Raw genomic sequence first — 60,948 nt, forward strand, 5'->3', positions numbered from 1 at the left:
TCGCATTCGTTCACTCCGTCTGAAAGTTTAAACCGTTTACAGCACATGAGAAAAATAATGAAGCAAGCATGATCAAATTCTGAGAGATGATTTAGATGTTTTTATATAGACGACTTCGCCTTAACAAAACTGGTTTTGAATAAAAACTTCAACCAATCAGGGTAAAGGTAAATACAGCAAAAACTGAGTATAGTGTATTAATAACCTGCTAGACAAGTTATACATTTCTGCATGTGATTAAAAACCGATAATTAACTTACCTTCATGGAAAATATCGGTTCATTCGTTGGATCTCTTGCTCTGCATCTTCTCTCATAATTTTTGCCCAAATTTCTTTGACTTCATAATGCGTAAAATGAAATATTTTGTCTTCTGCGGTTACTCTTATTCTTAATATACCCTGTTTGACGTCTCTCTCAAACAGAGCTGGACACTCGTCGTCAGAGCAAAGAGTAAATTGGAGAGATGATTCACTTATTCTGTTTGAAATTGGTTTCAATGATAAATGAAAATATTTGTGGACTTCCAAAAAGTAAATTAGTTGCTCCTTTAAACCGTTTTTCGCAAAATCACACAGTTTAAATTCTTCTGAAGACTTATCCAAAAACATATAGTCAAATTTGTCTCCGTCTGACTTGACCTGAAAACATTCAGCCATGGAAAATGGGTGGTAGGAGATGCAGAATGACGTTTACATCTAAACTTCGATTATTTATCATGGAACAAATTTGTAAAACGCAGTTTTGAAGCAAACCATATATGGATAATTTCAGTGTTAGTCTTTCCAGTTTCACTGAACATTCGGTATTTATTGCAATTTCAAAACATTGTGATCAGTCACTGTTTACCCTCATAGTACACACCCTATCGTATGATTTTTTTTTTAAAAACATCACTAGTCGGGGATGACGCACATTTTAAATAAATGTAAACATGCTTTGAAAAAGTTTTAAAAAGTCTTGTTTTATAGACTTATTTCAAAATCGTGATATTGTTATCTGCTTTAAACGTCTCTATTTACACGCTAACAAGCAGACATTTGCGCAAGGCCTGTTTGTCAAGTATATACATATATATGGCTCAAGGTGAGGTCAGGTGAGCTGACTCACATTATGTGATAACGCTTCGCGGGAGCGCGCTCAGGAGAGACTGTGTAATAAATAGGCCCGATTTTCCCTTTCAGCTATGCAGTTTCCGTGGGTGTCGTGTATATCTTTTAACTGTGAAGTGAACATGATAAAAAAATGTTGCAGAATTAAGTCATGTGAAGTGTAAAACAAATTAATTGCTAAATTTAAAGTTGTATTCCACTGATTGTTGTGTTGATGAATGTAAACAATTCTCTGAAAATATTTCAAATATTTTAAGACTGGTAACCTGTGAAACTGATAGAGGGTGAAATATTTTTCATGGTAAACCTGTAGGAATTTATATCGTATAAGTGTTAAACCTACAGAATGTCTTTGTGTGAATAGTAAACCTGAAGGAATGTGTATTGTATACGTTAGCGAACCTGCGAGTCTAGGAATGTGTATTGTATGAGTTACCGAGCCTGTGAGCCTGAAATATTCTGTTGAGGAATGTCTTTGTTCTGATAAAGAATGTCTTTGTTTTGACAAGGAATGTCATTGTTTGGTTTATGAATGCTTATGTTTGTCTGTGAAAACTGTTAAAGAACCACTAAACTCAATTGTTTGTTACTCTGTTTATCACTGCATATGAAAAACGTTTGGTTAGTCATAAACGAAACACCATTTTTTAAAAAAAAAACTTGTGGTTAATTAATACCAAGTATCAAAAGTTGCTAAAAAGCCGTCTGCTTCTCCCTCGCCCGCAAACGAAACCGCAGACAGGTTACGTAACTCTGTCGCCAGAGCCCTACAGTGACGTCATAGAAGGAACGATTTCCAATTAAATGTATAGAAAATGTGTAGGAAGCTCGTCATTTTGCTGATTTCTCGACGTCACCAAAGACATGCCGAATTGTTGTGTTGCCGTCAATTGTTCCTTGGGGTCGGGTGATGGTGTCACTATGCAGAGATTTCCACCAGACCCCGTAGTTTGTGCTTAAATTGGTTGTTGGTGTGTGTGCGGAGTAAGCTTTGTGGAAGCCTATGGTATATACTAAATCGGATGGTTCGCCCCTCGCTTCCAGGATAGAAAATAGATTACCGAGTCTGCGTGCACCTGAGAGCACCTGTAGGAATTTGGAATGTCTTTGTCTGTGTGAAAAAGAATGTCTTTGTCTAATAAAATATACTATTGTCTGTGTATAAGAGTGTAATTTCCACCTACTATTGTACGCTTATAATTTTGTTTATTTCTTTTTTACAAACAGCAATTTATATTATATGTCACGAATAAGTGATAATTGTGTTTTAATTATGTTTGATTTTTTGGTTGCATGTGACGTTCAATAATGTGGTTCTGTGACTGTAGGACAGACGAAGTGTTAGTAATATGTCGAGGACGTTACTATGAGCTGCAAGGTTTTGTGAAGAAAAAGAGGAGAAAAATTAAACCTTTAGTGTTCCCTCAGGATTTACCATCAACGTGAGAAAGACAATCACCAATATTTGTGAAAACATACTGAGCAGCAAAAGAAATGTTTTTTTTTTCATTTTATTTTAAATAGAAGACATAAACACAAACGATTTGATTTATATTTTTTGAGATTTCATTTTTTTCGAAATTTGCGTGTCTTTTGCTCTTCAGTATAAAAAAATAACGAACTCACCGTTAAAGAAACACGCATATGTAAATGTGTTCTTTTAATGAGATATTTACAATCAAACATTATTTGTGTCAACTAACACTTGAAAAAGGCACGTATGGAACTGAATTCGGTGGAATATGCAAACAGTTTGCATTAAGTGCCAAATAATACTTAATGGTTGATACAACAGCATATTTTTTGTTCACTTACGCAAAACTGATTGGACTAAGACGACAGTGTATACACAAAATAACCTTTCTTGAGAAAAAGCAGCATAATTCCCACTGTTAAAGCTGTCTGTGTGTGAATCATAATCATAATAGTGACAAATTATCTCAACAAGATAAGCGGATCACATGACAAATGTGAAATTAAGAACTTGCATTCTCCACAGTTGGCCAGAATGTTGGAAAGAGGTGGTTTAAGTGAGTGAGTTTAGTTTTGCCTCGCTATAACAATATGACGGCGGGGGACACCGGGGATGGTCTTCACACATTGTACCCACGTGGGGAATCGAACCTGGGTCGTCAGAGTGATTGGTGGGCGGAAGCTGTAACCAGAAAGCTATCCCACAGCCGCAGGCGTTTTGATGATGGGGCAGCATATATGTGCGTGCGTGCGTGCGTGCGTGCGTGCATCAAGGGGCACAGACCCAAGTGTATCGTAAACATGGACAATTATGAAAGGTCTTTTTGTAAATGTCATTATTTATTTACTTCCAGAGTGTGAAAAACGAGGAAAGGACATTTATATAATTACATCTCTTTGTGCAGAGAAAAGCTAGAATTGGACATACTGAGAAGCAGCCATTTGAAGTTGTTATTTCAGTCTATTGGCTTTGTTGTATAGATGTCCATCAAGTAAAAACAAAGTAGATTTAAAATTCGGAATGTCTCTATCGCCGACATTCCATGCTGTTTTGCTGATATTGATGACTTGCAATTAAATACATTTTAAATGATTACAAATCTGTAATTCAAGGGGCTTGGCTGCATAGAATGAGAGACGCTGAGCCACGTCGGGATGGGAGACACTGGTGACGTGCATACAATCAGTGTATGTAGGCTTTACTTGGCATATTCTGCATCTGCACTCCCTGGATATTCTGAAATCAGACAGTTCCGAGAGACATGTTAGTGCAAGTTTGGTTTGGTATGTTTGTCAAATAATGCCGCTCTCAGCAATATCCCAGCTATATGGCGGCGATCTGTACATAATCAAATATTGAATGCAAAGGTACATGTCATGTCATCAAATTGGTGGTTAAGGCGTCACACCCGAAGATACGGGTTCGATTCAGCACATGTGTGCAATTCATGAAGCCAATTTCTGGTATCCCCGCCGCAATATTGCTTGAATATTGCTAAAACAGCGTAAAACTAAACTCATTTATTCACGTATAAAAGGTAAGATCATCTGAGGTTCTTTACCTCTCTTCGACAGGCCAGGATGCCTGAGAGAATGGTGCTGGTGAGGGTGAAGATCCAGCCGAAGACCATCATCACTGACACGCCGACCCCTAGGCCCCGTATGTTTGACATCAAATCACAGTCATACTTGATGTCATCTGTGTACGAACTGGAGGAAGCAAAAGAAAGCAGTTTTGTGAAAACCCAAGCACAAATATTGACCAGAACAGAGAACACTCATAAACTTGGACGTTCGTATGTCGCGAATGACGATACTTTTGTCATATTTCATCTCTACACCAACGTAGGTATGTATGCAGTATATTAGTGCTGTAACAATGCATCGAAGTATCGATGGATTGCAACTGTTCATTCTCGAACGTAAAGTAACTGATCGAAGAAACGAAACACTATCGACGGGTGGACAGACAGACAAGAACACGCTCACAGAGAGAAAGCGACGCAAACACACACTGACAGACATAAACATATCATGAAAGACGCACATAAAAGCACAGATACAGGGACACATACTCAAGGAGAACGTCAGAAGTAACACGTACACACAGGAAGTGACACACCACAAACTAACACACAAACAGAAAGACACACACCACAAAATAACACACATATAGGAAGAAACACATACACATCACAAACTAATACACACATGTAAAGACACACACTACAAACTAACACACACATATAAAGACACACACCACAAAGTAGCACACACATGGAGTCCCACACAACAAACTAACACACACACACAAAACCCAACACACACCACAAGGTAACACACTCATAGAAACCAACACACGCACCACAAACTAACCCACACATAGAAAGACACACGCACCACAAACTAACACACTCACAGAAAGAGACACACATCACAAACTTACACACAGATAGAAGGAAACACACATAAACTAAGATCAAGGCACACACAGACAGCAAAAAAACGATAGAAACACACACACACACACACACACACACCACAAAAATCACACACGAAGAAAAACACACACCACAAACTAACAAACACATAGTTAGGAAAACATACACAACACAAACTAGCATACACACATATAAAGATAAACACACACTTAAAACAAACAAACACATACACATCAAAAGACATACACACAACACAAACTTACACACACACAAAAAGCAGAGCTCCAGACATGGCGAGTATTTGCGTATTTTATGCAATACAAATCACATTTACTCAATTAATTACAGATCTGGCAGTACAAAAATGTGCATGAGAATCACTTAAACCCCCATAGGTATATAATACCTTGCATGTATAATACCTTAAAGTGACTTGCGTATGATATTTTGTCGAGGCGCCCGAACTCTATAACAGCGTTAGTGGATGACTACCACTGTAGTAGTCTTGTCACATCCATGTTGATCGATTGTTAAAAAATGGCTGCCAACTATTTGGCAATAATCAATTTATTATAAACTATGTCTATTGAGCAGGTTTATTTTTATAAACTTAAACGTGCTAATTACCCAATAAGCATAAGAAACCCCGTGTAAAAGTACTCAGATATTTAAACTAGTGGAAGTATGCACAATGCTAGTTTCGCCTCAAAAGGTGCCATTACTCATACATAAATAGACATGTAAGTGAATACCCAACTGCTTGAAAACTTATCTGGAGCTCTGAAAAGACAAATACACCAAAAACAAACGCACACATAGAAATACACACACCACAAACTAGCATACACATAGAAAGACGCACATTCTACAAACCAACACACACATAGGAAGACACCACAAACTGAGACGCACATACAAAGACACATACCTCAAACTAACACACACAGAACAAGACACACAAAATATCAAACACTTAGACAGACACACACACCGCAAAAAGCACACAGATTTATAGACAGGCACTCTGCCAACTAACATACAGATAGAACGGCACACACTCCGCAAGCTAACAAACACATAGAAAGACACAAACACATCACAAAGTATCACACACACAGAAACACACACATTCACACCACAAACAAACACACATACACTACATACTAACGCAAAGCACACATAAGAATATATACACACCGCAAAATACAACTTAAAAACAGACTACAAATTAACATACACCTAGAAAGACACATGCACAAACTACAAACTAAAACACACACATAAAGGCACACACCACAAACTAACACACAGATAGAAAGACATATACATCACAAAATGACACACACCACAAACCAACACACAGATAGAACGATACACACATCGCAAACGAAAACAACCATAGAAAGACACATACACATCGCAAACTGACGCACACATACACAGACACACATACAAACCATAAACTAGCACACAGTAAGGGAGACACACACGCCACAATCTAACACACACACATAAAAAGACATACACAAACTGACACACACATAGAAAGACACCCACTTCAAACTAGCATACACACAGTGAAAGACAGACACACATCGCAAACTAACACACAGATAGAAAGACACACACCACAATGTTACACACAGATAGAAAGACACACACACCACAGACTAACATACACACGCGCAGAAGGCACACAGACTAACAGACACAGACAGGCAAACATACACATTGTAGCACACTCACACACATACGCACATGGACGCGCACTCAGACTCTCCATGGCGACACTTACTTGTGACAAGTGCACACGTTTCCTGTTTGAACACAGGAAGTAGGAGGTGCAGAAGCCAGAGCCCCGACAGCGATGATGGCGATGATGAGGAAGATGCCCATGACGAGAAGAGTGAGGATTGAAAACACCATGTGTACGATGTACTGAGGAGAAGAATAGTGTCCTTTGTATTATGGTCTGAGTGAATGAAGGTCCTCTGTAGTAGAGGCACAGGACCGATTCTTTCTCATCATTTACCCTTCGCCCATTCTTCGTATATATTTCCGAAGTATAGATCTTCAGTAACCCTTGCTTGCCACTAAAAGCGACTCTGCTTGTCTTGAGAAGCGACTAAAGCGATCTATATATAATTAAGACCTGCACCTTTGAGCAACATGTTGATTTTATCCGACGTCATACTAGCTTTATTATTTAACTATTCAACGCAGTAAACAAACTGATGCTAAAGGTATACACCCTGGAAATAAACTCTATGATGAATAGGGTTATCAGTGACATTTTCCTATCTATTCCACTAATAAGTTTGCCAAAACTATTCGTAAGTATTCAATTACAGTCGGCTTCGCTCTAAATTGGACCGATGAATAGCAATCAAACTTGAAACCTAATAAACATAAAATTCTCAATAAAATGCTGATTATAATCAAAACACCGTAGCAACTCAGGTCTTCTTTTCATAATTTATGTCCTAAACGTAAAAAAGTCGTTTAAGTAACTGTCATTAAAATATAGACACAGTTCAGTATTTGTTACGAGCAAGCTGTGCAAAGAAAGGGACAGAGAGGTCATCGAGAAAGGATTGACACGGCACACCACAGGTTTATGAATCAAGACCTTTGTCGGCGCTTATGCACGTGCTTCTCGAGCACCGGGCTGTCCATTTCTGTACACTCCTCCCTCGTAACAAATAGTCAACTGTCAATATTTTAATGATAGTTTGTTACACAACTTTTTGTATTTTCAGTGCATAAATCCTGCTACAATTACCCCACAGAGTTGGTCTGATGCTCTGATTAACATCAGCGTTTCACCGAGTGTTACGTCGGAGTTACGTTGGAGTTCAACGGTCCACTTTGAGCCAAACGCACTGTAGTTGTGATTGTGGAAGCAGTGCATGGAAGAAACTTGATGACCTTTCCACATAACACTAAAGAAACACAAAACGTCAGTTTAAAGTCAGATCCCAAATCTGCCCTCTCAGAAGACATGGTTGAAAATCCAAATTATTCTGTCAATTGGCAACACGTTGAAATGCTGACTTCACAGACGAAAACTCTTTGTGTTAATGAACATAAGGAGATAAGGGCCAGAGATCAACAGAAATCAAGTGGTTTACCTCCCTAACACCCGATGCTGTCCAGAACATTTGTCTTGTATTACTACAACTTCTAAATGTATTTGAAGAATGCAGTGTTCAAATATTTGAGGCATTGAATAAAACTTTTCATAGCGACTTACCAAACATTTGTATCGGGCGAATGCTGAAATCGTTCCCATCACACCAGGGACAATATACTGTAAAAGAGCAGCCATAACTGAGTTATGTTTCTTTGATACCGTCATACGTGGATGGGTGAATGTATGAAAGCTCAATAGCACTACTTTCTTTTAACTTAAATTCTTATTTCAATTGTTTGAGTATTTATCGTTACCTCAATATATTGTCGTAATTGCGTTTGAGCGTATTCATTCCAAAACTTCGAAATGTCAGTTTTTTTACTTGTTATCTCAATGATTTTCACACAATTCAGAGATTTTGCTCGTTAGTCTGATCAATGGTTTCTTAACTTCTATCGTTTTCTCGATTTTTCAAGAATTTCATTAATGAGTAAACATTTTCTATACAGTTGGGATACAATAGTATTCATCAACCATGATACTATAGTTGCGTCTCATTGTTGCTGAAGACTCACTGGTCAGTCACTTGTGAACTTGTGAGGCAACTGAAAGGGTTCTTGTCTTTTTAAAGGATACATGGGAGTTTAAACTTACTGCCAAGCCGAAAATCCAAACTGGTAGACTGACGAAAGAAGGCGTGATGTAGCCTCCATCGATCTGACTTAGTACGTCGTCAATGAATTTAATCTCTTTCTTCACCAACACGGAAATCATAACACTCATAGCTATGCCTGTAAAGAATTAAAAAAACAAAAACAATGTGGTTTGCATTTCAAAGTGATCTGGTTCATGGGTACCCGGTAGGATGTGCACATCGTGCATGGATATCCACAAGGAATTTAAGAATGCATCTTTGATACGTTCTTTTAAGCTGACCTTTTGCCGCTCTTGGAAACGCTTTTTTAGCATTAACTGTAGTGTATTCTATACATTTATCAGTTGTAGTGAGCGGGCAGACTTCAGTGTGACGTGCGATTTCTTTAACCGTTAGTCTGTCCCATCGCACTTCGTAGTATTAGTACTTTTGTTCCCTTTGTTATTTTTAGTGTAGTAGTAGTAGTAGTAGTAGTAGTAGTAGTAGTAGTAGTAGTAGTAGTAGTAGTAGTAGTAGTCAGTCAGTCAGTCAGTCAGTCAGTCAGTCAGTCAGTCAGTCAGTTTAGTTTTGGGCCGCACACAGCAATATTCCAGCTACATATTGGCGGTGGTCTATAAGCAATCGAACCTGGAACAGACAACCCAGTGATCAACAACATGAGCATCGATCTACGAAATTGGGATACGATGACATGTATCAACCGAGACAGCGAGTCTGACCACCCGACCCCTTTCGTCTCTTTTTACGACAAGCTTACTGAAATACAATTTTAACTCACTATTAATGAACCAATAACGAACTAACAGACACTACGAACTGTTATCTTAATAGAATGACTTCAGCAAACTATGGATAAGACGAAGTAAACCAAGCAGTCCCATGTAACCGCAGATTACAGATTCTGTAGAAAACAAGTGGTGGGGTGGCCTACTGGTTAAAGCGATCTCTCGCCGTTCGATTCCCCACTTGGGAACGATGTGCGAAACTGTGTCTGGTGTCGTGATATTGCTGGAGTATTGCTGTATGAGACGTAAAACTAAACCCACTACACAATGAACAAAAACGTATGAAACACCAGGAGCAGGGCATGCTTACCATTTCCAAGAACAACTGGTGTCATTGCTTTTCAATGGTTGAACCATATGATTTTCACAGATATTTTGTCCTATTTCTGAGGATTTCTCCAAGCTGGCTAAATGTATTGTTTTAAACAAACGTTTTATATATTACAATAATTGTACTGACACCGGGTATCAATAAAGGGGTGGCCTATAATGAAAAAGAGCAATAATATCTTATTTGCTAAGGAACTATGTAGAAGGGACCGATTCAGTATGAAGATATTGTCTTTTAGGGGTTGTGTATAGATATTGGGTATTGGGTAAGATTTTGTATTTTTACCCTAAAATGAGTCGGGATATTTCTGTTTGGTTACCAGATATTACACAGCCAGGTTTGACCGTGGCAAAAAATGAAACGCTTATAACATTTGCAATTTTTATTGCTAAATTAAATTATCATTCCTTTGCCTGGTACGTGTGTAAATAACGCCATGTTTAATGTGCTTAACTTCATTATTTTAGACTTGGGTATAAGAGTCTGTGATCACCGTGGCCTGTGTTAACACTAACACTTGCACTGTTTTACTAACTCACTGACAAGCCAGTTGCAGCAGCTAGCTCGGGGTCTGTTGTTCAGGATACGTGATCTGTGTCAGGTTCAGTTTTCTATATTGGTCCGTTGTCAAGGTTCCTATCGTGGCATAGAAGTCAGCTATCACCGACCTTCTGGTACTATTTACAGCTTTCTAATGCTTTCCACGCGTGGCAGTCAACGTCCTTCTTGAAAATTACAGCATAACACTTTCACATTATGTTGTTAGCTGAGGTAATATGATCAAATTAGTTGTTTGCTTATTTTGTCTGGTTCTTTGATACGAGGGCGTTTTGTTGTTGTTCATGGATACCTCCTTTAGGTATGCATTTAGCGAACTCTCATTGCTCGGTACTTTAGTTTAACAGTCTATGTACTTACAGACCCAAGTGTGTAACACAGTTAACACCTGCATGATCTGGTATGTTATCGATTAAAATCGATTTTCGATGTTCCGCATTGTTTACAAGTGTTGTACCACACCGCTCTCGCTTCGTGGCAAAGGAAAATATTCCAGATAACGTTTCTGGTCAACACTAATATATCTTACTAACACAGAGGGGAATCGACCTCGGGTCTCTGGCGTTGAAAACGAACACCTTAACTACTAGGTTACCAAGCCGCTCTCTCAGATCAGAAAAAATTACCCTAGATGAAGCATTTCAGTGAACCTGATACATGTTTTGTATGCGTTTTCGTTTACACTGAATCCCTTAAAACTGAATCCCTTAAAATGGAAGCTACCAATACGGTCATGTGTTTAAATACAACGCGTAGAGGACTTTTCGTTACTTTACTTTACTTTACTGTACTTTATCAACTTTACTTTATCAACTTTACTTTTTCAAGATACCTATATTCAAGAATGGAATTATTCTTTCGTGAATGCTCGGTTCTCTTTGTGTAAATTTGTCTCTTTTAAAAGTCATTGAAAGAACAACAGTATATGATATTAATGATACAGAAACGCACGAGGTAATAATCTCTTCTATTTACTGATTCGTTTTGAACTTCAACGGTTTTACAATAGGGAAGGGTAGATAGGCGTGACCTTGATCAAATTTTGTGAAAACAGGCTTTACCTTATATGGTGGTCGGGTAGAGAGGATGAATTTCCCGTATTGTTTGTCTATTCATCAATATTGATCTATACGGATCATAAACTCACATATTACTATAGAACAATTCCCAAATGAAATATCACAAAATATCAATCAAGTGATTATCTCAAATATGCCTAAATATGGTCATTACAGAATAAACAAATGAAAATAAAGTTATTGTTGTTACTATTCTGTTATAAGTGTGTGTCCCTGGAACGGAGTAGGGGGAGGGTCGGGTGTGAGGGTTGGGTTAGGGGGTTCTAAACATATTGTACCCTTGAAGTAAAAATAGACATGAATATGGACTGGACTGACACATTGACAAGACAACGGCTTATTAAAATGCCGTCAACAGTCTAGAATCAATAATCAAGTTCAAACAAAGTGGTGGACGTAGCGCTATTCCAGTTCTGTCGCCGATCTGAGCTAGCTTTTATCAGCCAGGCCCATGGCTCTGAGGTCAAGATTAAGGTCACTATCACGTGTCAAAGATCATAATTTATAAAGTTCAATTCCTAAACAGCTGTTATGAAATTTGATCATAAGGATCCATGTAAAAATAGAACATACAGCTTTAAGGATTACAACTTCGTGCTAATTACGTTGAGCGACGTTTCGATGTAGATTCTTACATCGACATCAAGCATAGTTATCAAGCCACATTTAGTTTCATGTACGAATCTACATCGAAACGTCGCTGAACGTAATAAACAAGAAATTGTAATCCGTAAAGCTGTATGTTTCATTTTTGACTCACCAACTTCTAAAATCCCCATTAAACATGGAGACATTTAATCAGTGTGACTTCATACGTCATATTCCATTAGAATGGATTTATAGTGTGATCTAGTCTATGAAATAGCATAATAAATTATAAATGTATGATATCTATATTTCACTACAAGTTTTAGAGCTGTCAGAATTTTCATAATATTTATTGAAAAGTACTTCTTTAAGGTTTCCACATTGTACTCACCGCATCCAAGAACGAGTGCCGAGATTATTCCATTGGCAATGCTGTGTCTACTTTTCTCAAACATTATGGAATTATGGTTCCTTCGTTCCGTTTCTCGTCAGATCCTTTCACCGTAAAGTTAGTGTTAATAATGACGAAAAGCGCTCACGTATATAAATATATCTGCTTCGAAATATTGCACAATATCCACAAGCGCCAGGTACACAGTTCGCGAGTTAGCGTTGCTACCTTTTAGTTATCGTGTTTCGGAGTATAGGCAGGTCTGGTCTCCTACAAAGGGCTTATCTGGTGGGAATGTTGAAATATCAGAAACTGGGGCAACTAGAAATCTTGACAGTTGAGCTTTTGGGAAATAGAGATTACTTGAAAAGTGCCCGCTATACACTGAAAATGTTATATTTACAATCTTGTAAATGTCTTGTGAAGATGACATTTAAAAGACATTTACAATTTATATACATTATATACAGTTTATATATTTATATACATTTACGATATGGTAAATATGTGATTTACGAAGATTTACAATTTTGTTAATATGGCAAGGGAGATCAGTGGTATGTACTTTGATATGTTTCTTTTCTGTATGGGCTGAATTTAGTAACATAACTGAAAGCAACAAGAGTGTCCATTAAGATGTCTAACCAGCGAAGGTGAGTTAGGTACATTTCGACACAACGGTTGAATGATAAATGGCATAGTGGCGCATTAACACATGACACAAAGATCACTTGTAGGGCCGACTATATTACTCGATAATCAGAAGTATCGTCGATGGGAAAAAAGTATGGTTGATTATCGATATCAAATGTGTGGAAATTAGATGCATATAACGGAATCATAAATCGATTTTTGTTAAACAGAAGGCGTAGCACAGTATATTTCCAGTGAAAACTGTCAAAAAAGAAAAACGGCATCTGTCCATTCGGCAAGTTCTCAGTTTCATTGGTGGCTTGTACATTTATCACAAACTCTACATTCTAGCGCATTGTCCTAACCGGATCATTTCTTCAGTCCCAGTGAGTGCCGGTTTAGACAACTTCTACTGTATCTCCCAATTAACACTTGTTACGAGAGTGTATTTTCTGTATATTTTGTTATTAATTAGGTTATAGTTATTATTGGGTCACAACGTTTAGTGTTTTGAATAATAACCATGATGGGTCACATTCCGTATAATAGATGGTCAGCATTTTTAAGATTTTGGTAGCAGGCTGTCCGGAAATTATCTGCCCTTGACTTTCTATATGTGTACTGCCGGGAGATATTATTCTAGATCTCTCCGCGCTGTTGGCGATGGTCGTATGTGCCCGAACTTTCGGGAAATGACTGAAAATATATATAAAGGCTGGTTGCCGTGTTGAGACTGGGACATACATTCACATTCACTGGAGTATCATCATAAATCGCTGCCAACGTTTGATCTACATTAACCGTTGTCAGACCGATCGCTGTGTTACATTCTGCATGGCGGTTTATCTCTCGCACTAAGACTTTGGTGAGTTTGCTATATTATATTTTGTGACCCATTGCCTTGCATTTTGTCTCACTTGTATTGTGTTTGAAATCGGCATTGTGAAATTGACGTGTGACTTTATATACCTTGCTCTCGTTGCATAATAATACAGAATTTGAATGTTTTAGACTTGTCTTTGTTCTGTTTTGCTGGTTCACAGGGATTTCTTAAATCATTTGTCACGGCAGGTTCTTAACCTTAACAAATTCTCCAGTATTTACTGAAGTCATGGTAGAATATGGTAGTTTGAAAAAGGGAAACCGGAAAAGTGTTAATTTTCTTACACAATGTACAAATTTAGGACTTTATTCACGATCTGCTTCTAACTTATCTTCAGGACTGTTTACAAAATCATGTCACCACTAGCGATGTGAAATATTCATTTGTTACAGACATTTTTGCTCAAAGTTTTTTTTACCTATTATATCGATAAACGATTATCGATATATGTGATCTGTGTTGATAGCTAGCCATTGCCATTTGTGACGTTATCCGTGACTCCTAATATCTAGAGTTGGAACAGTGGGGTAGCCTAGTGGTTAAAGCATTCGCTCATCACGGAGAAGACGCATGTTCTATTCTCCACACGGGTACAATGTGTGAAACACATATTGCTGGAACATTGCTAAAAGCGGAGTCAAACCAAAGTTCACTCACTCCCCACACAAATGTCCCTGTCATACCTTTGGATAACCAAGTCGCATATGATTATGGAAACTAAATCGAGGGACATTTAAAAAGACGATGAAATAGAAAGTAGAAAGTAGTTCGCAAAGACTACAGAGTGATCTGATCTATATTACGATATTACAATCAAAGAGGTTGAGAGCGAGAGAGCGAGAGAGATAGATAGAGCACAACTAGCACAAAATACACCCGTGCGAGGAATCGAACCCGGGTGTTCGACTTAACGAGCGAACGCTTTAACCACTAGGCTACCCTACTGCCGGCAAAGATGTAATAACAACGTCCGATAGGTGAGGTACCTCAGTGGGCGGAAAGTAGGTCGTTGTAGTGATGACTGCGTCATGTAGTTAGGATTTTCCTTTTCGCAAGACGTGAATGCCTACCGCATGCCCTAGTTCTGTTATCAGTCATTACTCACGATGACGTATACTCTACAATGACGGATATTCAACAAACCCGTGACCACTTTCAACCGGCGTAGGTGTGTGCGCTAACTTTATTCTCCAAACAGAAAAAAAAGAAACAAAAAACCAAAACAAAACAATTAGGATGGGCCTAACATGGCTGCCTTCTGAAACCGCGCCAAACTACAGTGACGGACTACTTTATAAGTGACGGGGAAGGCAGGGAGTGGCACCTGTAATTTTCTATGGAGTCTAGCTACACAGTCTTTCATATACACCACTAAAATCAAAATCAAAACTGAACCTCAATATTAGTACCCAGTTTGCAACAGCGTAGTTTTTGCGTTAGAAATGCCTATAATTTTGAAACGTCTGGGCACAATTATTCTTGTCAAGAAATCACTAGGTCAATGCATTTCTTTCGACATCTCTTTACCGCACCTACTCACTTGTAATACAAAGTTTGTTAAACAACTCACATCCTAAGAAGAATAAAATTCTAAAGTTTGAATGTTCAGCTGGCAAGGTAAAATTATGAAGACAATCTTAATTGGATTTACTTTCGTGTTTAAAGTGAAATTTATCTGTCCGTTGCCACAGGAAAGAGTCTAAAGCGAGCCTGACCACCCGGCCCCATTAGTCACTCACTCACCCACTCTTACGACAAGCATGGGGTAGGGTAGGGGATAGTAGATTAGGGTAGGTTAAGGTGGGGTGGGGTGGGGTGGGGTAGGGTAGGGTAGGGTAAAGTAGTTTGGTTTACTTGGTAGGTTCTTGTACATGACTCTGTGATGTTGAACCGATTAACAAATATTCTCTTACATCATTGTTTGTTCAATTAAAAGTTTGGTATTTTTTAAACACTTTGTACAATCTGTGGGATAAGTTGTTGACTATATAACGTTTATTTCACAACAGTGTCACAAGATGTACAGATTTCTTCACAACAGGGCTGAAACCAGTAAAACCACTTCAAGGTATAGACACGTGTCATTCAGGAAGGATTACACATCGGTTGTGTGAAAACATAGCGTGCACTACCCCGTCTCGGTAGCAAGGCGTGTCCCTGACACGATCTGGGTTCACTAGCAATCTGAACTATTTTGCAAATAATTCTAATTCAATTTACACATATCATAACCTCACCATAGGAGCAAGAACGATGTATGAAGGCAGCCTTTGTTGACAGATGACGTGCAAACAGCAATATCATGACAGTAACAAGCAGGAAGTCAAAAGAACGTCATGATGTTTTGTGGATGACAGTCTCTTTATTGTACAATGATGCGACGTTTCGAGTAGGTTCTTTATAGTTGCTGTGGAAATGAAATGAATGGATACCTGAAAATCGTACGTACTTGTAACTGAAGAATATAAGGTAAGAATGAGCAAAGACTTTACTATTGATAACCATCATTCGTTCCGGTAACAGCTTGTAAGAAGTTATTTGTGATCTGTGTGGCATGTGAAACCACAATTGGTCAGTGAGTGGGTGAGAGGGTGAGTGAGTGAGTATTGATTCACGTCACTCTTAGCCATTAAAATATTCCATCAATATCACGGAGGGGGAACAACAGAAAACGTTTCATCTGAGGAATCCATCAGGCCAATGCATTTCTTTCGAAAGCACCCAGGTCCCCACTTCAGGAACTTTAAAAAGACGTTTAAAAATTAAATCTGAGAGTGAGACCTCATTCAAATCATCAAATCATGCCTTTGGAATTTGTCTTATTGGAAGAACGAACTGAAATAAAATTTATCAAGCTTATGGTTACAATTAGAAAATTACTAATGTCTAGCAAGCAACGTTTTTGACGAGCTCCGCGCTGTCGTGATATTGGGGCGGAAGTCCGTCACGGTCTTGGACGGTAGGCGTAGTACGTCTTTATCTCGAAAAAACATTGAGTCACGCATGATGCACGGGAGTTACCCATGTTTTGCGATGTAAGTCGATGGAAAGGAGACACCTCTGAATTTGTTTTTCTTGTGTCGTCTGCACAATCTAGCGATGCTATGAAAACATTTTTTCTCGTATTGTAACACACACATTTTGACAAAACGTTCAAATGTAGCCCCTGTGAATATTACGAAAGGGGAAGAAGTCACTACCTACGGGACAAAACAGCAAGATGCAAGATTCGAATCGTTTGATTCACACAGGTTGGCTGAAGTGTACGATCCGACACCCATGCTCCAAAAAGTGCAAAAGTAACATTGAGGTGTTCGGAAAGATAAATGTGGTTGGTGGTCCCTCGGTACCCATGGGTTGATGTAGCCTCGATGTTTGTTTATCGAGGGTAGATCAAACCATGCCTCTCTCGTGACCAGTGAACATCTTATAATGTTACTGATAGCGTAAAATCTGTAATGTTCCTGAAAAATCTGCATCTTACAGATCACACAAATACGAAAACGTGTCTGGTGTTCCATGCCATGATATTTCTGAAACTATTGGTAAAAGCAGCGTGAGAGCATACGCTTTAACTCAAATCCGAAAACCCTGAAGTTTCTGACAACTGCTGTTTGGAAACTCTTAGAGAGGGGCAATAAAGGAGTATGATTTGAGACCTTTTTCTCCAATGCCCATTTTCGCTGTCTCCTTCCGTGATGTTGCTGAAACATTGCTTAAAGGCGCCGACAACTACACTCACTCACTCATGAAAAAGCCAGCCCTACTGATAGAAATGCATTATGATGCAGAGCTTCAGATAAGGTAAGTGTTTGCGTATTTACGCAATAAAAATCACATTTACTCAATTATTTACAAACCCGGGAGTACAAATAACGCATGAGAATCACTTAAAATCACATAGGTGTATGATACCTTCCACACTTTACTAAATAAAAGTATGAGAATTCGTCGAGGCGAGCTCTACAACAGCGTTAGTGAATGTTAAGCAATGTCTAGATATACATATGCTATCACAGCCATTGCCACTGTCCGGAGTTTACTGTAGTAGTTATGTCACTTCCATGCTGACTGTTTAAAAATGGCTGCCAACTATTTGGCAATATTAGAATTATTATAAACTAGGCCTATTGAGAAACACTTATTTTTATATACTTAAAAGTGCTGATTACCCAATAATGATAAGAAACCCTGTGTAAAAGTACTCAATTCTTTAAACTAGTGGGAGTATACGAAAAGCGCATTTACTCATACATAAACAGACATGGGAGTAAACACCCAATTTCTTGAAAAATTATCTGGAGCTTGCACGTGTCAACCAAGTCAGTGAGCCTGACCACCCGATCCCGTTAGTCACCTCTTACAACAAGCATAGTCGCATTTTATGGCAAGTATGATAAAAAATAACACCTTACGCTTAGGGTGTAGTCCAACACATAGCACGTGTCATAGCTGTATACTATACACATTACAATGGTAATTCTGCATTAATATAAACCATTTTTTACTTCATGCACACATTCTTGTACACGTTATACATTTTTCACGATTGGGTTTTTCTTTTTTTTTGGTTTGTTTTGTGTCTCTGTTTTGATTTGGGTTTTTTCTGTAGGGAAAGAGGGTGTGGGGTGTTTGGAGGTGTTGGTCATATGCTCCTAATGCGGAGAGATTAATGTTTCTCTCCAAAGGTCTCATTTCGAAACCAAGCTACAAGTTGGTCAACACCTGCTCCCTCGACCGTGACGGACACGGGGACTGGGCCAGGTTCGCTCCCTGACCCAAGTGTGAACCAGTTTGCTGACTATGGGACACTGCAGTGGATTGAGGGTCCTGGTAGACAGGTGTGGAATCACTTCCATACTGCAAGATTTAGCAAACTTGGCCACAAACATCCCAACATCTATCGGTTTATTGACATCATCCGAAAAGAGCAGAGCTACACCTAGACGACAATACTTCAGATGGTGCATGGTGGTAAGCAGGCCCCCAAGAAGAAGAAATACCGACGCATCGACGATGACATCCAACGTCAGAAGGCTCCACTTGAAAATGGTACAAAACTCCAATGGAGTTTGCTGACTGCATGTCACATTTAACTTTAACTATACTGACATTTAACTTTAACTATACTGACATTAAATGTAAAAGTTCATACCATGCTATGTAAAGTTATATTAATATTATATTAATTATCTTGTAAGTCTGTAATACTTGCTATGTAAAGTTATATTAATATTACATGTATATTAATATCTTGTAAGTCTGTAATACTTTAATTTTGTATTGCTGGTTATGTACACGACACCAACTATTATATCGGACTTTATATCTGTTGTCTGTATCGTTTCTGCCACAGAGATATACTTATACGACCCCCTACTAATTCCATTGTTTACTTGTTTAACATGCCTGACTGCTTCAGTAATTACAAACAAAAGGTGCCTGCACAGTGGGAAGACCCCCCCTGGCCTTACCTACTAATTAATGAACTGCTCCAAACTCTGGGCAGGGTGAGTAGGCTGATCCCAGCTTTTCAAGTTTGTTAACTGAAACAGATTAAACTCTTTTGTTTTTGTTGTTGTTGCCGCTGCTTTGATTAGTATGTGGAGAGGCGTGTGATTTTGTTGTAGTTTGTTCAACTATATGGAATACAGGTATGAATGGAATATAGAATGCAGTAAACATTATTAAATAAGCGGTTTAAAGTTCTCCGCAACCCAAGCTGCATCTCACATGTGATATATAACATGAACTCTAAAGTCAGTACGATGTCGCTGCTATGGCTGGCATGTGCAGAATGGAATTTATTCAGTCTCAGAGAGGAACCCAGCAAGTATTTCTGGATGGGTTCACATACACCAAGAATAAGACCAGAGGCCAGACCACACACTGGTGATGTATCGTCTGAAGGAAAAGCTGACAAGTGGCCAGAGGACATCCATTGAATTCCTGGATGCTGTAGGACATCCACTGTCCACGCTGGCAGAATTTCTGCACCTGAAACAGGCCGCCTCGACGAATTCTTATACGTTTATTTGGTAAAGTGTGCAAGGTATCATACACCTATGTGATTTTAAGTGATTCTCATGCGTTATTTGTACTCCCGGTTTTGTAAATAATTGAGTAAATGTGATTTTTATTGCGTAAATACGCAAGTACATACCTTATCTGAAGCTCTGTTTCATAATGCCTTTCTATCAGTAGGGCTGGCTTGTTTATGGGTGAGTGAGTGAGTGTAGTTGTCGGCGCCTTTGACAGTGAGACGGGTGGATGCCCATAACATGCCGTTATTTGAAAGTATCCACGGCATTCCTTGTTGGGTTGTAATAAGTATCCCAGCATTGCAGGTTTTTCCCTAATAACTGGAAAACTATACTACATTACCATACACATTGGGGCAGTTTCTCTTCAAACGTGATAAATGTCATTTACAGGTAACATCCTGAATTTAACTGTCTTGAAACGTAATAATCATTTTTCGGATCGTATACTGTTAACCCATGAACAGGGATAACTGACAGCTAATCCATTCACAGAACCCACCCCTACGGTAAAAACATCTTTTATTGGTCAATAAAATTAGCTTTCTTTTTGCGACTGAATTTGGTTATTGATTTAATATGGGATTTTATTTCCTTGTCATTTTTTTCCTTTTGACTAATAAAATATTAAAAAGAAACCCCTCTGCTTTTTGTTTCAAACAAACATTTTACTTTCAAACACTCATGTCGTGCGATCATGCAGTATATTCTACACTATCCATGTATGGATAATCACGTGACGTAATATTCAACGTTGAACTATGGGTAATGTTTTAGTAGGAAGCGTTATGATTATGGTATAATGTCTGTTGCTGTCATTAGAAATGGAAAGAAAAAGTACCCCCGCTAATACTCGCCGACTGCCGGAGCTGCACACCGTGAAAATGGGTACTTACTGAACTGATTGCACTTTATGACATAGCATCAGAGACATTTTACTGGAAATGCTTCCGGGCTCCGTGACCTGACATGAAACAACGTTGTCACTCGACAAACTTGGTGGAAGAGCCTTGCAATACATTACGTACTGCCCATGCTCCGTTGAAAGATATCGCATCGCCAAGCGATATGTAATAGGGATCCGCCATGTTTGTTTACGAGGGGGTAGCGAGTAACAGCGGGATAACGTCATGCAATTGTTACGTCATCAAAAAACTACACCTTTATTGTCTGATAATGTATTTTTCAACTGTTTTCATCACTAGGCATCTGTAAATGTTGAATATAAAGTAAAGTGCACTTATGAAGATCACTTTTACAACAAGCTGATGGATATAACGACATCTCCTGTCAGCTCCGGTACATTCAAACAGCGTATGATGAATTACGATTAATATGAACTAAAATATTACTTTTAAAGGCCTTATAACTGTAATTTATTGTTCATAGTGAATAATATTTTAACGACCATAAAACCCATGATAACGGTGAATATTTGAAGACACATGTTAACACGTATCGTGAAGATCCGATTGAAAATCGGTCTTCAGCAACCCAAATACGTATGAGGTGATAGGGTAGTCAGTCCCTTTCACTTGGCTGACATATGCCATCGTATCCCATTTGAGTAGATCGATGCCCGTTATGTTGATCAGTGGATTGTCTTGCCCAGATTTGATTACTACAGATCGCCGCCATGTAGAATTAACAAACATACCAAACCAAACGTGTACTAACATGTCTCTCGGCACAGTCTGATTTCACAATATCCAGGGAGTACACATGCAGAATATGCAAGTTAAAGACTACATAGATAGATGGTATGCGCGTCACAAGTGTGTCCCATCCCAACATGGCCTAGACTGCCAAGCCCTATGAATTACTGATTTGTAATACTTGAAAATATATTTAATTGCAAGTCATTAATATCAGCATCAGACTGGAAAGTCGACGACAGAGACAAGCCGATTTTTAAATCCAGTTCCGAGTTTTACTTGATAGACATTTATGCAACACGTTCAGCACAAAGAGATGTAATTATATAAATGTTCTTTCCTAATTTTTCATATGCTGGAAGTAAATAAATTATGACATTTAACACACACTTAGAAAGACACATACTACAAACTAACATAGACACATAGAAAGGCACATACGCCACAAACGAGAACACGGAGAGAAACACACCGCAAACTAGCACACACATTGAAAGAAACACACACACCACAAACTAGCACACACATAGAAAAAAGCACATTCTACAAACTAACACACACATAGGAAGACAGACACCACAAACTGAGACGCACACACAAAGACACATACCACAAATTAACACACACAGAAGACACACACCGCAAAATGACAACCACATAGATAGACAGACAGACACACACACCACAAAAATCACACAGATATAAAAACACGCACACTACAAACTAATATACAGATAGAACGACACACACTCTGCAAGCTAACAAACACATAGAAAGACACACACACATCACAAAGTATCACACACACAGAAACACACACATTAATTATATTACACCACAAACACACACTTACACTACATGCTAACACACACATAAGAATATATACACACCGCAAAATACAACTTAAAAACAGACCACAAATTAACACACACATAGAAGGACACATAATTACAAACTGAAACACACATAAAAAGGCACACACCACAAACTAACACACAGATAGAAAGACATACACATCACAAAATGACACACACACCACAAACCAACACACAGATAGAACGATACACACATCGCAAACTAAAACAACCATAGAAAGACACATACGTATCGCAAACTGACGCACACATACACAGACACACATACACACCATAAAATAGCACACAGTGAGGAAGACATACACAGACACACCACAATCTAGCACACATATGAAAACGCATACGCAAACTAGTACACACATAGATACCCACTACAAACTAGCATACACACACAGAAAGACAGACATACATCGTAAACTAACACACACATAGAAACACCACAATCTAACACACAGATAGAAAGACATACACACCACAAACTAACATACACACGTCCAGAAGACTAGCAGACACAGACAGGCAAACACACACATGGTAGCACACTCACACACATACGCACATGGACGCGCACTCAGACTCTCTCCATGGCGACACTTGTGACAAGTGCACACGTTTCCTGTTTGAACACAGGACGTAGGAGGTGCAGAAGCCAGAGCCCCGACAGCGATGATGGCGATGATGAGGAAGATGCCCATGATGAGAAGAGTGATGATTAAAAACACCATGTGTACGATGTACTGACATTTACAAAAAACACTTTTCATAGTTGTCAGTTACGTTTACGTTTCGTATGGTCATCATCAAATCGTTTCCAATTCTCATGTCTTAATTACTATGGATCCTGATTGACGAGGTGACTCAGTTGTCGACAGAGATAACAATGTGTGAAGACCATCTCCGGTGTCCCCCGCCGTCATATTGTTAAAGCTAAACTAAACTAAAGTGTATTTTGGATATATGATGTCGCCTTTATCCAAACAGTTTTGCTTAAGTGAACGAAAAATATGCTGTTGCATCCGTCATTAAGCATTATTGGGCACTTATATCATTAATGCCAACTGTTCGCATATTCCACCGAATTCAGTTTCATACTTGCCTTTGACAAGTATTTGTTGACACAAATAACGTAACAAATATGTCAGAAAACATTCACATGTGCGTGTTTCTTTAACGGTGAGTTCGTTATCTTTTATACTGAAGAGCAAAAGAAACGCAAATTTTGAAAAAATGAAACATCATAGAAGTAATCGTTTATGCTTTTGCATTCTGTTTTAAAACGTACCAAAAAGCCATAATTGCGTTTCTTTTGCCGCTTGCTATATTTTCACAAATATTGACGATTTTCTTTCTCACGTTGAAGGTAAACACAAACACAAACAGTTTAATTTTTTCCCTCTTCACAAAACCTCTCAGTTCATGATGTAACGTCCTGGTCATATTGCTCGTCAGTCCTACAGTCACTGAACCACATCATTTTCCCTTCCGCTCAAATTTCTACAAAGTTGCCTTTTAGAAAGTCGTCGAATGTAACAGATATAACAATTACTCCTCATGCATCGCCTCGCCAGCTTACGACGTCTGTGACCTCCCCCACTCACCCACTACAGTACCAACACAATGGAGGTCTGCAAAGTCTCATGAGGCAGAATATATGAAATCAAACTGGAGCTTCTGGTTCCTATTGTCAGTTCGGGGAGTGATATCATCTAGGGGAGTGATGACGGGAATCTGTTTTGAGACTGGTTAATATCTAGTCTTGACGTGCTATATTTAATGATGGCCCACAAATATAAACACAATGACTAAGTATGACCAACACGGAAAGAATTATCATGACGCCCGCACGTTATCAGAAATGAGCGGGATATTCTAACTTGATAATATCCGTTGTTAAGCCCGTTGTTAGTTGACGTCATAAGTAGCCCAGCTGTTGATGTTCAATTAGTTACGGCTTGTTTGAACTCGGGCTCATGATTGCCGATATTTCTGACTCACATTCTTCACTCGTGCCTGTGTGATTATGCATCCTCTTGCCGGTGCCAACCACAAAACAACATATGGCAACGAAAACATCGACTGTAACTCTAACGTTGTTGACCACTGAAAAAACAATGGCGGCTGGTAGTATGGCAAAGGTCAAGGTCGTATGTTCTTACTCTCAAAAGTGACGTCACCTGTTTTGTTCTATGAGTTTTCAGTATTAAATTTTGTCAAAAGAGTGGCAGTGACCTCCGTCATTTGATGTTAGCAATAAATGCTTCAAATCCGATGCCTTTGTTTTTATTCTTATTTAATTAGATATTTTATCCAGTTTAGCTATAATAACGGTAACGCAGTTTTTTTATGGCAGTATTATTAGCAGACGCCTTCAGTCTTTTCAACTGCTTTCCTTCATCGGGCAGTTAATGAAATACTTCGGGCTTCTGGCAGTGATAATGCTCTGAGAAATAGCGTTACCCTTAGGGGCTGCACCGTCTGGTATGCCATTTGCGCCACGCCATAGTGACCTGATACACTGTCTGGTATGCTGATTTGCCTGACATTATAGTGACCAGCTGCACAGTCTGGTGTGATATTTGCGTGATGTCATAGTGCCAAGCTGCGTCTGGTACAATATTTGCATAACGTCACAGTGACTAACTACACAGTCTGGTATGATATCTGTGTGCCGTCATAGTGACCAGCTGCACTGTCTGGTATGCTGATTTCCCTTTACGTCATAGTGACCAGCTGCACAGTCTGGTGTGATATTTGCGTGATGTCATAGTGCCCAGTTGCAGTGCCTGGTACAATATTTGCATAACGTCACAGTGACTAACTACACAGTCTGGTATGATATCTGTGTGCCGTCATAGTGTCCAGCTGAACTGTCTGGTATGATATTTGCGTGACATCATTGTTTTAAGCTACACTGCTTGGTAAGGTATTTGCGTGATGTCATAGTGTCCAGCTACACACTCTAGAATGATATTTGCGTGATGTCATGGTGAGCAGCTGCACTGTCTGGTGTGATAATTGCTTGACGTCATGGTGACTAACTACACTGTCTATTTGATACTTGCGCGACGTCATAGTGTCCAGCTACACACTCTAAAATGATATTTACGTGATGTCATAGTGACCAGCTGCACTGTCTGGTGTGATAATTGCTTGACGTCATGGTGACTAACTACACTGTCTATTTGATACTTGCGCGACCTCATACTAATCAGCTGCACTGTCTGGTATGATTTTTGCGCAGTCGTGCTTCCATACCAGTTGTGTTTGATACATTGCTTTCGGGGTCAGATAGCTAAAGATAACAAGCCTTATTCTTGACAGTCGGTGATACGATACCAATCAGCTCCATTTTATCTACTGACCTAACTCCCATGTTCTTATCTTATCGCTGTTGCTGTTCCACATATATAACTATCTGTTGACCACTTTTTGTCAGAATATACTCCGAAACGTCACGTTCCTCAACATAAAGTTGTAAACATCCTTACATTCTCGCAAGTAGATATAAATTTCATTCTACAGCACAGACAATAGAAACTATGTCAAAACAATGCTAAAACAATGCGGTAATTAGCTAAAACAATAGCCCATGACCCACATCCCTCATCCCTCATCCCTCATTTCGTGCTCCAATTAGCAAAGACAATGAAACCAGTGACCGTAAATCCCCCATCCCTCATTTATCCCTCATCCCTCATCCCTCATTTGGCCCACATTTCATCCCAAAAATAGCTACACGTGACAGTCATTATCTAAACATATCAATTTCATTAAGCCTAGTGATACATAATATCACCATGATGAAAAGAAGTTAATGACGTTTAAGGAGAAATTATCAATGGATGTTTCACGCTATAGTTGATGGTTATTTGTTACAAAACGATTGGAATGCTGTCTATTCAAATAAGTTGTTTATACAGAACAGTCACGACAGGGTGGAATGACCGGTTGATACCCAGTGCACGGTGTGCTCTGTAATATAGAACAACCATGAAAGGTGTCATGTGACTGGTTATCTTGGCGACGTCTCGACAGTGTCTTTATGATCTAGCGTTTTTTAATCAAGTCACATACAAACCCTAACCCATCGCGATCCCATTTCATGCGTTATAATGAAACTTAATCAGCAGCAAGAGAAACGCTGTGTCATGCTCATGCACCGCCATTGCCCATTGTGTAAAAAAGTGCTGACAAGTAGGTTTGATTTGTAGATCAAGATGGTTTGATCTGTAGGTCAAGATGGGTTTGCTTTAAATTACTGTTTATTTAACTGAGATGTGCAAGACCCTCCCTGCTATGTTTTCAAATTCAGTAGAATTAGTGATGAAAAGAAAATTGTTAGCAGCAGACAGCTCTTTTTCCACATTTAAGAGTCTGCTAATTCGTTTACGTCTTAAAACGCACCACCGCTCGCAACAGCTTTAGTTGGAATATTTCACGTAATGCCTGTTCGCGTTTCATTTAATGCTCAAAGAACAGAGTACGAACTTAAAATTATAAAGAGTACTAACGCTTCTGATTCAATTACTTTGTAACACTTTACCGAATCTAAAATGTCTGTTATGTGATGTGTATCCTCAATGTTTCCACTCTTAATGAAATTCGTTAGGATAATCATGCTGTAACAAGTGATAGATCGTTAGATAGAATCGTTAGAACGTACCTCGACTTTACACAAACGTGAGAGTGAATTCACTAGCAAAGTGGGAGAGATTTTGATGCAAACATTACATGTTAAACCATGTGATTAGTGTTCTGTTGAAAAGTTGCAGAACCTAACGCGCAGGTACTTTGTAACTTTGATCATCATCTATGTTACCACAATCACGTATTAACTATCATGTGATTACTTTATCTGATTGATAAGTGGTTTATAATTCTGTTCGTGCGATCGCCTTGATTAAAGACGGTATTCACAAAATGATACATGTTGATACGTGTACTGATAATGACCTTGTATCCTATTGTAGGCGACTACGAATTTTATGACAAACAGAAATTCACAAAAAGTGTTCTTACCTACATCATAGTGTTGGATAAATTATTACTAAGATGTGAGAAGTACAAGTTTTAAAATACGTTATTATCACTGCGCTGTTAGTATCATGATGGGTGGTAGATATTCTGCGAGGCAATCTAAATGGACACATGAATGCTTGCACAATGTTTCTCACCAACGGGAACACGTGCTTACCCGCTCACTGAGTTTGTTTAGTTAGTCTTGAATATATGCGTGAGGCGAGTTCATTCTAGTAAGCATATCGTCTTGAATGAAAAGCGGTGAAGGTAGACGACGGGTGATAGGTTAGGTTACACCTGTAGCTATGGCCTGACTTTAATCATATTGTTCGCTCGACAACCGGGTTCATTCCGGTTAAAGCGGCGAGCTGGTGATAGTGATCTGAAACGTTCCTCCGGCTTCGTTAGTTATGAATGAATTTACTCATATGTTCACCAAAACCAGCTTCTCACAATGCGGTGTCTAATAAATTTATATAGATTACTGTCTTGAGTAAGTCACATTTTTTGTCTTAAACAGTTCATATAATTGTGTGTGTAAAGTCTAATTATAGCAAGAAGGGTTTTTTTTCAAATTATTTGCAAATCCGATTTAGAACACACTGATATACAGTGCGGCGTCACTACCACTCGTCCAATCACGCCCCTTCTCATGTAATGATGTAGTACTCCTACCGTAAAGTTACTTAACATTAATTCTGTTAAAAACCGTTACACACATGAGTTCTTCTTACAAATTTTATTATTTCAGAAGTGGTACGAGTCTGCACAACCACGTTGTGCTGAATGTATGATTGTGCTGAGTGTATTCGCAATCGATGTGGCTGTCTTGATCTGTACCATCCGAGATGATAAGATCCCTTGTAGTCTGTCTCACAGCCCCCGAACCATATTATTTCCCAAACACCATAGCCCTAGCTGCAGCGCTCAAGCCCTATAAGCTCTGGTCTCCCTGATGCTCCTTTTGAATTTGAATGTGTTTGTGTGTTACTATCAAAATGATATGTATTCAGAAACTAAGCGTTAGTCTACATTTCCTGTTGCTGTCAGAAGGTATAAAGGGATCCTCTTGATGCAGTGACACAGTGTCAGGCACGGGTCCCCTACGTTTTCCCCACAACACCAGCAAACAACGTCCTTGTAATAAGACACGTACCACACTGAACGCGGGGTGAGGTTTGGTCGTCAGGAATGAAAAGGAATTATTAATTTAATAAAACGAATAATTACTTTGAAAAGTCTTGTTCTTATTCTTTGTTGGACTTTCACCCATAGTCTAGCAGTGTCGACTTCTCACTCTGTGTGCGCGCATGTGGTTCGATGGCTTGTGTGTGTGTGTCTGTCTGTGTGTGTGTGTGTGCGCGCGCGCGTGAGTGTCCATGTGAATCCGCGCATATACAAGAATATCAGTCAAGACAACATCATGAGTGATGGTGAGCAGTATATATGAGCGACACACCCCTCTATCATTTCCAAAACACGTTGTATCAACGTCCCTGCATGTACCGAGCAACCACGTTGTACTGTTGAAAAACAGAAGCGAAGTAATCGTGACACTTTTTCAAAACGTGGCGACCCCAGTCGCATCCCTCTTCCGATACAAGACATGAGAAATAGCAAGCAACATAGCGCACTTACACGGTATAAAAAGGATAAGGTTATGCACGACCGGAAACACACTTCAACAGTCCGACAAAGACTAGAGACAGTCAAGACTCGACTTCTTCAAGCAAACGTACAAGCAACAGAGAAGTGAGTAACAATCAGAATACTTAGTCTTTGGCCTTTTTTGTGCATCATTTTTTAAAACATTGTTCGAAACGTTTTATCATAACTTTAATTATTTCAGATAAACAAAGAAGTTGGCGCAGAAAAAAGCATGCAATAGTGAATCGTATTCAAATTTTATAGTAGGTGAATAACAACAAATAACAAAATGTCTGAGCAAACTACATGTCCTGTCTTCCATTGTGAAATTTGCAGACATTGTTTCAAACAGAAATGTCATTTGTTAAGACATCAGAGACATTGTGAACGAGTGGGCATATTGTTTACCTGCAACCATTGCCATCGATCGTTTAATCGGGAAGACAATTTAAAACGTCATGTCAAAAGTTGTTCCGAAAATGTTGTTTATTGTCGTCAATGTCCACATTGCTTTGAAAGGTTTAACAGCAAATTCGGTTATCAACGACATTCATGTAACTGTAAAACATCTGCTCCTGATGAACATATTTGTCAAACGTATCATCAATCTTTCCCAACCTCTAAAGCATTAAGAATGCACACACATAAAACTGACCATGACATGTCGGGTGGTGGCAAAGGTAAACGTAGACAAAGGGCTAAAACGACTACGCTATCTGTCCCTCCTCCTCCCCCACCTAACGCCCCTCCCGCCACCAATATCGCCTCACGTCCATGTTCAAGCCACTCCCTACAGGGAGATGTTAGAGACTATGACTTTGACGGACGGAATAGCACGGACCCACTGAATTTCATGATTAGTGAACAAAGTCATGTTATTGATACAATTGAGGATGAAATTCGTGAGAAAAAAGCCGTAAAATGGGGGTTGTGTCTCCATATTAGAATGGCCAAACCTAGTCGGGAAGATGAGAGCACAAGTTACCATGAGGCTTATTTCAGAAGTGTCATGACTATAGCTACAGAGGGTAGTGACTTAAATGAACAGTATCTTGAAGCCGTACACAAGATACTTCAGACGCTGGATGATTATGAGGGGGTTCATTCTGGTTTGAATATCTCCGCCGTCGTACTTTTGAAACTCACTGTGGTAAAGTTTGAACCTTTCAAAGGTGGTAGTTATATTCCACTACCACAAACTCTTGTCAAGAAATCCAAAAGTATTATCAACATAAAAAATGGCGATAATCTTTGTTTTGCTTACAGCATTTTAGCAAAACTGTTTCCGGCTTCTCATAACAAAGAACGCGAGGGAAATTATCGTCCTTATTTAAACCGTTTGAATTTAGAAGGATTCACCTGTCCCATGACTTTAAAACAAATTCCTCGATTTGAAGAAGCCAATGAGTTGAGTATCAACGTGTATGGGTTTGAAGATAATACTTTGTATCCCATGTACATCAGTAATAGGCTGGATGCAGATGAAAACAGGAAGATTGATTTGTTGTTGCTTTCACAAGAAAGTGAGTCGGATGATTTTAAAGGCATCCTAGGGTTAGAAGAACATGAACGCATGGACGTAGACGTTAAACCAAATACACATTACTGTCTCATTACCAGTTTAAGTGGGTTAGTCAGAAACAGGCAACGTAATAACCGCACTCAGTTCATCTGTCGCAAATGTCTTTGGTGTTATACATCACAACAATGTCTGGATAAGCATAAAGACTACTGTTATGACAAAGCACAAAGAGTCGTTATGCCTAGTCCAGAGGATGCGGTGTATCAGTTTAGATTACGTTCTCAAAGCAAAACAGAACGAGCCAAGTTTGTTATCGTGGCTGATTTTGAGTCCTTGCTCATTCCAGAAAGCAACCCGGGTAGTTCACGACTGAATAAACATGTACCTTGTGCTTATGCTTACAAAGTGGTGTGCACGGAGGAACGGTATTCGAAACCTGTACAAACCTATGTAGGAGAACAGGCAGCTGAGCATTTTATTGAAAGTATTTTAAGGGAATATGACAGCATCCAGACATTGTCGGATTCTATCAAACCCATGCAGCTCACTGTCCAAGATAAGATACCCATCGCCAATGCTACTCATTGTGGTTTGTGTAGTGAACTGTTAGGTACTGATCGAGTGTTAGACCACGATCACCTGACAGAACGTTTTCGACAAGTTTTGCATAATCGATGTAACCTGAATTTTCAGTTACGCAAGAAAGTGGTTGTCATGCTTCATAACTCTTAACGTTATGATTCTCACTTGATACTGGAAGTAGCACAGCACTTTGGTGACAGAGACATTACAGTCATCCCTCACAACTCAGAACAGTTTCTATCGTTTACAGTGGATAACAATTTGGTCTTTTTGGATAGTTACAAATTTCTGCAAAGTTCCTTAGATGCACTGACACAAAACCAACTGAACAAAGGCGTGGATTCATTTGTCTATTTGAAAGAACACTTCCCCCATCATGGAAACATGTTATAAAGGAAACTTCCCTTTCCTTATGGATACATGGATGACTGGGGAAAACTGAATGAGACTTGTTTACCTTCTCAAGCATCCTTCTTCAGTTCCTTGTCTGATGAAAATATTAGTCAGGAAGACTATACATTTGTTCATGAATTATGGAAGGAGTTTGACTGTGAAACCATGAGCGACTTTGTCCGGTTGTATGTGAGTGTTGATGTGCTGCTATTAACCGACATCATAGAGACCTTCAGAACAGGGTGTTTGACTGACTATGGTCTTGACATTTGTCATTATTACTCCATGCCAGGTTTTTGTCTGGATGCTGCTATGAAAATCACAGATGCCAAACTTGATCTGTTCACTGATGTCGACACTTACAATTTCATTGAAAATTCCATTCGTGGTGGGGTGTCTATGATTAGTAAGAAATATGCAGTTGCTAACAATTATCACCTATCGGGTTTTAATCCACTGAAAGACACCTCCTTTCTTCTCTACTTTGATGTTAACTCTCTGTATGCAACAGTCATGCTACAACCGCTCCCCATTGGAAACTATCGCTTCATCAGTTCTGAAGAGTATGACAGCATTGACTGGACAACTGTCGATACAGAAGGAGATACAGGTTACATCCTTGAAGTCGATTTGTTGTATCCCAAACACTTACACAAAGCTCATACTGCTTTTCCCATGGCTCCTACACATGATGACATTCCCTATGATGAGTTTTCACCTGCTCACCAGAAACTGTTAACTCATTTCAACCCACTCAAAAAATCGTTGCGTAAAGGTTCAAAGAAATCATCCGGTAAAAAACTGTTCACTACTCTAAAAGATCGTTCCCACTACGTGGTTCACTTCAAAACGTTACAGCTGTACCTGAGACATGGATTGATATGTACAAAAATACACAGAGTGTTAAAATTTAGACAAGGAGCATGGTTGAAACCTTACATCGATCTTAATTTGAGTAACCGCAAAAATGCCAAGGATGACTGTGATAAAGATCGTTATAAACTCATGAACAACTGTGTGTTTGGACGGTTCTGCATGAATAAAACAGTTCAGTTGGTAACACAGAGATCTAAACTTCGAAAATGTGCAGCTAAAAGTAACTTCAAACAGGTCAAAATTTTTTCAGAAGACGTGACTGCAGTAGAGTTGGAGAAATTATCTGTACATTTAGATCAACCCATTGCTGTTGGCTTCACCATCTTGGATTTAGCCAAATATGAAATTTACACTTTCTATTATGATGTTATGCAAATGCAGTATGGGCCAGAAAGACTTGACCTTTTGATGACAGACACGGACAGTTTGTTTATGCATGTACATGCACCTTCACATGAACCCCTTTTGGATCCTTATGTGTTCATGAAATACAACCAACATTTGTTTGACACTTCCAACTATGCACCTGATGATCCAAAAGGGTTATACTCGGATGAAAATCGCAAGGTAACTGGTAAAATGAAGGATGAAGCAGGCGGGAGCATCATATTAGAGTTTGTGGGACTAAAAAGCAAAATGTACTCTTTTCTGATGCAAAAATCTAAAAACGTCATCGAAAAAAAGACAGCTAAAGGCATTAAGAAATCTGTCATCAAGAAATTTCTCAGACATAATATGTATAAACAATCATTATTTGAACAGAAGAGGTTCAGTTGTTCCTTTCACTTGATTCGATCATACAATAACACTTTGTACACTGAGAGACAAAACAAAGTGGCATTGACACCAGTTGACGACAAGAGGTATCTGTTAGATGATGCTGTTCACAGCGTTCCATATGGATATTCACCAATCTAAAATAAATTGTATACATTCACTATGTATGTGAAGACATCTTTCCACAAGAAAATAGTGCTCAACAGGTATGTGCTTCCTTTACGCTTTTGCCATGTATGGAGTCCTTTACTCATTCACCATGTATTGCTTCCTTTACTCATTCATTATATATAATTTATCTAATTATATATATATTGCTCCTTTTATCTAACTATTTATCTAATCATTAATTTATTTTCAGTGTCAAAATGAATGTTCAGAGATATGTGTACAGACTGATCGGTGCCAATGGTGAAACGCTGCGTGAAGGACAAACCTTAAGAAGAACACGAATGGCTGCTTATCAAGCAGCACAGAGGGTTCTGCAGCGGCTCATGGAACAGGGTGTGATCCCTGCTACACTGTATATCCTGTGGAAGTGCGTGAAATTAACACCACAAGGCGGTCTCTTGAGCGTGCATGTGACTTGAGACACCATCGTCAAATGTTCGAGTCTATTCTCAAAACGCTCTACCTGAATGAACTCCAGACAAAAATCACCAAATCGTGTGAAGACGATTGCTATGGATGTGAAACTGGTCATCCGTTTCAAATCAATCACCAGTGTGTGATGCTGAATAGTGATGAAAAGGTGGAGCGCTATTTTGAAGAAGCTCTGAGTGGAATATCTCATCAAAACATGTTAGAAAGTGCACGTCATCAACGTACACAACTCAGACTAGACTTCCATGATAGATACACCGACTGGTATGACAACATTTACAGTTTGAACGCTGGTTTGCCTTCCAACACAGGAAAAGAGAAACTGCTGATGCTGACCAAACTCAACATGCATTTACGATAAACAACAAGACCAACTAGTCATTTAGTAATCCATTTTTTTATTTCCTTGTACATAATATGTATAGAAGAATGGATGTACATTAAAATGGTTCGATTGTTTTCCTTACGTTTGTCACACCAGGCACACCATGAGACGCTTTGCGTTTTATATATAAAGTATTTACAGTCTTCTTCTTTTCGTCTTTATTTTGCCTGCTTTTCATGAGATGTTTAGGAACGTGTAAATGTCTCAAAAGTTTATAAAACTCTCTATATCCCACTGGTCGGTGACTCTCAGCACCTGCTTTCATGATGAGAAAGCGGAGCAAGTCCACTATATTTGAACCATGTAATACCTCACCATTAGGTAACACAAGTCTTAGATCTCCTGTTAGTCCTATTTGACCATTCAGAATATTTTCTTTCACAAATATCCACAAGCTCATTAACTTCCCAATGGTCTTTGTAGACGAAACCCCTCGAATGATCTGCTCGGGGACACGAAGCATAAAGTCCATGTTATGTTCCATGACAGATGCAACCGTTTCATCACTAGAACCCTTATTATGATTCATCATCTTCAGATCTTGTCTCGTCAGAGGATTCTGATTCAGTATCTGATTCGCTGTCTGAGGAAGAATCTGTTCTTCTTGATTGTTCATCAACCTCTGGTAGGTCTCTCTTGTCAGAAGAACCATAGGCTTGCTCATTGTGAATCGATGAGAGGTATACTTGAAAGGATTTTATGCAAATGGGTAGAACCGAATGATGTGTCAGAATCAGCTCACGTTTCTCGCGACTACTAACTGTCTTGCTGGCTAAAGATCGAATGCACTTCTTGTAGCGTGAGAGACGCATTTTATCACTGTGTGGTAAGGGTATGATTCCTCTCAAAATGTTAAATATAAGAGTAATCACTGACATAAGCTGTTCACGTGAGGCATGTATTAACAAAGCCTTTCTTTGTCTGACACTAGCTTGTTCCAACATCATAAGAAAAGCTGAATGTTTTTGGAGCAGACCACTCATGTTGATGCTGTAGGGTAGCTGTTCCACTCTCAAATGAAGACACACATCTTTGGTTAGTGTTATTTATCTAGAAACCCAAAATCGCATCTTCTTTGTTGTCATCGTCTTTGCACTGACTACAATCATGAGGAGGATCTCTTTGCCAACTTTCCAACAAATCTTCACCCTTAACAGACACAGTGGTACTGTGTTTTGAGTCTTCGTAATCTTGTAAAGACATAGCCTTTCGAAAAATATTATTAGCAACCACTCGCTTGTTTTCACTACAGAAACATTCGTAGTCTACCCTTCCATCTATCCATATGTCTTCATCTAATATGTTGGGACACAGTCTGTTATTCCACAAGAAGTCTTTAATGACTTCAGTCCATGAGTCATAGTGATGTTCTGTTTGTAAAGCAGCGTAATCGTCTCCCCACACTGACACTGTAAACAACATTCGAGAAGCTGTTTCTTTCAATGTTGCATCATCCTTTCTGTGTTTTTCGATAATGTTGATCAGACAATTCCTTTCTTTCACTGCATACATTCTGAGGGAGGGCTGACTGTATTATGGCTGAAGTGACGTGAATTGGTTCTTATATGTAAGGTTGCCAGTTTGAAAAACTACGGTGATTAATATTTATTCAAAGTTGCTCACGTCTAACCTTTCTTGGTATCCATGGGTTCAGACACCATGTGTATATAGTTACAGTGTGGAGACAGTCTGAAGTGTTCAGTCATGGGATCATCATCGGGTATCCATTGATGTACACGAAGCCTACATTTGAAGCAGTAGACTTTATCAGACTGTCCTGTGTAAATAAATCCTGCTTCAGCCATGGCTTTTGGCGACTGTTTCATTTGAACAGGCCAGTTGTTGAACGACTTCAATCTGTCACTAAACTTATAGCCATACTCCTCAGTGTAACGCTCTGGTTCAACACAGTCTGCGAGCACATCATTGAACCGTCCGCACACATCCATGGTTCTGTTCAACTTCAGCGGTGAGTGTGAAATGATGAAAACACTTGTAGAGAGACGAATATATCATTTCAGTCCTACTTCTGGGACTGTTGTAAGTAGACTGTACATACTTCATCATCAGGAAATATGTTTGTGCGTAAACGTCCATAGCGTTCATCAGCATGGGGTGAAGCATCCAAAACAAGATACCCATATTGTTTTCTCCCAACTGCATCTTGGAAGGATTCCATAAAATATTTAATTTGACCTGGAAATATTTGCGATGCCAAAATTCTGTATTCATGTGCTGAACGCGGGTTAGACAACAGAACAAAGTAATGGGTGTTTAGAGACATGGTTCTGTTACATTCGCCTTTAGGAAAGGCTGACTGTTGAATGTTAATGACAGTAATTCCCAGATGATGAGATAGTGTGGTATAAAGATGTAAAAACAGAGGGTTCTTACAAATGTCTTGCATGAAGTCATCTACTACCAGTACACACCGTTTATGGGATTCCGAAGAATATGATTTTAACTCCTCTTCTGTAGGTAGTGCATCTTTAAATCGAATGTTGGGAATCGTCCTCTCAAGTTCGATGTAGGCATCCTGCCACACGGCATAGCAATACACAATCAGGTTGGGTGGTGGATCGAACATGCAGCTAGCTTGTTTTAAGAGCTGTGCAACCCAAAAGGTTTTCCCACTTGAAGATCCTCCCACAACCGATATTGTAGTAGGAGTTTGAAATGGTAACACACATTCTCCCATGATGTATTCAGATCGCTCTTTAGCACAGAACTGCAATACTAGGCTTGATACCGTGGTATTTATACACAACACAAACCTAATCTCATCTACACTAATTATATTGATATTTTTTTCTTACATAGATATAACATCAGTTACAATCTAGACAAGAAGCAGAGCAGTATTTGAAATAATTACAAACATATTCAGATACAAAGGCGTCATTCCACATGAAGTTGTGTACATCAAACTGATGAAGTATATGGTTTAGACTCTGGCATGCTTTAAATTTACATAAAACATAGTACAAACAATAGAACCCACACACATTTGAATTCACAGATTGTAACCGGTGATTACTGCGTAAGTAAGAACCAGCATAAGTCTTTAAATAGCGATCAAATGTAACATCAACAGGATCTGCTAAATCATCGAAGAATTCTGCTGTATTGTTTTTAAAGTACATAGCAACCCAGTGGCGACCACTGTTCTGACTGGACTCAGTATTCACAATAAATCCTACACCTTGTCTTTGCATGAAAGGTGCGATTATAGGAAACGTATCTCTGGCATACACCCCCAAGACGTGCGTCTGTAAGGTTGAATCACACTGAAGGGCGCACATCAACTGTGAAGCTTTCATCTCTGTGTTTACTTGATGAAGACGTTTCGCGCTTGATCGATTTCGATGATGGAGTTTCTTTCACTGAGAATGATGCAGCTCAGCGTTTTGGTTAGTGCAGCTTTGAACTCGATTTCCAACCGCACATTTCCAGTCTTCACCAGATTGAGGTACTCGGATTCTCCACACAACTCTTCCAGTTCAAAGACAAACAGTGCATTTCCTACCAAAAATTCTCCCCTGGATATGAAATTTCCTCGATTTTCTCTCCAAAACCCCATGCCATCAAACATGTTTACGTAGCTGTTCACATCATCAGCTCGAGTTGGACGTCCACGTACACTGACACCATTCACATAGAGACTGACAGTTTTGAGCATGCTGGATTGAAAGTTGAAAGGATTCTTGTCATATGACCCATTCAAACTCTTGCTTTCCACAAAGGCGATGATGTAACGATTAGCAATGGGGTTGGACACATTATCAATGGTATGCGTCAGTTGAGAAACAGGGATGCTGTTGACCTTGACCTCAGACTTGGTGAAAGGGTAGAGTGCATTGGAGTTATTTTGGAACAGGGTGTTGTGAGCTAGAATCAGCGCCGGGTTGACTTTGAGTTTGCATACTTGAAGATAAGCATCGAGTAGCTCAATGGTATACTCTTGGTTGGCTTTACCGCTCATCAAACAGAAAGTAGGTGATGATCTGTACATTTTCAAAGTCAAATCTACTCCATTGATTAAATGTCTTTTCATGCTAAACACATCTTCATACAAAGGTCCAGACATGGTCAGTTCATTGCTCTTCTTGATGTAGGTACCACGTGCAATCAAACCGTAATTGGTTCCAGTGACACAATCAGTTGTTTCAATGGCATCATTATCTTCACCCTCATCTTTGTAAAACAGCTGCGATGTCATTTGAGAGCTTTTCGCACCAGCTCCATAGTCTAGCAAGGTCTTCATCATGCTCTTGTAAGCATAATGATTGTTGGTCGAAGACACCAACTGGTTCTGCATATACACTGAAATTTGAGAAAACAGTGCCTGCAAAAGCAAATTGACAGGTGCCACGTGTTCGTCTGCATCCAATACCGATCCATCCGCATGGGTGACTTTGAGTTTTACGTGCAGTTTTGTTCGCTTCAAATCAATGTAATCACTACCCGAATTGGATATGTGAAATTCCAGTGGAGAAGAGTCATTAATTTGACTGAGTGGGCGTACATCTACAAAATAGTGTTGCTGGATACTGGTCTGATATGGAGGTAAGGTAAATAGGTTGAGAGAATCCGGTACCAACTCTTCAAAAGTTTTGCTATTCAATAAAGACATGATGCGCAACTGAAGATGTCGTTTTCTTTCACAGGAGTACACTTGAGCACTTTAGCTGTCTTGGAGGCGATGCTACTTGTCGGACGTATCTTCTTGGTTGTGGCAATCTGTTCACCTGCAGCTCTTCTTATAGACCTATGACGCTTTTCTTTAGCATCCGCTCTCTCCACAACACTTTGTTGTTCTGAAGTCATCTGCAGTTCGATTTTAGGTTCTTCCGGTTGAGAAACAGATCGGTGAGATGGAATAACTTTAGGGGGAGCTTTTCCATTCACAACACGAGAAGTACTTGTCATGTGTTTCTTGAAGTAATTCTGCCATTTGCTATAATCTGGGATATACAGAGGGAGGGAATCCATGTTCAGTCAGCAAAGGGATAACGTCTCAAGTGAAGTGTTGCATAAGTCTGCTCTTTCAAGAATGACAGTGGCGTTCCACTGCTCGCTTTTATACAGATTGCAATGTCAGGTGACTCTTTGACCACACATGGATACTGTATGCATTAGCAAAGGAAAAGTTGGGTCCATTCCTCAGATCAATGCGTCTTAACAGTGGTAACTGGGTATTACCCACCAGTGAACTATCGCACAGGTTACACAGTATATCTACATAAGGATCGTTCACATGAGTGAGGTCTATCTTTCCAAAGTTTAACTCGGATAAAGACACGACCCAAAATCCTTCAAACACCAGTCTTTGATTGAGCTTAATGCGAAAATGATAAAGGCTGTTATCCTTGAAATAAGAATTTTTTTTGTGTCAGAACTCTTGAGAAACACATATTTCTCCATCATAGGTTTTTCAGTTGACTTTCTTCCACATATGAATCAAAAGAACTAGGCCAACCTAACCAACGAACCAAAACATACGTTTTTCCTCTCATGCGTTTCTTCTTTAAGATCTTTTCCACTTGCCACTCAATATCGTCTCCTTTGTTAACCTTTTGCAGTTCGGCAGTGTAAAAACTCCCTTTAATAAGTTCACCGTGAAAATCTTTAATTCTGTACAGAGGTATGTCTTGTTTTTTGAAACGTTCTGTTACTTTGAAAAGTTCTTCCGTCCACTTCAGATCAAGTTCTTTGCTGAACGGTTTCCTCAGGTATGGGATGCGAACAAGATCACCAACTTTATATCTGTATTTCTTTATCACTTGACCTTTTTTTTCCTTTGACTTCAACAAGGGTTTGACATACAAGTGTTGCCAAACTTTCAATTCATTGCTTTTATTGACTTGAGCAGGTGATAGAAGGGGTAAAGACGAATGTGGGGTGTTATTGTAGTTGTACACCAAATCAGGTAGAACACTGAGATAATGCTTGGTGTTCATACGTGTCATGTAACGTGTGATCAACGACTTCAGTGTTCTGTTGAAGCGTTCCACATAATTACTTTTAATGTTTTCGTTGCGTGCAATAGTAATGGTAATATTTTGTTTTTCCAAAAAGGATTTGAACACTCCCTTAAACTCACTACCACCATCTACGCGTACTTTTCTTGGTTTTCTTTCTTGAAGTATGTTTTTAAAGGCTTTCAACACGGACTCTGGCCTTTTATTTTCCAAAGGAAGGACAAAAGTAAACCTACTCAGTATGTCAATCACGACAAGCAAATACCGGATACCCTCATTTTCTTTGCTGTAGCGTGAAAGATCAGCAAGGTCCACATCCCACATTTCGTCCATGGAATTCACTCTGACTTTCATCCTTTTAAATCTATGCTTGACTGGTTTGTGTAAACTGTAAGGATCTTGGTTGTTGACAAACCATTTCACCTTCCTGAGCTTAACATCAGGTTGAGGTGTTATCTTCAATACCCGTCGGAGTTTGGACGGGCCATAGTAGGCTCCTGGATTGTGAGGGTCATAATAATACTTTTCTAATGCTTTTTCGTGCCTCTCTAACAATACCCTGTTCATCTTTTGTGAACTCACACACGTACTGAATGAAACCAGTTGTAACAGGCAATATATAACATAAAGGTACGAATAGGAAAGAACATATGCTTTAATTAATAGAATTCATTCATGTATACATTCACAATTATTGAAAGCGATTTTCTAACAACAGCATCTTAACCACACGTTGCTTCAGATCATGAAGCCACTCTGATGTTTTAAAATGAGTGTCCCGAAAGTCTTTGCAGCGGTATGAAACTATGTTCACGTAATTCAGAGATGTGTCATCACTAAACACTTCCAACCATTTATCAATCACGTGTTCATCATTTATTTCACTCATGGCCGTCATGAAAAGACCATCAACGTGATCCTGTTCTAGCATGTGCTTACACGTGTGCACCAGTTCTCCCTCAGGTTCAAACATACATCCAAAACACAAATCACAGGATAACCGTCTAAGAATCTTAGTCAGTTCCAAAGTGTAACACAAAGTGAGAAGATTTTCCGCATGCTTTATGTGATTTCCACTATCAACTTCGTCGACACACAAGAACAGTTTTCTTGTCTTCTTGATGATGATTCTTTTCGTTGACCTAGAATCATCTTGAAACTTTCTCTTAGCATCCTTGACACATTCACTGCGATTTTGAAACCATTCGTTAGATTGCATGACAACTGTTTCGTGCAAGGTGTGTGATGATTGTAGAACTTGCTTCCAGGAATAGAAAGCTGCTTTACCATTCAGTTGACTGTAAACAAGAATTTAACACTTTTCACTCTCAATAACTTTGTCCATAAGCTCTTGTCTGACCTCCATCAAAGCTTTCCCCAACCAGTTTTGTCCCTTCCAGTTAGATGGATTTAATAGCTTGGGATCGTGAAGAGAGTCCAACACCCCACCGTCTATCATATGGACTGGCTTCAGCTAATATTTTTGTGGAGGTGTTCATTAATGCATGTCGAAGAGTGGAAGACTGAGTAAACTTAGCCAGGGTAACTTTCTTCACAACATGGTAACTCACAACATCCCATTGGTGTTGAATAAAGTTTTTCACACATCTTCCTAATCTCTTCTGCATAACAGCAGAAGAGGCTCTTAAAATGTGTTGAGCTGTAACCACATCGCCAAACGTCATTGCCTTCATGTACATATAATACTGCTCAGCACAGTTGAAGATTTTACCATCAACTTCAATCCTAACAGGATAGTGCTGGCTAAATGGTGAAGATTTTGTATAAAAGAATACGAACCGATCTGTAACTCTTGTTCCTATGATGTCTGTTCAGCAAAGGCACACCTTGTCTGTTGCTTGTACTCAGTTGGAATAACATTGCTGTAAGCAGTGATAGATGCGAGCATGCGCACATCTATTGGTGAATTCAAACTATGTCATTGGACAACACACAATAATCACCATCGCTCATTGGTAGATTTATAGACGTAGTGGAACGTGTGTTTTTAAAAAAAAAGAATGTGAAAGGGATGACTAATCATGACATGGCACTATTCAAAGGATTAAGTTTCATCATCCAGTCATGCTACCCCGGTTTGTTGATTCTATATATAGAGTACACCGTGCACTGGGTATCAGCCGGTCATGCCACCCTGTCGTGACTGTTATGTATAAACAACTTATTTGAATAGAGAGCATTCCAATCGTTTTGTAACAAATAACCATCAACTATAGCGTGAAACATCCATTGATAATTTCTCCCTAAACATCATTAACTTCTTTTCATCATGGTGATATTATGTATCACTAGGCTTAATGAAATTGATATTATTAGATAATGACTGTCACGTGTAGCTATTTTTGGGATGAAATGTGGGCCAAATGAGGGATGAGGGATGAGGGATAAATGAGGGATGAGGGATTTACGGTCACTGGTTTCATTGTCTTTGCTAATTGGAGCACGAAATGAGGGATGAGGGATGAGGGATGAGGGATGTGGGTCATGGGCTATTGTTTTAGCTAATTACCGCATTGTTTTAGCATTGTTTTGACATAGTTTCTATTGTCTGTGCTGTAGAATGAAATTTATATCTACTCTCGCACTTAACCGAAATAAACTTCATACAGTGTACTCTCGGACTCGAACCCGGACTTTCGGCGGACGCTTTAACTTTGTGGCCCTACCACATTTTGAGAGTTTTGTAGGCGCCCTTTGGGGATGGACCACTATTTATTTTACAGAGTTGTCTCCAAAGAACACACTAGAAGCGTAGGGTGTGGAGTTCGAACCCTTGAACGTCCTGATATTTCATTGGGTGCATTCGGGTGGTGCGTCACCTTTGACACCATAATTTGCTCTACACTGTGTGGGTCTATGACGTGTAATTCTAGGTTCGAATCCCGGTTCTCTCATAATATATTTTCAGGTTTGTCAGCAGTATTCCGCTCGTAGGTTTTCTCCAAATGAACAAATATATGAATCCTTCATCGCCTCTGGGTTTCGTCTCAGATCGATGCTCAAGATGTTGATCATGGTTGTCTGTCGTTATAAATCGGTCGTTAGGAACCCATGATTGTCGCATGAGGCGATCGGATGGTCAGGCTGGCTTACTTGGCTGACACATATCATCATATCCCAATTGCGTAGATCGATGCTCATGATGTTGATCACTGGATTGTCTTGTCCAAACCTCGAGTATTCACAGAACTCACTCACTCACTCACTCACTCACTCAACATGAAAATCGAAGAGGTTACAAAAGATAAATTCTATCCCTTCATATGGCTGAAATATTGCTGAGTTCGACCTTAAACTACAAACAAACGTCTCACACATCAATGTGACTTCCCATGATAAAGTAGCGTTAACCCACGCCACTCACCCACTTATACCTGAACACCTGTGATAATTCGGGTACCTGAAGAAATCTTCAGCAACCTATGTTTGCCCCAAAGGCGACTATGCTTCTCGTGAGAGGCGACTAACGGAACGAGGTCAGACTTGGTTACCACATGTCATCGGTTCACAACTGCTCAGATCGATGATCATGTTGTTGATCACTGGACTGTCTGGTTCAGACACAATTATTCACAAATGCTGTCATATAGCCAGTATATTACTCACTGTCCTTAACATGGAAATCGAAAGGTCCAGTGACGATAAATTCTACCTCGGATCTGTTAGTAGAAATCTGTTAGTAAAGCAATTCGGTTTGAAACCGTCAAAAGAAATATTACTCAATATTAACATTTACATAATAAAATTTAACTAAAAGCATAAAATCACTGAAATGAATGTATATGTGTTGCTAAAAGTAGACTTGATATATTTTCAATTGAAAACCAAACATGGGATAAAACTGACTGAGCGGTAAAGTTTCAATTTGTTCATTATAGTAAGTATTAAGGGCAGTCACACTGTCCACCCTTTTGAAATACTCCCCAATTAGTACGACTGAAAGACACATATATACTACACAGCAACAGAAACCCAAGTTGCAAAACAATGAAATTTCAGCATTCATGTTTATGGAACGTTCATGGTAAAGTGACAAAAAGCCAGACTTGCGTTTCTTTGCAGCATATTATGAAACACTAAACAAATGGTGACTGTTTCCTGCAGTCTGATTGGTTAATTACCCTTGTGGAATAATGTTCAACATTCCTGAAAATGATGGCCTGATAACCGCACATTAATACGCTGGCACTTATACAGTACTACTTTCGATGCATGAATTTGCATAACGGAGGAGATTAAAACGTCAATTTTCTTTCTCTGGGATTTTAGACAAATTGAAGAATTATTCAAAGATGATGGTCAGTAAAATCCCACTACACATAATCATATGTGATCAGAGAGTAAAGTGATTGAAGAGCAATAAAATAATATCCTTCAATGATCTTTATTCACAATGGAACTGCTCTGCAAAAGTTCAAGCATTTGTGTATTAAAATAGTTAAAGATTATTATTCAGCCAAACAATATGTTAATGGTACAAAAGACACCAGTCCCAGCACTCCGGACGTTTCATCTTCCATTGGAAATTCTATCGTTAACGCTGACCCGGCTCCATCTTGTTCACAGAGCGTCCCCCTCTTTCACCCTTTGGTAAGGTTGATAAAAATGTCCTGTGGGTAATAATTGAAGGGTCCTTATCGAAAGCAGTGAGTGAGTGAGTTTAATTTTACGCCGTGTTTAGCAATATTTCAGCTATATGGCGGCGGTTTAAAAATATTCAAGTCTGGATCAGACAAGCCAGTTATCAACAACATGAGCATCGATCTGTGCAATTGGGAACCGATGACATGTGTCAACCATATCAGCGAGCCTGACCACCCGATCCTGGTAGTCGCCTCTTACGACAAGCATAGTCGCCTTTTATGGCAAGCAAGTGTTGCTGAAGGCCTGTTCTACCCCGGGACCTTCACGGGTCCTTATCAAAAGCATGTGAGAGAAGAACCATTTAGGACGTAACACTCTTGAGAGGTGTGCAACGTTTAACATTTTGTAAACAAACCAAAGGACGTTCTTGGGAGGCATTTAGAAGATGGCATTCTAATATAAGACAAAATGTTATGAATGTCAACCTTTTCTTTGTTATTTACACGACGTTTCCTTGTCCCTTCGTCAGGTGGATGCTGACTAACAGGTAAACAGGGTATATATATATAAATGGTTATAAAATGGTTATATATATATATATATGTGTGTGTGTGTGTGTGTGTGTGTGTGTGTGTGTGTGTGTGTGTGTGTGTGTATATATATATATATGTATATATATATATATATATATATATATATATATATATACACTAGTAATGTACATGAAGCCTGAGTGATGATTGTATATGCAATAAAAACATCAGTCAAAAGAGAGGGAAAATATACAAAGACCGGTATGGTGTTGTTACAGTGGATAATCGACAGAGGCAAATGTGTCTGATTGGTATGCAATTGGGTGGCTGATAGTGGGCTAAAATACTAAGGGTTGGAATGAAGCTGTTATGGTAATGTTGTTTGGTACACCTCAACGTGTTTTGGCCAAAATTAAGTGCCATCTCCAAGAACACCAAGTTGCCACACACGTACACAAATCACTGCCTTCACTCAACAGCTACCACCTTGATATCCCATGCCGGAATCAAGTTTAAAGTTTAACATCATACTGAACCGAACCCAGCAGTGTACAGAAGAGGTCGTATCCGGCAATTTTGTATGGGTTTTCATGTCTTTGCCACGTTTTCATGTCTTTGCCACGTTTTCAAGTCTTTGCCACGTTTTCATCATCTAGGCTCCCTTCGCACTTGCAAAGTTATTCAACTGTGTCCGTGATGGGAATGTTTCGGGGCATAGACAAATCTACCAGTTATATAAATGTCAACTTCATTAATCAACAGTAGAAATAACCTGACACGACCAAACACAGGTGGTCATCCTTGACTGTACCAGTCTACGTGAGATCACATGAGGTGGAGAGGGTAGCATAAAGTGGAATTCTTTCATAGTCTGACACCGTGATTTTTAAACTAAATTTGCCGATGTTGGATTCCAATGAAATAGAACAAACCAAACTATTTATCTTCGAATTGCAACTGTGGCGCCAATTATGTTTTGCTTAAGTAAATATCATTTTGCAAAACATTTCAGCCTAAAAAATATTGCCAGTAAATCTTCGATTTACCATTAGCACGTATTGCGTACCGTGTCTCGCTCATGTATACACTTGTTTTGATATGTAGGGCAATGTTAAAGGTTTGGAGCAGTTGATATATGTAGATGGGTGAGCAACACTTATAGTGAGACATCCAAGACCAGTTGATGACGAAATGAAGTCAAGCTGTACTCCAACAACACGGGCGGATCCAGAAGTGCGTGTGCGTGTGCGTGTGCGTGTGCGTGTGCGTGCATATACCCCAACACACGCACACATACACACCTACACACAGACAGTTGGTTATGAAAGCGTATGAAATAACAGTGAAATTTCTCATGAAAACGGGTGGAAAGTGAACTGTGCATCACCCCAACCCCACCTGCCCCACCACCATTCCCCAAACGCTGTATCCGCACAAAGAATCGAGTGACTGAGTGGTGAGTGGTTGGGTGGGTGGCTGAGTGAGTGGTTGAGTGAGTGAGTGGTTGGGTGGTAGAGTGAGCGAGTGGTTGAGTGAGTGAGTGGTTGGGTGGTTGAGTGAGTGGTTGAGTGAGCGGTAAGTGGTTGGGTGGGTGGCTGAGTTAGTGGGTGAGTGAGTGGTTGAGTGGTTGAGTGAGTGAGTTGTAGGGTGAGTGAGTGTGTGAGTGAGTGGGTGGCTGAGTGAGTGGTTGAGTGAGTGGATGAGTGACTGAGTGGTGAGTGGTTGGGTGGGTGGCTGAGTGGGTGGTTGAGTGAGTGAGTGAGTGAGTGGTTGGGTGGGTGGCTGAGTGAGTGAGTGGTTGATTGAGTGCGTAAGTTAAAATCAATATTGCTACGTTATGAAGTCCTGTTCCCTTATTTGTTTCACTCAGTATATTACTATTGTTTGTATAAATTCGATAACGATTCAGAATCGGTTTTATTATTACTGCTTTATCGGACGAGCACGCATGTAGGTCTCAATATACATACTGACGGACAAAACACACACTGGTTGATAACACTGACTATCATATTTCTATATCAACACATTGTATATTCATATGCCATAAATAACACTCATACATGTACATACTACAGCGCACAGCATTTGTACCTTGACGTCATTTATAGTTGAGATAATTATTCAAGAAGATTAATGAGGAACTGTGATGTGATTGCTTATAGAAATCTATTGAAAAAATTCTATGTACATATCGTGACGCCGTCACCAGATCCCAGAACGTGTTTCAAATATAAAAATGGAATTTGATCACTTAACTAACGCTGACGGTAAGAATGATTAGACTCATGCGAGCTGACGATATAGTCAGAAACAGAATCACGTGACGTTCATAACGGTTGCGAGAAGCCGAGGTGAACAAGAAACTTGTTATCTCCGTAACTTCAATGATAGAGTATACCATATTCCTCGGGTGTTGTCAGCTGTAGATCGCCAAGTACACAGATACAGGTTTGGGGCTGTTCACATACCTGCCCAATTTGTCCGATTTCAAGGAAGCTCGGGTAAACAGACTGCTAAACAGACATGGTCGACCAAGAGAGAAGGAGAGTGTATATTGCTAATGGAATTATCTCCGCCTTGGTGCTCGCATGTGGTGAGTAAACATTGAATTTTGTGTCGTCCCTTAAAGGTCAAGGGTACCGGAGAAGCATGGATACCCGGCTATTGGTTACTATTGTGCTGGACAGGGGTGGGTAATTGTTACTATGGTGATAGACAGACAGGAGTAAAGGTTACTATGGTTCTGGGAAAGGGTGGGTAATGATTACCATGGTGGGAGACAGTTCAGAAGTATTGTTACTATGGTGCTGGAGAGGGGTGGGTAATACTTACCATGGTGGTAGACAGACAGGAGTATTAGTTACTATTATGCTGGAGAGGGGTGGGTAATACTTACTATGGTGGTAGACAGACAGGAGTAATGGTTACTATTGTGCTGGAGAGGGGTGGGTAATACTTACTGTGGTGGTAGACAGACAGGAGTATTGGTTACTATGGTGCTGGAGAGGGGTGGGTAATACTTACTGTGGTGGTAGACAGACAGGAGTATTGGTTACTATGGTGCTGGAGAGGGGTGGGTAATACTTACTGTGGTGGTAGACAGACAGGAGTATTGGTTACTATGGTGCTGGAGAGGGGTGGGTAATACTTACCATGGTGGTAGACAGACAGGAGTATTGGTTACTATGGTGCTGGAGAGGGGTTGGTAATACTTACTATGGTGGTAGACAGACAGGAGTAATGGTTACTATGGTGCTGGAGAGGGGTGGGTAATACTTACTGTGGTGGTAGACAGACAGGAGTATTGGTTACTATGGTGCTGGAGAGGGGTGGGTAATACTTACCATGGTGGTAGACAGACAGGAGTATTAGTTACTATTATGCTGGAGAGGGGAGGGTAATACTTACTGTGGTGGTAGACAGACAGGAGTATTGGTTACTATGGTGCTGGAGAGGGGTGGGTAATACTTACTGTGGTGGTAGACAGACAGGAGTATTGGTTACTATGGTGCTGGAGAGGGGTGGGTAATACTTACTGTGGTGGTAGACAGACAGGAGTATTGGTTACTATTATGCTGGAGAGGGGTGGGTAATACTTACCATGGTGGTAGACAGACAGGAGTATTGGTTACTATGGTGCTGGAGAGGGGTGGGCAATACTTACTATGGTGGTAGACAGACAGGAGTAATCGTTACTATGGTGCTGGAGAGGGGTGGGTAATACTTACTGTGGTGGTAGACAGACAGGAGTATTGGCTACTATGGTGCTGGAGAGGGGTGGGTAATACTTACCATGGTGGTAGACAGACAGGAGTATTGGTTACTATGGTGCTGGAGAGGGGTGGGTAATACTTACTATGGTGGTAGACAGACAGGAGTAATGGTTACTATGGTGCTGGAGAGGGGTGGGTAATACTTACTGTGGTGGTAGACAGACAGGAGTATTGGTTACTATGGTGCTGGAGAGGGGTGGGTAATACTTACCATGGTGGTAGACAGACAGGAGTATTAGTTACTATTATGCTGGAGAGGGGAGGGTAATACTTACTGTGGTGGTAGACAGACAGGAGTATTGGTTACTATGGTGCTGGAGAGGGGAGGGTAATACTTACTGTGGTGGTAGACAGACAGGAGTATTGGTTACTATGGTGCTGGAGAGGGGAGGGTAATACTTACTGTGGTGGTAGACAGACAGGAGTATTGGTTACTATTGTGCTGGAGAGGGGTGGGTAATACTTACTGTGGTGGTAGACAGACAGGAGTATTGGTTACTATTGTGCTGGAGAGGGGTGGGTAATACGTACCATGGTGGTAGACAGACAGGAGTATTGGTTACTATGGTGCTGGAGAGGGGTGGGTAATACTTACTGTGGTGGTAGACAGACAGGAGTATTGGTTACTATTATGCTGGAGAGGGGTGGGTAATACTTACTGTGGTGGTAGACAGACAGGAGTATTGGTTACTATTATGCTGGAGAGGGGTGGGTAATACTTACCATGGTGGTAGACAGACAGGAGTATTGGTTACTATGGTGCTGTCAGGGGTGGGTAATACTTACTGTGGTGGTAGACAGACAGGAGTATTGGTTACTATGGTGCTGTCAGGGGTGGGTAATACTTACTGTGGTGGTAGACAGACAGGAGTATTGGTTACTATTGTGCTGGAGAGGGGTGGGTAATACTTACCATGGTGGTAGACAGACAGGAGTATTGGTTACTATTATGCTGGAGAGGGGTGGGTAATACTTACTGTGGTGGTAGACAGACAGGAGTATTGGTTACTATTGTGCTGGAGAGGGGTGGGTAATACTTACCATGGTGGTAGACAGACAGGAGTAAAGATTATTATGGTTCTGGGAAAGGGTGGGTAATGGTTACTATGGTGGTAGACAGGCAGGAGTATTGGTTACTATGGTTCTGGGAAAAGCTGGGTAATGGTTACTATGGTGGTAGGCAGACAGGAGCGCGGGTTACTATGGTGTGTACAGGGATGGGTAATGGTTACTGTGGTGGTAGACAGGCAAGAGTATTGGTTACTGCTGGACAGGGATGGGTACAGGCAACTATGCTGCTAGACAGGGATGGGTACAGGTAACTATGTTACTGGACAGGGATGGGTACAGGTAACTATGCTGCTGGACAGGGATGGGTACAGGTAACTATGCTGCTGGACAGGGATGGGTACAGGTAACTATGCTGCTGGACAGGGATGGGTACAGGTAACTATGCTGCTGGACAGGGATGGGTACAGGTAACTATGCTGCTGGACAGGGATGGGTACAGGTAACTATGCTGCTGGACAGGGATGGGTACAGGTAACTATGTTGCTGGACAGGGATGGGTACAGGTAACTATGCTGCTGGACAGGGATGGGTACAGTAACTATGTTACTGGACAGGGATGGGTACAGGTAACTATGTTGCTGGACAGGGATGGGTACAGGTAACTATGTTACTGGACAGGGATGGGTACAGGTAACTATGCTGCTGGACAGGGATGGGTACAGGTAACTATGTTGCTGGACAGGGATGGGTACAGGCAACTCTGTTGCTGGACAGGGATGGATACAGGTTAGAATGATGTTTGACAAGCAAGTAACTGGTTACTACTCTGAAGGGAACATATGTTACTTGTTACTCTGATGACGTTAAACCATGATTACTGTTTATCATGGTGCTGGACAAATATTACTTACCTGATGTTCTTCAGTCCAGCTTTGTGGCTTATAAAGTTAGAACCATATTCATGACTATTTGCTGCATTGGAATTGTATAAGATGCAATTTGATGAAAACAGAATTTTCTGGGTTTCATTGGGTTTTTTAATCTTTGGATACAACGTTTCAGGGCTTCTTCTGGCCCCATCGACCACCTTCGCCCTCAATACTGCTGTAACCTAATTTACCCGGTCAGGTTGTGAGGACACGGCTGTGGACCCAAGATAAAATTAGCTTTTGTTTGTTTATCGATTTCTCGCTGAAATCGGCACTCCGCCGTTGTCAAGTCCACGGCCAGGTCGTTGGTGTATGTGAAAGCAATATCATGTAAAATGAAAGCAGTGCACACAAAATATATCCATACTTACATGGGGCGTGGCTGTGTCTTCTGAACACAGATGTAAGTTGACATATATTATGATACGTTTCATGAGTCACATTAAAGGGTCAGTTATTTCTCACATACTAGTATTATCCAACTAACAGAAAATAATCTACATTTTATATATAATAAATAAATATTAAATTATACAAAATTATCTGTTTCTGCTGAGACTCCGCAAGAAAGTCATAATGTATAATTTATAGTGACCTGTGCTTTGCATTGCATTGTCATACATATAATTTGAAACTATTGCCTAGTATTTCTGGATACCCGATTTGTTTTGCAAAGAAACGGACTCGCTCATGGGACTCATTAATTGTTTGGTACCTGGGCATTGCAAAAGCATTGTTACGAATAGAAACTGATCGCCTTCAATATAAAAATCTAATGAAAGGTAGCTTTTATCTTATACGTTTATTCCTGCTTAACGCTAAAAACCAACATAATAATACTCTGATGTGAACAAATTGTCCATAGTGTTGTCAACCACTGTTGAATTTGTCGGTCGTGTTTCATTTAGACCTGACGGTGAATGTCACCCGAGGCAGTGTTATCAATAATATTGATCACAATATGTAACTTGTTTACAGATCATAGTTATAAATATAAACTGTTATATTTCTCCGTCAGCAATACAAATAGATCACATGCCTGTCGACCTTTGAAAATAAGAACTGGTTTTCAGTAACCCATGCTTGTCGTAAGAGGTGACTTTCGGGATCTGGTGGTCAGGCTCGCTGACCTTTTTGAATCATATCATCCTATCTCAAGTGCGTCGATTCGATGCTCATGATGCTGATCATTGGATTATCTGGTCCAGACTTTACATTTCGGTGCCATGTAACTTATATATTGCTGAGTTTGATGTTAAACAACAAACAAAAACATACGTGTCTCCACCTCAAAGGTAAATGTTCGAGAGCTCCATGTGACTTCATGCAATAGCCCGTCTGGCTCAAAAGCGGACCCATAAATAGCAATCTAACTCGAAAACTAATAAACACACATGTATAATACTCAACGCTGATCATCATCAAAACATCGTGCCAACTATGTGAGGTTTTGGCAGATTTTGTGTCCTGAAATACAAAAGTTGTTAAAGAATCTATCAATAAAATATTGACACAGCTGACCATTGTTTTACGAGGGAGGGGTGCAGAGAAAAGCCGGTGTGCGAGAATGGTTGGCAGCACAGGTTAATGGACTTCCATGGCATTTATGCACGTGATTCTCGAAATCCTGGCTGTAATGGAACCTCTAGCTCGCGCCTTCCACGGGTCGGTGGGGTAAGCTCGTGGTTAAAACACTTGCTGGTCACGCTGAAGATCCGGGTTTGATTCCCCTCATGGACACAACATTTTAAGCCTATTTGTGGTGTCCCCTGGCATGATATTGCTGGAATACTGCTCAAAGCGGCTTAAAGCTAACGCTAGTAGCAATATCAAAGCAATATACAATGTCGAGACACCATAAAAAGGCTTACATATTTTACATAATAATAACATATTTTATGGCTTTTACTAGTTCTGCTTCCCACTGGCAATAGTGAACGTAAATAAAATCACCATATCATATGTTTGAATACACAGTATAGAATCTTCACAGATTGTCTCACACCTCTTGGAATTACACCGCTCTTCCAACGATATAGTGTGTCGAGAGCAGAAGGGACGAGTAAAGATGTTGTTCACAAACATACCACTGAAATGTCTGCGTGTGATGATGGTATATGACCCCCTCATTGATGAATTCTCGAGTCTCTACAATGAGCAATGAGCAATACCTTGCTCAGTGAAAAAGTAGAGCTCGGAGCTAAATGCTCAACTGAAGGTCCAACCCACCTATACGTTTGCTGAGCCAGTCCTTTCCTATTACTATGGAGTAGTTGATTGGACTAAACGAGACATCTGGAATTGTGAGCGCCCTGCTAGAAGGATCATGTCTGACAACACAGCCAATCCTCCTCAGTGATCGGGAGCTTTTTGTGGAGGATCTTGATGATAGACTTTTAATGTGTACCATTGTACATATCTGTTTATAGCACGAATCTCTGATCATGTAAAGGTTCGTGCTGAATGCAAGGAATTATGCGGTTATTTTACTCGCGTCGTTGTTGTTACACAGAAGTTAACATGGTCAATGGCAGGTGTACTGCTGGCTGGGAAAGGGGCACATTAACTATGATGAAATACACTGTCTTTATTGCAAATCTGATGGTATTTTATCAATTGAAGATGAATGGCATGTGTTTTATGTAAGCGGTGCATACTCTGGTATTAGGAATAAATATGTAAAGAAACATAAGATAAATATATCAAGATATATTTTAGTAACTTTCACACAAGTATAAGTTTTACATCTTTTCTACAGAGTGAAAAGGGGGATCTTAAAGGAAATGTATGTATATTCTTGCATCATGTAAACAAGAGACACAAACTGTACATACTGTAAAATGCGCTGATGTGTCACACATTATCATGATTGCATTCTCGACCTGTTGATACAAAAATGTCTGTCTGTCTGTCTGTCTGTCTGATATAATTCGAATTCTACCATATTTCAGTAAATACTAGTTTGTGTGATTCATTAAAGTCATTCAGGGGTAAATAATCAAGTTGTAAGCCTCAAGTTATTTCCAACACACTATACATTTTTAAAATAAAGCGTTTATGCGTTGTAAAATCTGCGCGTTCGGTTTTAAATAAAATTTAGAGTCTGACCTAATATGATTTCGTTATATACCTCTGATTTTCCAACACAGTATGTTTATCTCTTGAATGAACAATGGACTCTGCGTTTATCACAGACTTCTTGTGAATGAGGAAAGGCGCTTTTGGTTTTTGCACAATCCATATTCATTGTGTCGTTATATATTTATGTTTTACCATTATTTAACAACATTTGACCATGCATCAATTTCCACCTTGTGACGGCGTGCCGATATCAGAAAATTTGAAATTCCAATTTGGTCCCTAAAATGATATATATTGTTGAGTGGCAATATATCTGGGAAGAATTCGCCCCATGTTTACGGTTCTTCTGTGGAATATTCGTAATGCTGACATTAAAGCAAATGAAATTTTACAGTTTATTGTCGATACCCCTACATAAATAATCACACACAATCAGTCAATGCTGTTTCATTTCCATAGAAAAGTTGTAAGAAATGAATATCGATTTGCCGGTGTCTAATTCCTTCCTCTTTCTTTTTCTTTACTACTTACATTGTATATTTCTACCCTGCAGGGACTGTTTTCAGCGCCTTGATGGGCGTGTACTTCGACAGTTTCTTCAAAGACGTGTCAAGTTTTACAGGATTTGCATATCTTCCAGTATGGGTTTTAGGTTTTGCTGTAAGTACCTCTATTGCTAACATCGTCAGTTTGGAACATGCATGCAGATGTTCCTTTAAATTGCATATGACACCGGAATCCTGAGTGCAGTGGGTTCTCCTTCTCCCCTTTGTTCACCTGTGAAGATCCGGGTTAGAATTGATGCGGTGTAGAACTCACTCACGCAGTCATTCTCCCCCTTGTTGCTAGGTGTCAGCACCGTACACAAATCTCCGAGTTCCAACAAAATGGTAAATGTCAAAAACCTACTACTTAAGATCGGCTCCCACTGCATATGATTTATATTATATGATGTTCAGCACTGTAGTATGTTCCACATACGGCCGTTATAATTACATTGATTGTGATTTTAAATCATGCATGTGTGACAATTGTTTTATTAATATGTGTTAATGTCAGTTATCTTGATTTTGTTTTATATGTAATATGCATTAATTGCCTGCGTTGTTATCATATATCATATGATACATGAATGTCACTTATCTTATCAGCGTTGTTTTACATGTTAGAAGCATACATAGATTATCGTATCATTGCTATATAAACTCGACGACCGAAGACACTTTGCACCCGATTACAATGACTCTCACTGGATATAAATATAACCAAAGTTTGAGGTCTGAGAAACAGGTGCAGTCCAGATACAGAAATCATCAACACAAATATTGTGTTTGTTACCATTGAGATTAAATGCATTCTAAAAATGTTAAGCAATATTAATCACAACTGTGCAACTGTGCCATCAGTTTATATACGATGCATGTATGCTTATATATTATATATAATAAAAAATAATAATAATTAAATTTAAGATCCGGATTGGAATTGTCGTAAGAGGCGACTAACTGGATCGGCTGGATCGGGTGGTCAGGCGAGCTAACGTGGTTTGCACAAATCATCGTGTCCCACTTACCCAGATCGATGCTCATGATGTTGATCACTGGATTGTCTGGGTAAATAATTCACTGGCCGCCGCCATATTGCTAAGTGCGGAGTAAAACAATAAGGAAAAAATCAAGCAGTTATATATTTGTGTTCCAGTACATCGTGCCAGGACTCATTGGACTTGTGGCAACATGCTGCCAGGCGAAAGGAGGCGTAAGAATATTTCCATCCATCTAGATCCTTAGAAACAAGCATTTCACTGGTAGGGGTGATGTGGGGGTTGCAACCCCAGTTTTTTCAAAAGGCTGGATCCGACCACGCATTAATAGCTTCTTCTGTACACACCTGAATATGTGCAAAATGGACCATCTAACAAACACTCTAACAAACTAGGAACAATTAGGAAATTAGCAATAATTCGCAAAATAATATCAATGTCTCTTTTTAAGCAATGACACCGCAAAAGATAACCAATAACGCACGGGTTTAACATTGTTTATTTATCTGTTTAATGTATGCACAAAGAGTTTATTTTTGCATCCAAGCAGTCCGTATACATGGCCAATTTATGTTTCACATTTGTATTTAACTTGTGCATTATGATGTAAACTTGAACCTCTAATGCCGCAGAACGCAGTCGAAGTGTAAACAAAGTTCAGTTCAGTAACACCAAATTCCCATGTGACAGAATACTATAATATTCACAATACATGCACTTGCTTACATGTATTCACCATTCACACGCGCTTGTATACACTTGCATTGACTCATCCACGCGTGTGTTCATACACACACGTGCTCTCCCGTGCACACACATGTGCACGCCCATATACAACTATGAAAGATCAAAATAACAAATAAGCTAAAAGTCGCAATTTCAGGACAAACTGACAATAATACTGTTTGAACTGCATAAACGTAATTTGTATTAGTTATTTCAATCACAGCCTTCTTTTAGTATCGTATATATATATATATATATATATATTTTAGGACCACCGTTCAAGCAATCTCCCTGCACAGTTAATAAGAGCTCCGAAAGTTTGTAGTTTAGTTTTGATTGAAGTGAACAATGTTTCAGGATGGATTGTTACTGAAAATAGTCGACGGTGTGAAAATCCAAAATGGCTGCCAAAATGGCCGTTAAAAGGAATTGATGGATATACTAACCTAATGTTGTTACGAATGAGCTCAAAAAGGTTTTCTTTGGCCTTAGCAATATTTTCCTCAAGCCAGAAAATTTTCCCCTTTTGTTCATCACGAATTATGACCTGCGCCATGTCCCGGCGTTCTCTCATCACGTGGTGCATCGTTAGTAGAGTTTAAAGTGGTGTTAAATGCTGAAGAACTATGATGGCTTACACTCGGCATGAAAGGTAACTCAATTCACCGCTATAAGCATGCGTGTATTAGGACCAACACAAACGACGGAGTGCAGCAAGCTAAATGTGTTTTGCTCTCCTGCAGTATGTCACCCAGATGATCTTCTGCATCCTGACTCTGTTGGCCATGGGGATTTTCGTTATCGTGGCATTACTGGCATTGACAGGAATCAGTTATGCCAACTCCTCCTGCGAGTAAGAATACTTCCTTATTCATAGATATAACAGAGACACCATGATCAGTACTTCTGCTGACAAACAGCATCATTCCTGCGAGGATTATCGGTTCCTTAACAACAATGAGACCATTCCAAAAAGTATGATAATCCTTGCAGGAATAAGAAAATTCCGATCCAACCATTCCCATTAGCTGACTATTACGAATGTTAACAGCTGTGACAGCCAAGTATGACTGACTCCATCTTCAGGTCTAATGAAGTGATATTTGTCAGTCGCGCTATTTTTAATCAGAACTGGTTCTTGACTATTTGTGGTTGTCACTGGAAATCTGGTACCGGAAGTAAGCTGGGCTCCGTCTCGCATATCGCAAAGGCAGCCCGCAACCAGCAACCAGCTTAGCATCGGAAGTAGCCCCTCGCGAAACTTACTGGTCCAATTCCAGTGGCAATTATCAGTTTTATTGAAATTTTATAGTTGGTGAGTAATATCAGCGGGATACGATAGCGAAACACTCCTTAAATAATGGGAAACAGTCTACCGCTGGAGTATTTCCAGAACCGGAATCCAACTCGAACCACACTGTTCTCTATTGTATGTTTTGTCTGTCTAGCAATGCCTTCGATGATCTGTGCACTGACACTGCCGGGAGTTTCTTCGCCGTCCTGTACAGCATTATGATCAGCATGGTACTTGGTTGGATCCTCACACTGGTCACCACAATTCTAGGCGGTGTGCTGGCTTGTAGTCGACAGGTACGTTTCACAAAATCCGACCCCCATTAAACCGAACACCTTTATAACAAAAGCCCAGTTATCCATAAACTCGTCTAGCTGTACAATTGTCTTTACCCACTGCACCACGGAGACGGGATGTATGCCATGAAACTTGATCTAATATGTCCATAAATGTGACACACCAACTTATTTCAGACCACACCCGGAATGGTAATGGTACCAATGAGCACAGTGTCCGTCATGAGCGGCAATCAAATGATGCAAGCGGGATGGACACCAAATATGGCAGCACCACAAGCAAACACAGTGCCCGTCGCGGGAAACAATCAGATGGTAAACGCAGGATGGACACCAAATATGGCAATACCAACAACAAACCAAGGATTTCAAGTCGAAAAATATTAGTTCCTCTTCTCAGTGCCCAGCGTCTTATATGGTTTTAGCTGTATCTGTAAACGGCGTGAAACGGTGAATGAAATGACGTTGGAACGTCGTCCATAGAAGCAGCCATGTGCGACGTCATGGGAAGGCAATAAACCAAGTCAACCAAACCTGACCAACCAATCCACATAGTCGCTTTTTATGACCACCATGAAGATCCATGACAAGACAATGCTAGTGGTGATTTTGGGACAGAATTCGCCATCTATATCTGTGTTTGTGACACGAGGCGAAGAAAAAAGGGTTGGCTAGTTTGAAGGTTGGTAGGGTCGCTTGCTTGCTTATTTGTTTGTTTAACGCCGCACTCACACAACTAATCCAGCTGTGTGATCGCGGTTTGTAAATAACTTGGCCCAGATAATCCAGTGATCAACAATATGAGCATCTATGTATGCCATTGGGATGACGTGTCAAATAAGTCATTAAGTCTACCTACCGATCCCGTTCCAAATGGGTTAAATATGTGTCTGGATGACAAGTCTTTCATCTGAACCCAACTGAACAAATCAGCATCGCTTTTCGTTTCGTCAAGTTTTGTCTGTCAGAGCTTTGATGTTATGGTGGTATTTCATAATCTGGTAACATAACAGGTTGTTATGACACTTAGGTGTCTTAACACATCCCTCGAATTTCATTGGCTGAGATCATGGACCTTGACCTTGCCATGGATATTATTATACAATTTTTACAAAAATATTAATCGCTCAAAACGAGAACAAATGTTTACGAATGATGCTTTCAGTTTATTTCAGTGAAATAAAAGTGTTTTACAGGTTGGCGTTTTCACTAAAGTCAATGCCACATACGTGTGATTAAAATAGAAATATGTCGTCTGTCGCTGTCGGTGGAAACAAACATGGCGGAAAGTCTGTCTTCACAAACAGCAGCTGTTAAAATCAGTGGATTGGTGAAAATCGTCAGAAAACTTTGTGGATATTCAAACATTTCTGAACACATTCAACAGTTGCTATGGAAACAACCTCTGGAGCATGCATACACCAAAGCACTGAATTCATGTACAACCAGATACTGATAACGGTGGTACCTCCCAAATCGCCATATTGTTTCCATGATTTCGATCGATGTCAAGAGCATCTATGTGAACTGTATTTCGAGAACACGGCATTGCACTGGACACATTTGAAATAAAGAACTTTGAATATCTCCTCCAAAGAACGTAAGAACTCCGCCAAGAAAAAAAAAGCATTAAGCGAAAACGGTGACAGGCAGATTAGTTGATGTGGCAAAAATAGTGAAACTGTATTCCACACGCTCTGTCACAATAAAATCATGGATGCAATGAAATCAAGATGGCGATTGCCCATCCTCTTTCCAGGCATTTCGGTTGTGTGTCACTTAATTGCCCATTAATCCCACTTAATGCATATTTTATGGCAAAATTAAAACATTTCTGTAGGTAGTATTTAACTGTCTACAGATCACAGGCCCGTATACAACATAATTATTATATACAAATTTTCAATTGTCCATGTGTTCGTGTTCGGTCTCAATATGTACATATTTTCTCAGAAGTGTCTCGTTTTTAACTTAGTTAAACAACTTATGACGGAATCGAACCAGCGACCTTTCGCTCTCAGGGTGGACCCTCTAACAACTACACCATGGATGCTGTTTCATACATCATATGTATCACATGAAAGATTTACTGAGGCCCTGAATGTTGCAAGTGTCGAGGGGCCACTTTTTGTAAGTCGTTGTAGGACGTATGCACAGATGTACCTCAGAGTGAAAAGTAGACACCTACATCTGGAGCTGCTGGATTACTTAAGGGAAACATGACTTAGGGAAGTTTCATGCCACTTCGCTTCACAAAGGGTCTTGTTAATTGGTTTGCTTGGTGTTTTACGCTGCACTCAGCAATATTCGGTCTGTCAGCGTCGGTCTGTAAATGATCGCGATTCGATCAGACAATCAAGTGATCAACAGTATGAGCTTCGATCTACGAAATTGGGAACTGATGACATGTGTCAACCAAGTCAGCGAGCCTGACCATCCGATCCCGTTAGATTCCCCTTACGACAAGCATTGGTTACTGAAGATCAGTTCTAGCCCGGATCTTCACGGGCCTGTCGCATTGAAGAGTGGCTTGAAGAAGCTTCAAGCACAGATCTAGATATGAAACAGAAGTGTTGCTTACAATGTTCCTAATATTATTAGTTCAGGTTGTGAAATCACTGGAACTGAATTGCAGTGAAAAAGTGAGTGAGTGAGTATATTTTTACACCGCTTTTAGCAATATTCCGGCAATATCACGGCGGGGGACACCAGAAATGGGCTTCTTACATCGTACCCA

General features: G+C 39.8%; 3 protein-coding genes across 3 annotated transcripts; 1 reads left to right on the forward strand and 2 right to left on the reverse strand.

Moving 5' to 3' along the window:
* Nucleotides 1-2,739: 2,739 nt before the first annotated feature.
* LOC137286478 (uncharacterized) lies at nucleotides 2,740-12,841 on the reverse strand. Its single transcript, XM_067818370.1, has 6 exons — nucleotides 12,546-12,841; nucleotides 8,813-8,949; nucleotides 8,279-8,335; nucleotides 6,821-6,963; nucleotides 4,147-4,294; nucleotides 2,740-3,821 (listed from the first exon to the last, which is right to left on the reverse strand). Exons 1-6 carry the CDS (start codon nucleotides 12,607-12,609, stop codon nucleotides 3,768-3,770), a joined length of 603 nt encoding a protein of 200 aa, XP_067674471.1. The 5' UTR covers nucleotides 12,610-12,841; the 3' UTR covers nucleotides 2,740-3,767.
* A 24,923-nt stretch (nucleotides 12,842-37,764) lies between these two features.
* LOC137287699 (uncharacterized protein F54H12.2-like) lies at nucleotides 37,765-40,741 on the reverse strand. Its single transcript, XM_067820087.1, has 3 exons — nucleotides 40,690-40,741; nucleotides 39,110-39,400; nucleotides 37,765-38,759 (listed from the first exon to the last, which is right to left on the reverse strand). Exons 1-3 carry the CDS (start codon nucleotides 40,739-40,741, stop codon nucleotides 37,765-37,767), a joined length of 1,338 nt encoding a protein of 445 aa, XP_067676188.1.
* Nucleotides 40,742-47,774: 7,033 nt separating this feature from the next.
* Nucleotides 47,775-59,409, forward strand: LOC137286781 (uncharacterized). Its single transcript, XM_067818773.1, has 6 exons — nucleotides 47,775-48,151; nucleotides 54,906-55,012; nucleotides 56,054-56,110; nucleotides 57,365-57,474; nucleotides 58,070-58,211; nucleotides 58,389-59,409. Exons 1-6 carry the CDS (start codon nucleotides 48,082-48,084, stop codon nucleotides 58,596-58,598), a joined length of 696 nt encoding a protein of 231 aa, XP_067674874.1. The 5' UTR covers nucleotides 47,775-48,081; the 3' UTR covers nucleotides 58,599-59,409.
* The last annotated feature ends 1,539 nt before the right edge of the window (nucleotides 59,410-60,948 follow it).

Source organism: Haliotis asinina, chromosome 6 (genome assembly GCF_037392515.1).
Source record: "Haliotis asinina isolate JCU_RB_2024 chromosome 6, JCU_Hal_asi_v2, whole genome shotgun sequence".
NCBI lineage: Eukaryota > Metazoa > Mollusca > Gastropoda > Lepetellida > Haliotidae > Haliotis > Haliotis asinina.

What these genes read in the sequence shown, in the direction of transcription:
- LOC137286478 (XM_067818370.1), bottom strand. Translation starts at nt 12,609, where the DNA reads ATGTTTGAGAAAAGTAGACACAGCATTGCCAATGGAATAATCTCGGCA. An exon ending in GGCACTCGTTCTTGGATGCG is followed by an intron (nt 8,950 to 12,545) that starts GTGAGTACAATG and finishes AATTCTTTACAG; the next exon opens with GCATAGCTATGAGTGTTATG. An exon ending in TTTGGATTTTCGGCTTGGCA is followed by an intron (nt 8,336 to 8,812) that starts GTAAGTTTAAAC and finishes GCTCTTTTACAG; the next exon opens with TATATTGTCCCTGGTGTGAT.
- LOC137287699 (XM_067820087.1), bottom strand. Translation starts at nt 40,741, where the DNA reads ATGTGGGATGTGGACCTTGCTGATCTTTCACGCTACAGCAAAGAAAAT. An exon ending in CTACAGCAAAGAAAATGAGG is followed by an intron (nt 39,401 to 40,689) that starts GTATCCGGTATT and finishes TGTATATCCCAG; the next exon opens with ATTATAGCAAATGGCAGAAT. An exon ending in GACAGCTAAAGTGCTCAAGT is followed by an intron (nt 38,760 to 39,109) that starts GTACTCCTGTGA and finishes CTCAAATTTCAG; the next exon opens with TGTATATGCAGAACCAGTTG.
- LOC137286781 (XM_067818773.1), top strand. Translation starts at nt 48,082, where the DNA reads ATGGTCGACCAAGAGAGAAGGAGAGTGTATATTGCTAATGGAATTATC. An exon ending in CGCCTTGGTGCTCGCATGTG is followed by an intron (nt 48,152 to 54,905) that starts GTGAGTAAACAT and finishes TCTACCCTGCAG; the next exon opens with GGACTGTTTTCAGCGCCTTG. An exon ending in TGCTGGCTTGTAGTCGACAG is followed by an intron (nt 58,212 to 58,388) that starts GTACGTTTCACA and finishes AACTTATTTCAG; the next exon opens with ACCACACCCGGAATGGTAAT.